This window comes from Nicotiana sylvestris, chromosome 8, assembly GCF_000393655.2.
Source record: "Nicotiana sylvestris chromosome 8, ASM39365v2, whole genome shotgun sequence".
Classification (NCBI taxonomy): Eukaryota; Viridiplantae; Streptophyta; class Magnoliopsida; order Solanales; family Solanaceae; genus Nicotiana; species Nicotiana sylvestris.
The window spans coordinates 8,729,177-8,801,265 of record NC_091064.1 but is presented as its reverse complement, the minus strand read 5'-3'; the positions used below and the strand labels follow the sequence as shown (position 1 = coordinate 8,801,265).

Sequence of the window (72,089 nt, the reverse complement as noted above, 5' to 3'; positions counted from 1 at the left end):
TTAGGATAAAAGGCAAAACAACAAGACTCAAAACACCAAAAGACTCTTACAGACTCAAAAATAGCAAAAGAATAATGAAAAAGCACTAATAACTAAAAAAACCAAAAAAAACATTGATCTCTATAGTAGAATCCACCAGCATCATTGTAATCAAGGTGTTTGTTTCTGCGGCTGACCCCCAACATTGTGGTATATCCTCTCCAAGTCTGCAGATATATGACGGGCAACGTTTAATGATACTTCTACAAGTCGCTCAGGCGTCATTCCTTGGCAACTCCTGCATGCTCTTGAGGTATATGTGGCTACCTCGAGGATCTTTCCCTTAACGTATTCCTGAGCCACATGCAACTCTTGGTTTTGTTGACCACGGGTCTCAGCTAGATCCAGCGCATCACGCTCACGATCCAAAGCCATATCTCTCCGGCGCCGATTTTCTAGTAACTCCCCCTCCAACTGATTGATCATACTTTAGTAGTGATGTCTTTGTACTTCAAACTCTGCGATCTGGCTCTCCTTGCTTGACTCAACTCCCCCCATCTGCTCCCTCAGACCTTGGATTAATTGGAGCAAAACCTTTACGTTCATGATCACAGACCACCTTGAACAGGGCTTCTCTTTCTTCTTGTTGTTGAGCGGTAGTGATCACTTTTTTCTGCCTAATTTGAGCTTTGAGTGCTCGCCTCTCTTGTGCCCATTGAGCCTTTTCCCGCTAAAAATCAGCCTGTTGTATGTCCATGGCTATCTCCAGAATGCCCTTATCTTCTTGTAAAATGTCAATGCGAGATTGGAACTCTTGTGCCACTTCCCTTCTGGTTTCTCTAACTCTGGCCTCGATCTCCTCCTCCCAATCAACTGCATGCCATATAAATCTTTCTAGCCTTTTCTCGGGGATAGCCTGGTTATGAAACCACTCAAGGTATGTGAGGCTTACCTTCCCCCATTCACGATCAGCTACCATCTCGTCCAAATCAAAAAATCGACCGCCAAACCAAACCTTTTGTGCATATGACTCCCTTGTAGGTTCCTCTCCCTTGAATTCCCACACGAACGGACGCATGTCCTCAATCGGGGGCCTCTTTTGCTCTCTCCCTAGTTGGCGCATGATGCGTAGGGGCGCATAGGGTTGGAAACCTCTTAAAACCATGAGTATGAAGAACGGGCGATACGTCGATATATGCATGACCCTAGAAGAAGGGAAGCAATAATAGTTCCCAGTGATTCTATCAGCACTCAATGAACCAAGTAATGTCCGCCAGACCCTCACCCCCTCTGGAAGATTACAACTCGCAGCTCTGTCCGGGTGACATCCAATGTAATTCAACCAATTATCATTGAAGTTTACTACTATTGGATGATGATAAAGGCGATCTATGAACCACATCTGCAGCAAAATGTTGCATCCCTTGAAGTAATCTTCACCTTCTTAACAACGGGTCAAAGCTCGAAAAATATCTCCCAAAATCATGGGAAGAATGGTATGATCCTCACTACTTTGAAAATACGAGACAACTGCAACTAATCGAATTCTGATGCGCCCACCACGCTCTGGAAATACCATGATCCCTAGAAATGATATCATGAACGCGAAGGTTCTCAACTCCCTCCAAGCATCGTAACTCAACTGGTTGACGAATTTTGTGCCCGAGAAGTTCTCAAACCCTTTCTCGTCCCCAAATCTGTCATAAAGATATTCTAACGGAACCCAACCTTCGTTTAAGCAAACCATTGGAATTCAACGGAGGCATAACTTCTTTAAAAAGTTGTTCACACCAACTTTTCTCGGAGTCGCAGGCTTTTTCCTACGAAGGTCTCTTCCCAATCCGGTGAACCCGCCTAATTCTTCCAATGTAGGCGTCATTTCACAATCTTTGAACCTGAAGACATTGTTCACGGGGTCCCAAAAACCCACTAGAGCCTCGATTAAATCTCTGTTAGGCTTAATTCCCATGATGTTTGTGAGGAGCTTGAGGTGCTTAAATACTTGATTCTGTTCCCATGTAGCAAAACTAACCCACCAATTACAGAGACTACTCGGGGTCTTATCTCAGATCAAGAACATATGAGGTGTCTCATCCCTTACTCTTTTCTGACTGCTTCTTTGTGGAGAACTCATGATGAACCTAAGAATAAGATAAAAAGGGTCAAGACTTACCTAAACTATATGCAACTTTTGATCATTCTTTTTTCCCCCTTTTTCCTCTCTTTTTTTTGTTGCCAACTTAGGACTCGATCTATTTTATTATTATTATTATATATATTTTTTTTTTGAATTTATCGGACACAAAAGTTGAGATGATAAAAGCAGGAAGAATGGCTATTATTACGAAAACGACCCTTTGATACTTCCACAGAAGGATTTTAAGGTTGTCTTGGCGAAACAGCCGAAATACGAGGGCAAAACAGTAAAAGGGTGACAAAAAATAACATTTTTCCGTAAATTTTATGCACATGCAGAATTTTATGCTCTCTTTTTTTTTGAAAAATGTGGGCTGAACCCAATGGAGGTTGCCTACGTATCTCACATCCGGTGAGAATCAAACTCGCGTAGTTCGATGAAATTGAGTATTTTTCTCTTTTGATTTTTATGAAAATTAATTTTTACACCTCACGCCAGACTACTGCAAATTTTTTATTTTTAAAAAAAAGTTTTATTTGCACTAAACTAGGAGAATGACTCCTTTTTTTTAATAATTACACTAATTTTCAAAGCTGGTCGACAATGCAAGTAAGCCTTCCAAATGATGTATCAAGCAGCACATAAATGAACATGATGGTCTCAAAGAGGATACATGTCTTATACGGACCCGGCCCCTATGCCGAGTTTCGCTAAGTCAAATGCACGTGATGCAGATAAAGCGAACCTACTAGGGATATCCGACATGAGGTTTGTTCTTCTAGGTTTAAATCCTGGTGGAGAAGATATCTATATTGGCTTACTCGAGCGGACAACTCGAGCCGAAGAGGGTCAATATACTGGCAGTATGGCTTTCCGGCTTAACTGATGGTGCTCCCCGCCTAAAACATGTGTGACTAAAATCCTTCACCGGGTGACAAGCACCTCGGTTGTCTCAAAGAAAGTGGGCTATGTCAAGCAAATTCCCAATTTTTAATTTCAAGAAGATTCAGAGGGGGGTGCGTGAGAAAACAGTTTATATGTACAATTCAACAATATCAAAATGGTAAAAATCGAACAGGTAGCACATTATGCACAAATAAATCACAACATATACAAAATTAATAAAGCTAAATAAAAAGCCAACATGTACAAGTTCAAATTCTGGTTAGGTCTCCAGCGGAATCGCCAGAGCTGTCACACCCCTTTTCTACCCCCAAAAAAGATATATTATGTTATAGATTGTGGGTTAAAAAGTTTTTTCAATTAAAGTAACAAAACTTGAGTAGGGATTGTTTTATTGTTCAGAGTCGCCACTTGGAATTGATTTTTTGGGTGTTCCAAGTCACCTTTTGTTTGAATCCCTAGTCAAAAGAAGGATTGACTCTATTATTATTGGTCAGCGAAAATAAATTCCGGGTAAGGAATTCTATTAACCGGAAAGAAGGTGTAAGGCATTCCCCGAGTCTCGTGGTTCTAGCATGGTCGCTTTTATTGACTAAAATTGGCTTGAATTAATTTTGGATAAACTGTGCTTTATTTAATTTTTATGTTTTACCTATCCGCTTTTATTTCTTGATTATTAAAAAATAAAATGTCATAATCACACTACGTAAACGAATGCATGATCTAGACGAAATTTATTGACTTAGTCATAACAGCGCTACGCAAGCGAATCCGCAGTCATGACAAAGAATTATCAACACGTTATTTCTTTTAGATAATTTACTACATTTGAGAAAGAAAAATTAATGTTTTGAGTTTATTAAATGTCAACTACCGCGCTACGCAAGCGAAACCATGATTATAAGCAAGGGATTAATTAAATTAGAAAATAATTAAAGCTACTGAATATAGTACGAGGTTGTTGAATTAATTTATTGAATTTTGAACACTATGCTACGCAAGCGATTCCGCAAATAAAAAAAATTAAAGCGTCCCTACTAATTGTCTAGCGCTTAGATTAATTATCAAGGGGGACTAATTATTGGATTATTTGTTAAAAAGAAAAAAAATTAGCTTTTGACAAGTCAAAGTATTTAAAATTCAGGCAGCCTGAAATTGTTGATCCAATAGGTATGTAAGAAATTGGGCCAGCAGAAATTATTTAAAAGAAATGGGTTTGCTGTTATTAAAACAATAGGAACCATTTTGCCAAATTAATTCTTTGGGCCTCTATATGAATTTTTAAGCCCAAAGCTCATACTTCTCTAGCTTAACTCTAGAGCCCAACCATAATTTAAAATAATTTGAGCTCAAGTTTCCAACATACACGGTCTAGTTATCAAACCATGCTTATATCCTTTAATCATTTACTCTAAATAGGTTTTCTTTTCTTTTAATAATTAGAAACACAAAAAAAAATACTTGACATTATTATAAGAAACTAGAGAACAAGTCCAGAAGTACTTAGAATTTACCAAAAAGCATATAGCAAACAAACAACTCATGACATCTAAGAATGTAATCTAATATAACAACATGAAGGAAAAAAATTACTCATATGAAAAAAGTATCTAAATAGGATAATGGTAAAATGCTTCTACAATTTAGTTGTAACCGAAAGCAAAGCTACTTCTATTACTACATAACCTCCTATTTATTTGAAAATATATCAGCTCTTCTTGGAACCAACAGTATAGATTCCAACAATTGTTAAAAGAAAATCAAAATTAAGAGCCCAGAAACTCGCAACACACAATTATTAAAACAAACAGTAGGCTAGTGAGATACTATTTTAGCTAATCTGTAAAGGAAGATAGAAGTTTTAACTACTTATCCCCGGATTCTACACACTTGAGACATATATGCGGCATTTAAATATTTATTTCTTCATCAGGTCTCTTCAAGCATGCTCAAATAACAGGAACATGTTTATAGACATTGAAATCTGAATTACACTGATTAAAAATTACCTGAATGGTTGAAAATCAAACTATAGCAGAGATGGAACTCCTGAAGAACAAACTAGAGAATAACAGCAAACTAGTAAACTTCCAGCAGCGAAAACAACAACCGAATAACAATCTTTTAAACCCGAAGTGGCCCAGAAACTCAAACCAAAAGTCACCGACTTAGGAAAGGAAGAAAGAACTCACAAACTTTCAGTTTTTCAGCTCACTTTTCGATGTTTAGCTGCTGAGTTTTTCTCAAAGTTATGTGTTTTCTTAGAGTGTAAAGGATGTTCCTCAATGTAAGATATAGTGCTTGTGCTTAGTGTGAAAGAATGACCTCTTTAAGTAGGAAAAATAAATCCTTTTGGACAGATTTGATCCACCAAAAATCTGCCCAAAAGGACTAACGTTTGTGTGCCAAAACAGTCATCTTTTCACCAAATTCTGACACAAAGCAGAGCAGTTGTATTTTCCAACATGTTTAAACAGTAAAAGTAAACAACTATGTACCCAATCCCTTTTTAAATTTCAGCTTTTATCAATACAAACTCGAGCAATCAAACTTAATCAAATCATGAAACTGACAAAGCAACAAAAGACTTCAATTGTAACTAAACTAAATATCCAACGAACTAGATTAGATAAGTCTGATTTATGCAACTAAACAGAAACTACAATTGAAATTAGGAAACAACTGCCTAAAACATAACTTACAAGAACATTGGTAAGCTATTGAACAACAATTAATATTAACTTAAACAACGACTAACTAAACAACGATTCAGTGACAGTAAGATCAATTTGGTCGATGAAAAATTAATAAACAACTAGGCTAAACAGAGACGACAAATCATTAATCACACTATCGATCAAAACGAACAACCAAAAACCAAAAACTAAGAGCAAAAATTCAGAAACTAAAAGAAAAATAAAAAGAGTTAGGGGTTGTACCAAACGAACCAAGTCGACTCTCCTCAAATCTCAAGGGCGATGCAAACCGCAACAAATCGACCGCTCGGGCACTATTTTCTCAATGGCGTGTGCTGGGGAAAACAACTTTCGGCATTATCGGGGTTAATTCCAAATCATGCCAAAGAGAAAATGGTGTTGTGGGGCATGCTTATGCACAGAGTAGGAGTTTCAAGGGTTCTTTGGGTGGTGGAGCAGCGGCGCTGTCACGACAGTGGGGGTGGCTGTCGGTGGTGGTGAGGCTTTTCGGGGTCAAGACCAACATAGGATGATAGATCGTGTGGAGCACTACACGTCTATGTAAGTATTTTATGAAGGAGAGGTCTAAAACTCGGCGAATTTACAAAATAAAGTAAGCTAGGGTTTCGGATTTTGGTTTATTCGTGGAGTTTGGGAGGGATTAAAGGGATTTGGTTGGGATAGACAGAAAGAGGAGGAAGAGGGGAGGAAATTGTGAAATTTTAGGGTTGATTGGAGGACGGCCGTCACCGGTGGGTGATTTCCAGCGGCGGAGCTGGGCGGCGACTGGCGGAGGAAGAAAAAGAGAGGAGAAGAGGTCTAGTGCTTGGGCATGTATGGAAATGAGGCCAAAAATCAAATTTCTAAAATTATATACCTCAAATGACATCAATTCTGGACCATTGGATCAAAGAAAATAGGTGGACAAGATTTGATCTTGATCACTTAACCAAAACGATGTAGTTTCAATCTAAAACTACGTCGTTTAGACCATCTCCTGGAAGCCCTAGTTGGACCGAATCAGTGGACTCTTTGGGCTCCTAATTTTGGGCCAATTTTAATTAAAATACACTAGTCCAATCCTTTAACCCCCATATCAAATTATTTAACATAATCTAATTTAAAAGCCTAAAAATACGCACATAAGAATTCTAAAAATTATAATGTAAAGAAAAAGTCAAGAGCAAAAATTAGGCATTTACAAATGTCCATGTGAATTCTCAATTATTTTTTGCATCATAGTAGAACAAAGATGGCCCAACCAGTCATGCCAAATAATAAAATTATCTTGATTAGTAAACTTCTCGTTTACTATGGCATTTGTTTCAATCCTGCTAATACTTGTGTAGTATAAGTCAAAGGAAAGAGCAGGTAACATTTCAAGCACATATTCCTTACCAGGCCTTATTGCAGTAATATAAAGATATTCAATCTTTTCATCATTTGTAGTCTCAATATGGTAGCCATTTTGGCGAATATCTTTGAAACTTAATAAGTTTCTATGAGATTTACTACAACATAAGTCTTCATCAATATCCAAATTTGTTCCTCCTGGTAGTAATAAGCTGGCTCTTCCAGAACCTTCAATTAGTCTTGTACTACCAGATATTGTATTAATATTGGCTTCTTTCATTACCAAACAAGAGAAATATTTTTTATCTCTTAAAATAATGTGTTGTGGCACTTTCTAGAAGATATATATCATCTTTATTGATCTTGACTCCAACTGAAAACTGGAAAATTTTCCTATTTTTCATTTTTTTTTAAAAACAAAAAGTACTTCATAAGAAATATGAAAGACTAACAGAAAAATAACATTAAGAAATACATTAGGAATATAGAAACAGCAAGACATGATATATTAAAAAAATACACTCAAGAATAATAAACTAGTTGCAAACTGATCATGCCCAACTATGCCTTATAAAAAGGACTAAGCAGCCGTTGCAAATATAATCCGGTTTACAAGTCCGGAGTTGAATCCCACAGAGAACTAAGGCTGAGCTACAGCTGTTCAATATTGCTAAGAAATACAAGTTCAAACAATTTCCTAATTATAAAGATTATAATATTTATTTTTATCTAATCAACTATTGTCACGATCCCAAAATGATCCGGTCGTGATGGCGCCTATCGTGAAATTAGGTCATCCAACTCATTTCCAGAACAAACTACATTTTCATTTAAAACTTGAGAAAACCCATTTTTCAACAGAAATCCGATAAAGATATAAAAATCCAGTTTAACAAAGCGAAAATGTACAAGCCTGACCCCGGGTGTCACTAAGTCATGAGCAAAATACTACAACTGTTTGAAATAAACAAGACTAACATAGTCTGAAAATATCCAACAAAAACACTAAGAGGAAGATAAGGAAGGAGAAGGCGAAACTATGATCGCCACGAAGCTACCTCGCTATCTCCAAGGAAAGTCCACAACTGATATGATCAGCAACTGCTACTGTGGCCCGAGATACCCGGATCAGCACACAAGGTGCAGGGGGTAACATGAGTACACCAACTCAGTAAGTAATAAGTCCAAACTATGGACTGACAGGTAGTAACGAACCAAACCTCAACAGGTAATACAATTAAACTGTACAGAAAAGTAGACATGCTTGCAGTTCAAGTAAAAACTCAATAGTAAATAATACAGTCTAAACAGTACAGAGTATAAAGCTCAGGAAAATCTCTATGTACCAATACACAGATAACATGATCAATGTTCTATGTACCTCCTCTCACAAGTGCTCAACCACTCGGTACTGTATATGGCCATCCGGCCTAGGGAAGATCCATCCCGGAATATATACACATCGCTAACCGCAGTCATCCAGTACCAAAAAAAGGGCATTCCATCCCTGTGGAGAAGATCCATCTACAGGTATAAATACTTCGGAAAGATCCATATCCAGGGAAGATCCATCCATCAATATCATCAACTGCGCTCACTGGGGGTGTGTTACAGACTCCGGAGGGGCTCCTATAGCCCAAGCGCTATCATAATCATCAATATAATTGTTGCGGCGTGCAGCCCAATCCCATAACTGTCACTTACAATCAGGCTCTTGGCCTCACTCAGTCATCATTCTCCAGTCTCACACTCACGAGCTCACAATGTCATGATACTGGCCCGAACAATGATATGATATGCCAAATAACAATAATCGAGACTGGGGCATGATATAAAATGCATGAACAGGATTGAGTACAGAATATCAATGAAGATGATGATATGACAGCAAGAAATGACCTCTCGGGTCTCAACAGTATTGGCGTGAAGCCTTAACACGATAATTAGCATGATTTACAGCTCATTAACTTAATCACATAATCACAACACAAGTATCAACAAGAAAGAGTCACTAAGCAGTGCCATGGAACGATTCAGGCCGCGATTCTCACGGTGCACGCCCACACGCCCATCACTTGGCATTTGTGTCACCTCAATAGTAATCATAGAACACATAGTCCGGGGTTTCGAACCCTCAGAACCAAGTTTGGAAGCGTTACTTACCTCAAACCAAGTCAAACTCTAGCCCGCAACGCCCTTGCCTTTCGATTCGGCCTCCAAATGCTCTGAATCTAACCAAAATCAGTATATTATCATCAATATACACTAAAGAATGAAACCCATACGCAAATTATCAAATTATCTCAAAAATTCCGAAATTGACCAAACCTGACCCCCGGTCCCACACCTCGAAATTCGATAAAAATTACATCACTAGAATCCTTATCCTCCCACGAGTCTATACATACCAAGAACATCAAAATCGGACCTCAAATGACCCCTCAAATCTTCAATGAAAACTCTCCAATTTCAAGTCCTAATCTCCCAATTTCTTCTCTAATTTCTCCATTAATTTCATGATTATACCATGAAATAATTGCCACAAACATAAGATACAAGATCCAAGTAGCTTACCTCACTAAAAACACTTAAATTCCTCCTTGAAATTGAATTCCCCAACCTCCAACTCGGCCAAAAATGGTGGATAAAACACTGAAATTCGCGAAGTGAGGTTTATATAGCTTCTGCCCAGCGATTTTCGCACCTGTGGTCCATTTCCCACACCTGCAAGATCGCTTTTGCGGTTTTCACTTAATCTCCCTTAACCGCATCTGCGACTCATTACCCGCACCTACGGTCATGCAGGTGCGTTCCTTCTTCCGCACCTGCGGCTCCTGGCCTTTTCACTTGTGGCTGCATCTGTGGTTGCTTCCTCACTCCTACGGACGTCGCACATGCGGTCCCCTAACCGCATGTGCGGTTATGACAGAACCAGTAACCTACATTCTCCAATTTCCAAACTTTCCAATAACCATCCGAATCATCCCGAGGCCCCCAAGACCTCATCCAAAAATACGAACAAGTCACATATCACTATTCAAACTTATTCCAACCTTCAGAACACTCAAAACAACATCGAAACATCAAATCACCCTCGGATTCAAGCCTAAGGATTCTAAAACCTCCGAACTCCGCAATCGATCCAAATACCTATCAAACCTCATCCAAATGACCTAAAATTTTGCACACACGTCAAAAATGACACAACAAATCTACTCCAATTTCCAGAATTTCATTCCAACCCTAATATCAAAATTTCCACAACCAACCGGAAAACGCCAAAACTCAAATTTCGCCAATTCAAGCCTAAATCTACCACAGACCTCCAAATTACATTCCGAATATGCTCCTAAGTCCCAAATCACCTAACGAAGCTATCCGGACCATAAAACCAAATTTCGAGATCGTTTACTCACAAGTCAACTTCTGGTTGACTTTTCCAACTAAATGGCCAACTTAAGAGACTAAGTATCTCATACCTCTCCAAAACCACTTCGAACCCGAACCAACCAACCCGATACCTCATAATATAGATGAACAAGACATAAAGAAGCAGAAATGGGGGGGAAAAGGCTGAAATTCATAAAACAACTGGTCGAATCGTTACAACTAACAAATACTAGAAAGCAGTAAAACTATCAACTAACAAGGATATGGATTGGAGAAAAGATTAAGGAGGTCTAGAGTTATGATTTCCCCTATTGTCGGAATCCTTTCCGCTACGTCTTCTATAAATTTCCCTAAGTTTTCTCTACTAATCATGAGCGCTTTGAGTGTTGTAATTCTCTCCCGAGTAACTACCACAATTTACTAGACATATTCTCCCGAATTATGCTAGCTGGCATTAAGTACGGATCACTCGGATCGCACCAATATTTTGTTATCCCTAATCCCACCTTTAAACCCTCTGTATTGATCCTTCATATAAGTTAGGAGTGATGTTGTTCAATAACTACCTAAATATGCACTCTCTCCCGAGTAATACCACTAAATAAGCACATTCTATTGAGAGCTCTTCAACCAACCACAATAATAACGTAGTTGAATAAATAGAGAAAATATTACAACAAATCAATATTAACGTAACATGAAATTTATCCTCCAATAAGTTACATCAAAACCCTAGATAACAAATTAGCTATTCATAATAGTATGCAAAATACAATACTAGAATTCATAACCAATAATAAAAATAAGAAGAAGGAAGTGAAAAACTCTTAGAAGAATCCTCCGCATTGCTCCTAGTGTGTTCTTGCCTCCTTAGGTCGAATCCTCGGTCTTCTTAGCCTCCTTAGGTCTAAATTATGTTAAAAGTATGTCCAAGGTGCTCAAAATACCATTTTTCCATGTATATATACCAAGTAGGGTTGGGCCCAAATAATTGCACCTTCTCCAACGCAAGAAAGGACACTTTTCCCGGACAGGACGTCCACGGCCACGGATTTTGCATAGTGTTCTGTTCGTAGCCGAGGATTCGACCGCGGACCTGACCACGAGCTTTTTGGAATTTGGAAAAACGTAAAACATAAAAGTTATATATATTTAAATTATCTTTCCAACCATATATTGTGAAGCTCAAATGGAGTTCTGAGTAAAAGGTTATGTGCATATTACTAGACAGTGCGCAATATGCCTACTCGATTCTTCGTTCGTTCTTAACTATCATTCGTTGATCTCCGAACACGATCCCGGCTTAATTCCTTGGGCTTTTAATCAGACTTCAAACCTCAAAATTACTTGAATTCGTTTCACAATATCTACATAGCTCGGAATTACTCCTACAAGGTATAAAACACACAATTAGTGCAAAACACTAGCGATTAAAGCGCAAACTCAACTGAAATGCAGTGAATTGGAATGTAATAATCGACTAAAATACGTAATTATAGCCTATCATCAAAACCCCACACTTAAACTATTTCTCGCCCTTGAGAAATCAAACTACACTTTATATACACACGACCTTTTTAAACAATTCTCCTAACTCATCATACCAAGAATATTTAAAATAGACTAAGCACAAAAGCGTAACATCTTCACCTCAAGATTTGGCTCACAAGTACCACGCATTATTCATAACTCACCCACTTACTCTAACGTAGAGGTCACTGACATTACCTTTCCTTCATGAATCAAGTGCCCTCACACAACAAACGAGAGTAGTTCCACACAAAAAAATTTAAGAACACTTAGGAACTGAAGATAGAAAGAATTCACTCACTCTCATAAATAACATTCATATGCCACAAAAGATGCACCATAGGCTTTTTCTTAGTGTACGACTCTACTAATCGAGCTCATTTAGTCTAGGATTAAGTAGGACTTTATTTAGTTGTAATGTAGACTGCGGCACGGGTAGGATACATTTAGATATAAGAGTGACTACACCTCCCTAAGCACTTTAATACATATACTTTAACATTCAAACCCCATAATTATGTCAAACCAAACTCCACCTTCATATCAATGTATATTACCCCATACTTCTTTAAGCACAATTACATCAAGAGCCACCATTTATCAAGGAATATTATTCACAACAATCCAACTAATTTTTTTTTCAATTCAAGTGGCTCTTACTTTTTCAGAAAAGTGCACATTTCTCCTTATTTCATTAGTTCCACTCAAAAGCCAAACCAACCACCTCACACTTTAACTTTTACAAAGTTCATAATAATTCAAGTGCTCATGAGAGGTAAAATGGTTCAAATAGATGGTTAATTCAAACAAATGGGTAAGGCTTGTAATGTGGTTTCCAAAGAAACATAATTACAGGCTCAAAGGAGTTAACTACGATATATAACAATTATGCAGGTAAAATATACATATCTAGCTCAACAAAGAAACGCCTATATCACTTCCAAGACTGATAAAACTACTATTTCGTTTTGCAAACACACGGGGCAAGTTCTAGGCATCAAATGCAATGCACAGAATAACATCTAAACCTCACACACACATGGCACATAACTCACTCAGGATTGGATTCATCAAGACACTCTAGTCAAAGAAGTTAAGCAAATTTAAAATCATACAATTTAATGTACTTCTACAAGAGTCAAAAATTGAGCCTAAGCGTCATAACCAAAGTACTCACCATTCTCAAGGCATAACAAAGTCAAGAGATATTGCTTCAATTCAACACACAGCACAATGGCTTCTATTCCTAAAAAAACTAACTACACTCGGTTCAAACAAAGCCCTTGAAAAAAAACCATGGCACAAAGAAAAACGAAGGGGTAATTGCTACACAACCTAACAAAAGAAAATCTTTTTTCTTTTTTTCTTTAGACTTAAATCCCTCAAGAAAATTATCTAATAGGTCCATCATTGGGAAAAGTCCAATCATTTTTTTAAAATAAGATATTATTCAATTAAACTAACATAGCTAAAGTAGCATGGAAAGTCACCCAGACAATCTCCTCACCCCACACTTAAAATTGTGCATTGTCCCCAATGCACATCATAACTATAAGAGGGTAAAAGAAACTCCCTGGTAGGCCAAAGGTCGAAGCATTAGCAGCTCACGGGGTACTCAGACTTCTTCCAGGCTTGGTCCTTCATGAGGGTACCTCATACTTAGTTCCAACCATCTGGTTTGTTGTTGCATACTTCCAATAGCTTTGCTTTCCATGCTCCGAGAAAATCAAAAATTGACACTACAAAAATAATATAATTAAAAATAATAAAATAAAAAAAAATAAAAGAAAGCAGTAAAGCTGGGTTGCCTCCCAACAAGTGCTTGATTTAACATCGCGGCACGACGTGAATCACTTTCTGCCTCCACCTTGAGCTTATGAATTGAATCCCAAGTTTTACTTCAAGCTTATGATTATGCTCTTAGGGCAGTAAAAATTCTTGCGAGCCAAAAATTAGATAAAGTCTTATGCACTTTTTGGCTCTCGACCGAGGAGTGTCACCTTGCCTAGACGGACTTGAGAATTTCAAAATATAAGGCTCATCTACATTTTCCTTGGACTCCTTTTTATGCTCGTAAGGATCCATTCCCTTTTTACCATCCGAACATAATGTAGAGAAGTGTTTGGAATGAGGTCCAACACGCTCAAATACATGAACTTCATGATTTTTTACCTCCTCAACACCAATCACACTAGAGTCAACTAAATTTGTATCCTCAATGTCCTTGGCTGACTCTAGTGTTACTTCTTGAACATCGGCATCCTCAAATTCTAGTTGGATAGATTGTTGGTGTTCTACTCTAACCTCATCCATTAGCACCTCAATTTCAGTGTCTAATTCATGCTCTTCTTGACTACTATCCCCAATATTGGCTTGTTGAGCATTAAATGCTTCAACTAATTGACTCACTTGTGCCTCCAGGTTGCGAATAGTAGCATCTTGCCTTTCTATCTACATCTGTCTTTCATCATTTTGTTCCACAAGGTACTTTAGCATAACCTTGATCTCTTTCAGGTTATCATCCTCGGGTTCTTTGTTCCTATTAACTTCACAAGAAAAAGTAGAACCATCAAAGTAAGGGGTTGGGGAAAGATAAGAAATATAAGTATAACCATGAAAGTGACCATCTCGACCACCACACATATCGCATACATTCCACACATAATATTGAGTTGGTGCACATAACTCACTCTCGGAAATATTTTGACTATTTTGACCTAGGTGGTTTTCGTCACAATTCACACAAGAAAGATCAACAGTAGATTTACCAACATCAAAATTTCCATAATTCTAGGATGTCATGTTTCTCAAATTAACAATTAAAACAAAAATTAAAAAAAATCAAATACAACAAAACAAAAAAAAGTTCAAACTTGTAACCTAGCAATATGTACACCTACAGCTACACAGTTAGTTCCCCGGCAACGGCGCCAAAATTTGATCACGCCCAACTATGCCTTATAAAAAGGACTAAGCGGTCGTTTCAAATATAATCCGGTTTACAAGTCCGGAGTAGAATCCCACGGAAAACTAAGGCTTAGCTACAGTTGTTCAATATTGCTAAGAAACACAAGTCCAAACAATTTCCTAATTATAAAGATTATAATATTTATTTTTATCTAATCAACTAACAAATACTAGAAAGCAGTAAAACTATCAACTAACAAGGATATGGATTGGAGAAAAGATTAAGGAGGTCTAGAGTTATGATTTTCCCTATTATTGGAATCTTTTCCACTACGTCTTCTATAAATTTCTCTAAGTTTTCGCTACCGATCATGAGCGCTCTGAGTGTTGTAATTATCTCCCGAGTAACTACCACAATTTACTAGATATATTCTCCCGAATTACGCTAGTTGGTATTAAGTACGGCTCACTCGGATCGCACCAAGGTTTCGTTATCCCTAATCCCACCTTTAAACCCTTTGTATTGATCCCTCATATACGTTAGGAGTGATGTTGTTCAACAACTACCTAAATATGCACTCTCTCCCTAGTAATACATACTAAATAGACACGGTCGATTGAGAGCTATTCAACCAACCACAATAATAATGTAGTTGAATAAATAGAGAAAATACTACAACAAATCTGTATTAACGTAACATGAAATTCATCCTCCAATAGGTTCCATCAAAAACCTAGATAACAAATTAGCTATTCATAATAGTATGCAAGCTACAATACTATAATTCACAACCAATAATGAAAATAGGAAGAAATAAGTGAAAAACTCGTAGAAGAATCCTCCGCATTTCTCTTAGTGTATTTTTGCCTCCTTAGGTCGAATCCCCGGTCTCCTTAGCCTCCTTAGGTATAAATTATGTTAAAAGTATGTCCAAGGTGCTCAAAATACCATTTTTCCATGTATATATACCAAGTAGGGTTGGTCCCAAACAATTACACCTTCTCCTACGCAAAAAAGGACACTTTTCCCGGACAGGACATCCGCGACCGCGGATTTTGCATAGTGTTTTGTCCGCACCCGCGGATTCGACCGCGGACCTGACCACGGACTGTTTAGAATTTGGAAAAATGTAAAAAATGAAAGTTGTATCCCTTTGAATTATCTTTCCAACCATATATTGTATAGCTCAAATGGAATTCTGAGCAAAACGTTATGTGCATTTTACTAGACAGTGCACAATTTGCTTACTCGATTCTTCGTTCGTTCTTAACTATCATCCGTTGATCCCCGAACACGATCCCGGCTTAATTCCTTGGGCTTTTACTTAGACTTCAAAGCTTCAAATTACTTGAATTCATTTCATAACATCTACATAACTCGGAATCACTCCTACAAGGCATAAAACACGCAATTAATGCAAAACACTAGCGATTAAAGCGCAAACTCAACTGAAGTGCAGTGAATTGGAATGTAATAATCAACTAAAATACATAATTATAGTCTATCATCACAAACATAAAATGAAAAATAACAACTTTTATTATAGCTTCATTCCCCAGTAAGATGATTAAATCTTCAGTCAACACCTCAAAGAAGTCTCCAGCTTCTAAATGAGTAATATTTGAAAGGCATCCATAATCATCATCTTTATATGCAATACGTGCCTTAGAATCATATTTGTTTGAGGGACCTGCTTCATCATCATTATTTTAAAAGTTCAAGTGTGTCTCCACATTATTTTCTTTCTTTCTTAGCGAGACTTGATAAAGTTTGACAACATGATCTGGCGTACGACGAATACGTGCCCAATGACCTTTAATACCAGTGGCAAATATTAGTTTTACCTTTTGAAAGATTACTTTGAGAACCTTAGTGTTCTCTTGTTTATTTTCACCATGATGACGATAATTGTTTCGTCCCCTGCACGTCTACAACTATATCCACGATCACAATAATTATTTTATTTTCTTTTAGACTTATCATATGTTGCTACGACATTCACTTCCCGGAATGGAGCTGATCTAGTGGGACGAGTTTCCTGATTTTTTTATTAATAGAGTATTATTCTGCTCTGCCACAAGTAGGCATGTGATTAACTCATAATATTTTTTAAAACCTTTTTCATAATATTGTTGTTGTAGCACCACACTTGAAGCGTGAAAAGTGAAAAATATTTTTTCCAATAAGTCTTTATCTGTGATAGTGTTCTCCACATATTTTTAATAGAGAACTTACTTTTAAAATAGCAGAATTTTACTCGCGGGTTTACAATCTTGCAACCTTAAATGTAGTCGCTCGTACCGAGCTTTCGGTAATACCATAAGTTTTAGGTGGTCATATCGATCTTTCAAATTAATTCATAATTAAAATGGATCTTTTACGGTTAAATATTCAATTTTTAATCCTTCGTGTAGATGATGACGAAGGAAAATCATGGCATTTGTTTTATTGTGATTTGATCCTTCTTTTCCTTATATAATAGTATTCCCAAGACTTTTAGCGTTAAGGTGAATTTCAGCATCAAATACCCATGATAAATAGTTCTTCCTGACAATGTCTAGTGTCACGAATTCAAGATTTAACAAGTTTGACATATTGAAACTATCATAAAAGTAACCTATTAGAGAGAATAAAAATAGTTTTCAATGAAAATTTTTACTTGTAAAAAAAAATTCAAACAACTAATTAAGAAGTTGATGACTTTAAACATGTAGCATTAAAAAAAAAAAAAGGTGTAGGTAAAATATAACGTATATGTCAAATAAGCAAGAATTATGGAGATTCGGTATGGTAAAAGAAAAGCATTTTATTAGAAGAGGGGATTTGAAAAATAACTATATATGTTAATATAAGAGTGAATATATTCAAATATTATGTTCCACCAATTGTAAAGTAATTTAGACTATTATGTACAATTATCACTTTTTCACCTTGGTTTTCACTATTTTTATTTTTTTATAAAATGTCTTAAAGATAAGTTTTGCTCTACGCAGTCCACACCTATTTATTAAATTGTTTTCGTTAGTTTAACGCACTTAAATTCTATATCTTATATTTTTTTTTACAATAAGCAAGGTAAGAGAACTTCAGTCACATGATCAACTAAAAAAAATGCTTAACAGTATATGAATTTGATAATAATGAGCATACTGGTGGCATATATATTACCATAAACCAAATGGATATATCACTATGTACCTGAAGGAGAATCAAACACAACTAGGATGTGATTGTAAAAATGAAGGTGGCAATCATGTTGATAACGTGTTATGAAATAAAGTAATTTAGCAAAATAAAATAACAAAAAAGAAGTAAAATTAATAACAGATGTAGTAGAATTCTCTTTTCTCTTTCTTAGTGGTCACTACCTATATAAATTGTCATGCTGTTATAGGCAAGAAAAGGTAATATATAATCAATCTTGAATAGTGCAAAGATAAATATCTTGTAGGAAAATCCATCCATACACTATTTAGAACATTTAATAACTTGTCTCCATTTTTTTCCTTATGTGCATAATATTTCATCCTATCCCATTCCAGAAACTCTTCGCTAAATGTGGCTCATAACCGGTGCCAGTAAGGTATTCCAGTTGAGATTCCCGAACTTTGATGATTGTCTCGTCCCCAAACTTCAAGAACATGCAAAGAAATCATGCAACACAACAGGAACAGATGCCCTACCAATGAATAGATTAGTCTATGAAGCCAAATGCTTTTGGATGGGTAGTTGAATAGGGGGATTCACTTACTGAAAAATACACAATTTTTCCCACTAATGTTGTTCGCTTTTATTTTTACATTCAACTAAAATGAACATCTAATCTACATAACAAAATCTAATACTCATGATACACCGACAATAACTCATCAAAAACATCAAGCGCAAGCCAACCAAGTTATACATCATTCATCCAGAGGTCTTCGCAGGCCACAGTATATGGCTTTTCGAAATAGAGGATGAGCATCTTCAGTTAGTACCTCAGCATCCAACTTCTCAATATTCTGCCATATCTGCAGATAACCAAACAAATGAAACAAAGAAAGAAAGATCAGGTTAAGCAACTCTAACAGTTAGGTCCATGAGTTTGCAGCACGGGAGTAATTCACACTCTCAGTGATATTAGACGGATATCTAGCTGCAGATTACTGAATTCTTCTGAGTAGTTGCAAGGCTGAACCTCTGCTTTTATTTTCACTCTTCGTCACAACGCTAGGCATTTTTCTTTATTTATAAAAGGGTCTTTTCACTCTTCACCACAATTCTAGCCATTTTTCTTTATAAGAAAACGGCGCCATCACTTTGGCAGACAAAACTAGTGGTAGCAGATGTAGGTCCAATAGGGTAATTGTTAGATGACAAGTACTTACCTCCGAAGCATATTGCCTTGTGAAGGCCTTGAGGTAACCCAGAGTTGATAAACACCATTGCTGTTTTCCATCAAGATTATAGCCATTTATTTCTCTGCTCCCATTAGGATGACTGTAACTTACCAACACAAGATTAAAATAATTAAGAAGCAAAAAGAAGAAAAAGAAGAAAAGAACAGAATAAGCACAAAAACCTTGTCCTAGTTACATCACAATGAAGAGGTATAATTAATGGATACACCACCTTTTCTTAGGTCTTCCACCATCATCCTTGTCCAAGTCCATTACAGAAGAATCTTCAAGGTCAATGTTCATCTCATCTGCCTGACCAGAGGGCCGCAAGGTTCCATCTCTGAATGCATCATTAAGGGGTTCCGCTAAAGCAGTCAAGAAGCCTTTATACAATGAAAGGATCAAAACCTGTAACACCACACACAATTTTGGCAGCATTTTAAGCACTCTCCAGATCCAATTATACAAGTTGATTTTTCCCTTTAGCTATATCCATGACCACAACATAAAATACCTTAATTTCATCAACTGCTCGAGCAAGAAGAGCTTCCTTTGCTTCTAAAGATTCACGAACAGACACCTCTTCCTCTTTTGCTTTTTCCGCATATGATTTCAGCCGTTTTATTCTTACAGGGTTTTCACCAAGAACAGGTTCCCCATCCATGATACTCAGCTTAGACTCCGCAGAATCTAACTGATCTCTGGCTCTAGATGCAGCTTCTTCTGCCAAGACGACACTTCTCTCAAGGGATGAAATCTCTTTCCTCAGATCAGAAATCCGATTATACGTCTTACTGACAGCATTCCTGAGGATCTACAGTCACACAAACACTTAATCATGGATCAAACTACAATTATATCATAACAAAGCAGAAAGCAGAGCTGCAAAGGCAAAGAGAAAAAAAAAACTAGTAATGCAGAGGACACAAAGCATATCACAATATTCAGACAAGACAAAAGGTTGCAAGTTTCCTTTAAAATATAGAACGGAGATTATCTCACAAACGCAGTAATGGCCAAACACACTTCAAGATCATAAAATTAAGAGCGGATCTGCAGAAAGACAAAAATGCAGGAAAAGGGAATTGAGAACAGTAAGAAATAATCCTGCCAAAGCAGGAACAGAAAAACCCATAATAGAATCTACTTCAAACGTATGACTAAGGGGATTAAACCAGCGGCCACACCCGCCAAAAAAAAAAGAATTTGCGCGGGATTTCCTTTTACACACCTTAATTTTGAAAATTTCACAGCTAGAACCCACAATTCCACCATGTTTCAGGCACGATTATCCCAACTTTTCTTGTGCTTGAAAGGCTAAAAAATTTTTAAAAATATATCTAAAAGGAATTCAATGGTCCAGATTTGACCAAATGATGATCCAAGGGTCTAGATCTTCTTCATTTTATCATTTTTTTCATTTTCTTCCTTTTTCTTTTTTTAATATCCTGCTATTTCACCGTCCACACCTCCTTCAGCACCCACAGTGAAGCCACCACCTCTTCCAACACCCCCTCCAGCTGCAGCATCCCCACCTACCCCACCACCAGCTCCACATCCTCCTCTACTGCCTGCTCCACCATCAGCTCCTCCATTTTAACCACTCAAAATTCTCCTCCAGCTCTAAGACCTCAACAAGTACAAGCCCCACCTCCAAACCTTCCTCCCGAATTTTTACCACCACTAAAATCATGATCACGTCCTTCAAATCAAAACACACACACAAAAGAAAAGAATTCCAATGTTTTCATTCACATCTACTATCACACGTTCAAACTAAAACCGCATAAACAAAGAACCATAGAATGAATCCAATTGTGAAGATAACATTCAAATACGCCAACGAAAAGGTAAGTTCTTTTGTAGCTGTAAGACCTGCAATGTTATATGGGAGTGAATGTTAGGATGCTAAAGTCCAATACACACACAAGATAGTGTTCCTTAGATGTGGATGCTAAGATAGATGTCTAGTCATACAAGATTAGACAAGATTATTTTGACCACATTCTCCAGAAGGTGCAAGTAGCAAACACTGAGGATAAATGAGAGAAGGTCGCTTGAGATGGTTTGGTATGTCCTATGGCGACCTCCAGATGCAGCAGTCCGTAGGTGTGAAGCCATGGTCAGTCAAGGTGTTAAAAGGAGACGAAATAGACCTAAAATCACATGCAAGGAAGTTATCTCGTAAATCCCACAATATCTTGGAATTAATGCAGACTTACCGAAAGAAGAACATAATGGAAGAAAAAGATTATATAGTCATGTTAATACGTTTACTTTAAGTCCTATGCAGCTATGCTATCAAGGAGTTTAGTAACCCCATTAGTAGGAAACATAGAGAGTCTGTAGTATTGTTTATTTTTATTTATATTTTGTATATTGTTGACTTGGGATGAATTTAAATAGAAAACATGATCGGTATGAATTCATATAGCCGCCCCAACTTATTTGGGACTGAGGAGTAATTGTCGTAAATACTTTTCTATCGCGCTAGCGTGATCAAATGCAAAACCAATCTTTAACATACAAAAAACAAAAAAGATGATGGTATATCTAGATGGTATTTTATTGGTGGTGGAGGCTGTGATGGAGAGAATTTAATGGAGTAGAGTGATAGTGGTAGAGGAGAAGAAGAAAGTATTTTGGCAAAAGAAAAACTATTTTGGGGTTAATAGTAACTAATGAAACTTACGTGGAATGAGAAAGAATTTTTTAGCATTTTTATTTTTATTTGGCGTAATGACATGAGCTGCACTGATGGAGATCTTTCTGATTTTTATTTGTAACTAATGACATTGGAATGTCATGCACTTCTAAGCTTAAAAATAATCTAAGGTGAAATCATGGGGTACTTGCTACAGATGGTTGTGTTTTTTGATAAAGTAATAAACATCATTAATGTTTGGGCAAGAAAAACCTATATACAAATATACCAAATAGTAGAAAACATACACAAAGATATGGTTTCCTACGAACATCTAATCTTATATATATAAAGGAACCTCAAAAAAAAAAAGTAAGGGATAAGAAGCTAGTCAAATGCACAAAACTCATTTCTACACCTTCAAAAACTCCCCTATTGTGCTAGTGTACCAACATTCCATGGCCTATGTGTTCTCCTCCGCCTACCACAATTCTAATTGAACATTACTTCTTTCACGATGTCCGACATCACTCAAAGCATTCCAAACCATCTTAGAATTTCCCACCATAACCCCGAGACTACTCGGCAATCTAAAAGGAGATGGTCGACGTGTTCACCCGAGCCCTTACACAAAGTACCAGCTGACCTAAGTGATCTTCCGCTTCATATCTGGTGTGTATAAGGTTCCCCGTGCATTTAGGGAGTTTAAAAGGTTCACCTTTACAAAAAAAAAGGGTGTGTGTTGGGGGGGGGGGGGGGGTTATGCATTACTTGGACTGGAGAACTAATAAACTAAGCACATCAGCACAAAAATGGGTGAAGTTTTTACAAAGAGAACATACGTTTAAAAAGTTCAGAAGAGAATGAATATAAATATGCCCGTAAAAAAGTGACTCCACACTAGTTAAATCGGGTGATTTACCTCCCATGGACTGTCAGAGACATGAAATCGATCAAGGTTCGATGAAGAGAAAACCCATCTCACTATGGCCAAATTAGATATAAGCCGATAACTCATCATCCGGTCAATGGATATAGCTGTCATTTGAGCGCTGTTTTGCCAGTAAGAACTTACTTCACTAATCAGCTTAACTTGTTGATCATCATCAGTACAAATCTTTGCGATGACTTGGCCATATCTCTCCAAGACAGTGATCAAATGAGTAAAGCTTTTGGATCCAATGTCAAGAAGCGTTTGAACAACAACTCTGAGGGTGATATCAAAACCATGGGCTGGAAAAACATTTTCTTCTACCCAGGAAATCATTTCCCGGGCAGATTTCCGACCTTTCACCATGTCCTTCAGCTCTACAGAGAGCGCACGCTCAGTTGGATCGGTACCATCTTCTTCACTATATTTAAACTGTGGTCCACCTCTCGGTGGAAGTAACTCCTCCAAAGCAGGGGTGTTCTCAATGCTCTGTAGAAGAATGAGGGAAAGAAGAAATCTAAATAAAATTGCATTAAAGAAGCATAAGGAAATAGATTAAATTCTTCCCAAGAAAAAATGAACTACGTCACTAACTTCTTTCTAGTGTTTACTCCATCTAAAACCTATATAATGTTATAGCGGTAAAATCACAGATTCTATTAAAATATTTTCCTAGAAAAACATGTTCATGCAGTACTTAAATTAGCAGCTCATATAAAAGAAAATGCAAACATGGGATACATGTGCAGAATTCAAATGAACACATCCAATAAGTATACACCTTTTACTGGAACTTACAATATAATTACTTATAAATTGATACTTATAGTAAAAGCAACAGCAGTATCACCTAATATACTCTGCACCCAGTGCATTACATTCTCAAACGAATATTCATTATTACTTCATGCAATTCAATTATTGGATTTCTTTGCTCAAAACTTTCATCTTGAATGTACCTTGTCAACTTTTGCCTAGATCATCGAAAAGAAACCGTTAACAAAACAGGCCAAACATCTACCAATTTCACAAAATACTGTTTTTAGCTATTAATATGTGATGTCGTTTGTTTGGGCACAGAATTTAAGAAAGAAAGACTATTGAAACTTGTGGTCTAAAAAAAGCCATAGATATTTGTGTGGCTATAAATCATCTCATTCAAAGTAAAATGGAAAGTTTAAAGTTGAATTGTTTTTAAGTATAGAAAGATGTATTTTTAGGGACAAACTAAAAAGGAAAGAGTATCACATAAACTGGGACGAAGGAAGTAACTTGATAAATTTAGAGGCCAACAAAAATGAACATCAAAGATTGCATTACATATTGACACCAAAAACAACAAAGAACCATACCAAGCAAATTAATTCATTTGTCTCGCAGCACTTCAGAACAAATTTTATGTTGTATTGCTTTGAAGAGTGTACACACAAAAATAATGGAAAATTTTATCCCAAACATGTGAAAGAAATAATATATGTTCACATAATATTCTAATCCAATTAAAGGTACTTTTTAAAGCTTTATTGTATGCCCTCTTTTCCTGCTGAGTGAAGTATTCAAGTACTTCTCAGATCTACTTATTTTACAAAGAAACTTCCAGCTCTCTGCCAAGAACGCAAAGAATAAAAACGACAATTTACTGAAGGTCACAAGAAAATGAAGGGAAAACATAAATATGTGCTTGGTGTGACAAAATTGGTGAAATTCTTTCCAAGAACCAGGTAATACAATTGCCATTGAAATAACTTAAGCGACAATTTATTGAAGGTCACAAGAAAATAAGAGAAAATATAAATATGTGCTTGCTGCGACATTCTTTCCAAGAATCAGGTAATACAATTGCCATTGAAATAACTTAAGCGCCAAACGTCTAGCTTGTTACTGCACACCATTAGTTTGGTATAACTCATTTAAGAACTTAAATGACCAGATTAAGTTTTTCAGTATCAACATGCAATTAGCTGGTGGAATTTTCCATTATGGAAGCAGATACCTGCTTGATTTTGTCCCAATATGAAAGACGGACTTCTCTTTCCAAAACCTCTTGAACAAACACACGCTGTGGGGCCCATTTTGGCAGATCTAAAACATGAGCCCATTCTTCCCATGGCCAGATAAATTGAAAGTTTGACCTGCAAGACAAAATCTCAAAGAGAGTGATCTCACTGCTCGTACATAAACACAACTCAATAATGGAAGAAGGTAATAATTAATTTAGAATTAACACCTCAGAAGAGTAGCATTTCAACTTACAAATGATGCGAGAACCAAAGGATGAGACGTGTTCGGCATTCCATGTCTAAATCTGCTATTTTATCAAAAAGAGCACGGACAGCCCCAGCTACAACCGCTGGAAAGGCCCCTGGCAGAGCCTAAAAAGAGAAACATGCAGTCAGAGACTTGCTTTTCCATGGAAGTATCTTTAACTAGAAAAATTTTGAGTTCCATAACACTCGATGGGAATTTCCAGAAACAAATTTACAATAAGCTTACAGCTCTAGAAGTTGTTGGATTACCTTGCATAAATCGATGATAACCAATGTGTAATATGTCGGTTTGAATGGCGGTTGAGGTAACAGAAGAAGCTGCAAATTTAAAAGATATTAGGAGAGATGAAGAAGAAGCCCCATAATGTTATCATGGCATCAATGATGAAGCAAGGAACAATTCAAAGCAATAAAACATAAACTGAGAACATGCTCCATCAATAATAAGGTTCCAATTCTTGTATAACCTGTTATGGTTATGGCAAAACTTAACCCCTGCAATTTAGTTCCCCCAACAAAAGAAGAAAAAAAGAAAATTACGAGAATAAATAAATCAAATACATGTCGTTCATCCTAACATTAGGTTCAACTCTGCCAGTTCAGGTTGATGACCATCAAAAACGATATTTTCAAGAAGCGCCTATAGATATGGTTTCTCAGAGTTAAGGTCTGTAGGTATAGAACACACACAAAGATATATATATATATATATATATATATATATATATATATATATATATAAAAATAAAAAGTTGTAGGTATAAAGCATATTGCCTCTAGCAAGTATTCCCGCAGCAACTACATTACTCTTCTGAGAGCAAGAGATGAGAAAGCCAAGGCTATAACAAACATTCCTTAATCCAAATGTGCATCAAATAAAGTTCCGAGCAGATACCCTGGACATCAGATCCCAGTTATTAAAATATCACTAAAACTTCCTGACATCTTAACATCTTGCAATGGTCCAGCATGAGGAGCTCATATATGCACTTGATATCAAAATATTCTGTCCGACAAGTTGATGCATCGTATAGTGCGGTTCTTACAGCTATCCTCTAATGCAAAATAGAAGCACACACAAATTTCACCACTTTTATCTTCTAATGCGACTAAATTTTGAGAAAAGATATTTTGCTTCCTTCTTTATTTATCATCTAGAGAACATGTTAAACTGCGCTTTTCAAATACTTTGTTGATTCAGACACGAGATGTTTTACTCAAGCACAGCTCTACTTTTGAACTTCTACTTATTCACAACAATGTACTTCCTTTGTCTCCAAATATAAAAGATTAACAAACATTAACATTGATTTCCCACTATCAGGTGCAAGGTAATATCACGAGATTTGCCATGCTATAGCATCACGCTTTATGCAGAAAGAGAAGAAAAGCTCGCTCTCATTTTAGCAACTTAACCAAAACCAGGATCCGCTCAGAACTCGATAGTACTGAATTGTGGTGCAAGAGCAGGGGAACTAGCCCCTTTAGATTTTGATTTTTTTTATATATATAATGGACATGTCATGGCGCGTGTGGTGCAGGGAACCAACCTCTTAAGATTTTATTAGGGTTTTTTCCCACAACGGAAGTGTGCTCGCCTAATCCATGGTGTTCCTCTTAAGATTTTACTTGGATTTTATTTGGGTTTTTTCGTAATCTGTCCATCAATGTTTGGGTAAAGAGAAGAATTTACCTAGTGTCACCCCTGCTGAAATTTGAAACTTGGTTACAGGGTAGTGACTTCAGGTCTTCAAACCGCTAGGCCACCTCCATTAGATTGGAAATGCATGCAACAGACTCAAGAAGAGAGTAAAAAATTGGTGGACGAGCTACCAGCATCAAGAAGACTGGAAAGCGCACTGGTAGTCAAATGAAATCATTGGTAATGACTTGAAAGAATTGCAAGTGCGAGAACATTTTAAATGATGGAAAATAGTATGATGAATTACATGGGCAAGGAAAAAAAGAGATGGGGGAACAATGCACAAGGAGAAAGGGGTTAAAAGGAAAGTTGGAGAGAACATTGTCACATTGATGCCAAAGAGATGTGTTTGAGACAAAAATCAAGAGTGAAATGGTTGAAGGAAAAGGTTAGCAATACTAGATTCATCCCAAAATGGCTATTATCCGTAAAACATTCAAACTCATTGAGAAGTCACAAGTTGATAAATTAATATTTCAGAGGACCATAAAATTCTGGAGGGAGTGGTACATTTCTATATAAGCTCTATAAAGGACATGACAGAAACCAATCCCAGATAGGATACAATTCCACCACTCTACTTGAAAGGTATTCACAGAGGCAATTTGACAGGGAAGAATAAAAGAGGAGTAAAGAGCTATTTAGGAGATAAGGCAGATGACAAGAGGGCTTTGCTGCATACATTTTTCCATCGGAGCTGAGATATAACAGAAAAGGATGTCATGGAATGCCTTAATTAACTCCACTATATGGGTCATCTAAGAAGATTCTTACTCGTGCTTTATTGTACTCGTTTCAAGGAAGACTGGTTTACATCAATAAAATAATTATATTATATCCAAAATGGCTCAAAACAGCTATAGACAATGTATTTTCCAATTCTGGAAATGCATGTTTTGGAGGAAGAACAATCACAGACATTCTTGAAAGTAAATGAATTAGCGGAATCAAGATTAAAAAGTAGAGCTGGGAGTGTTATGCAAATTGGATATTGAGAAGGAAACATTACTCAGCATTTTCTGTTTTACATGCTTGGAAGAATGGATTGGACAGAAATGGAGAAATTGGACAGAAAAGTTGCACTTCCACGGAAAAAAATTCCATTACTTCGAGTGGCACTTTTTGCACATCTTTTGGCAGCTAAAGCGATAAGACAAAGAGACAGGCCGTCTCCGTTACTATTCTTTTTATTGGGACGGAGGCACCAGCTTTATTCTTGGGGGTTTGTGTAGGTGTTGATGACACATGAATTTGTTGTGTACCATAGGCAAAAAGCTTCAACATTTGTTTAGGACATTGGTTAGATTCAAAGGGGTGCAATTTGGTTTCGGTTGAGATGTGAGTATAAACTATTCATGAATTAGCAAGGGCATACAGAGAGCAAGGTGACAGGCTGACAACACCTACTGGCAAAAAAACCAAATTTGTCACTAGGAGAAAATTCAGGTTACCTTTATATAAACTAGGTGAAGTTAGCACGTGGGTGTCGCCCCAATTGAGGACAAGATGAGTGAAGCGAGGCTTAGATGGTTTGGACATGTGAAGAGGCGGAGCACAGACCGGTCAGGAGGTGTGAGAGGTTGACACTGGAAGGCCTACGGAGAGGCAGAGGTAGGCCGAAGAAGAATTGGGGTGAGGTGATTAGGCAAAACATGGCGCAGCTTCAGCTGACCGAGGACATGACCCTTGATAGGAAGGTGTGGAGGTCGAAGATTAGGATGGTAGGGTAGTTAGTTTAGTGTTCCCCTGCCATACCGGTAGTATTAGTACGTACTTTAGTATTCTGTTGGCATTAGATTTCTATGACTACCTGTCATTTCTTTCATTGCGGCCACCTGATTATTTGGTTGTTATTTGTGCTGCTTTTACATGACTTCTCACTCTTGCGATTTTTGTTTCTCTTCTTTAACGTGGTGCTTATACTTCTCTGAGCCGAGGGACTATTGGAAATAGCCTCTCTATCTCCACAAAGTAGGGGTAAGGTTGCGTACACTACCCCAGACCCCACTATGTGCGATTATACTAGATTTGTTGTTGTTATTGTTGTGAAGCAAGCACGGGCCCAAGCTTAATTAGAGAGATATAACACAAACCAAGTTAAGAAATGGACTAATTCTATTTTTTGCATATTTATGTATGATTAAAAAAATTAATCGCAGCTTTAGTTTACAATTATCAGGGAACTGAAGTTAATGTCAAGGCAACATATTCATTTACGATAGAGTTGTTGAGTGGTTAAGTACATTCTAATACATGAATAGGAACTGCTAAATATAAGATATTCTTTTTCAATATTCATGCGGGACAAGTTTTCTTTTTGTAATTTTTTATTGAATGTGTTTTCACTTAAAAGCATATTTCTTCTTGCTTCTTTGATACATCATGACTAAATTCACCAAGCTCGCGTTAGAAAAGGTTGGATTAGGTAGAGCATGAATCATAACATTATTCAATTGTTATAATCGGATCAACCCCATCAAAAATATCATTCTACATTTTGTATTTCAATGTTAATATCAGCAAGTTGCTGGGGAATGTCATTACCTTCATAGGCATTCAATTATTTTACTTCAGCATTTTAATGACATAATTCTAGAGCAAGTCGAACTAAATTTTGAAACACTCTCATTTCCTCCCGTTTTTCCTTACGAACAATTAATACAATTATCAACACAAGTCCCAAGGCGTATATGTATAAATTTGATATGACTCTCTCATCCTTTTAGCTGTATATATTTAATTGTATAAAGTAAAACAGCTGGGGTAAAATCCACTGATACAGTAATTTTCAGGGAAAATCGAGAAAGAGACACCAATAAGTTTCTGATAGTAATTAGTTCATAAGTTTCATCTTCTAACTTTTAAGCTATTTTTTTCGTTGTTTCATGTATTTTCTACTTTTGCTTGCCACATAATCAATATTTGTCTCCTTCCTCTTCCGTCTCTCTATGGATAAAGTTAAGTGAATTACTTAAAGAAACATTTCAAATGCAACAAAGTTGTCCAAAATAATTCGTAGCCAGCATCATGCTAAAAGTAGAACGATATGTAAATCTAGTGACAGGCAAATATATGAAAATGTAATTGTTGATGAGAAAACAAGTGAGCTTTGTTTGACATTTTTAACAATCTTTAGAATTTGTTTACCTTTTCTTCTTCTTTTTCTTATAGTTTGTTTATCCTACGTCCTAGCAAATAAATTCAAAAGAGCAAAAAGGGAAGAAACTTGGTTTTTGTTTTGTTGGCAATCAAAAAAATAGCTGCTAAGTAATCAGCAACAGTAAGCTAAAATAATTGAAGTGCAGAGCTAAATAATGGGGTGGAGGACACAGTCCAGGTAAGGAAATTCAGTAGGGGGGGAGAGGAACTGATTGTGTAAGAAAGGATATAGATGAAGTGAGCAATGAGGTAAACTGGTCAAGACACCAAAACATTTGTATAACAGCTACAGTAAAGCAGTTTTCTAACATTGCTGCATTTTAAGACATTTACAGAAACACCTTCCTGGGCCCATATTGGAAAAGGCAGGTCGTAGTTAACCTTTGAACGAAAAATTGCTGGTTTATTCCGTCATTTCTGGTCCATAAGAAAGCATTAAAGCACAGAGAACAATCAAATAATGCACAAAAGTAATCCAAAATCACCAGAATGTTCACATAATGAATTTTCTGACCATAAGCTAGCATTTTGATGGGGAGCTGCTTAACTCCCACTTATAGAATAGCAGAATAGAATATAAAGAGAGAGAGAGAGAGGAGTTATGAAGGAAGGGAAATAACACCGATAAAGTCTACTAATTTCTAATACTAACACCTACAACATGTCTTCATTTTATATGCCGAATGCCATATCAAATCGATGGAAAAGATATACACATCATGGGACAAAGAAGTCCATTATTAAGTAAGCAATCAGTTCTTACCTGAGAGAATATTGTCTCAGCCATAAGATATTCATATCTGAATGGTACAGGCAGCCCAACCATGTATGAAGTGCATTCCTTTCGACTAGCTTGCATAAACCGAAAAGAAAAGGAATAAGAAAACTAGCCGAATTAAGCAGATACTACAAAGGTACATAGCGACTAGGTGCAGCATAGATACGCAAGGGCACCTGTAATATTAAACCCTAAACCCAAACACAACAAATGAAACAGAAATCCTTCTTAAAATTAAAGGAACCAAGATTGGGAGAGTCAACAAACCATCCATTCAAGAATAAAAGCACATCCAACAAATACTCTTCCACAACAAAGCGATCAATGGGTTGAATATCCTGGTAAACAACAAAAAGAAAAGGCAAGATGAGCAAGTAAAAATAATAAGTTAGAGTAACTCATCCCCAATAGTCAGTACAACTGTCAAACAAAATATCCTCGGCATAAGCCATCTATTCATAGAAACCAACTAGCATTGACTAATCCCAATATGCATGCTCTATAGCAGCAATTAAACCGCTTTAATCCCTAAAATTACACTACATAACAGATAAATTGTGACAATTGGGGGGAAATTTCCTGAGAGGAGGATGAGGAAGTAGAGCAAGGGAATTCTAGGGAAAACAGGTAGCACAAACACAGGACATATAACAAAATAAGAACTTCATGATATCTAATATGCCTGGATGGCTGGATATATGCAAATTCAAAGCTCTATGAGCGAATCAGCCATCATGTTTTCCTTCGCTAGGATCAATTTAAGCATCACAATATAAAATAATCAATTACCTCAGTTTTATTTGACGGAAATATATTAAGCCTCCTTATCCTCTGAGGATATTTTAACTCAGCTTCGTGCTTTTGTCTACCGAAGGCAATTCCAGATAAAACTCCAGAAGGACCTGGTTGCTCGGGGCAGCTTACTGGAGCCAAATCATGAGACTTTCCAGCAACTAATTGTGCCTCAAAAGAGAGGTGCGGTCTGGGAACTAGACAAGATAAAATGTCACACTTTTAACATTAACTTCGAATGGGAAAGAGAAAAATGAACTGCAAAAACATGCACTAATAGCTTAGTTCACATGATGCGAGACTTGAACCTATGACCTAAGTCACAAGTCCCTCAATCAAGCGAGAACAGTATAACAGTAGGCGTATTATCCTCGAATTTTGAAGGTTGCGGTTGGTCCTAAGGGTTGATCCTGGATGGACTTCTCGGTCATCAAAGAAGAAACACCAACAACAACAACTGCGCCTCAGTCACAAACAAAGTTGGTAGCGGCGATATGAATCCTAACTTCTTTCTTTAAGCTCAACCCATATCATCATCATGCCAAAATAAAATAATAATAGTAGTGAAAATAATTTTTATATATATATATATATATAGTTAATAATTGAAAAACATATAATATTAAAAGTTCTCTAACAAATTTAAAGCCTACTCCTAACTAATAAGTATCACTTATATGGATCTTTTTCTATCATTGTGCTCTATCTTTAGCTAAGTCTGTATTGATTCCAATTTACAAGTTTTACTCATTGACGGGAGTAAGGGTACAAAAAGGGCAGCCCAATGTAGAAAGCATCCTGTCGAATGCAGGGTCCGAGGAAGGACCGCACCCCGGGAGTAATGTAGGCAGCCTACCTTGATGCAAGGGTTAGTGGTTGATTCCCAAAACTATTCACCAAACAACTGGCACAGCTTGATTTAGGCTCGGCTCGGCTCAGCTCCCACCCAAGCTCATGAGGCTCAAATATGAATGCAAGCATATCTTAACCCCTATTGTAAAAAATGGACCATGGACCTAACTCCACCTTAAAAAAATAGTGCATGAGGTGAGGATTGTCCAATAAAACTATACAAGGAGGCAATGAATTCCCTCCTTGATGTGGGACATTCTAACACCCCTCTAGCACATCCACGCCTGGCAACTGGAGTGTGGACAATATATCATAGGGCACAGCATTGGGTAAATCAGATATAGAAATGAATCTAGCATTAATACCATGCAAATTTTGACTTTTTTAATATTATAAGCTAAGTTGCTCGAACACGGGTGTGGGTGTCCGACACGGGTGCAGATCTAGAGGTCGGATCCTTCGAGATGTAAATTCTAAGATTTGGGGATACGGATCTTAGTATGGATACGGGTGCGGAGATCTAGCTAAAAAAATTCAAAAAATAAAAATATAAAAATATCTCTAAATTATGAGAAATTTTGTGGAATACTTACGCATAGCTTGTAAAGTGTGGATTTCTTTTTTTATTCTCAAGTTGTAGATAAGTAATGAATTAATTTCCAAGATAATGTATGTAATTTTCTTCAAATTTAATTTTGGTTTTGATTTCAGGAATCAAATTGTATCTGGTCTCGAATTTTTCCGTCCTTCGTGGTCAAAGTACCCAAAATTGTTTGACCAAAACCGGTACGGATCCCATACCTACACCCATACTAGTGGTGTGTCAACACGGGTGCAGCACCTAAACTACCGTGTCGGAACAACTTAGATTATAAGGTAAATAATTTTATTTAGTGAGAAAATCTCGTATATAAGTATATATAAGTAGTATACAAAAAGTAAAAAACTTACATGCTTCCCCACGAAAGACAATCTTCCATACAAACGGGAACTACATGGGTGCACCAAAAAGAAACAAGGAGAAAAAAAAAATTAAAAAAAAAGGATCTTGAACCTAACCTAATCTCAACGGCTAGCTCATAAAGTGAGAATTGCCCAAGAATATATAAGGAGACAACAACATATTCCCTCACCAATGTGGGACATTCTAAAAGCTATGATATGCTCGAAAGGCTAGGAAACCAATCTTGGCCTTGTCTTTTCTTTTTTTAATATATATATATATATATATATATATATATATATACCCATCCTATTAGATTTTCATATCAAGCTCAAAAGCAAAAGATCAAGTACATATTCAACACTCACTTGGTGTTCTTTTCGTGAATTAAAATCTTATCGCTTACCTAGAAAATAAAAGTGAATTCAATAAATATATAGAAAGAGGTGTGTAGCAAGAGTTTCCAACATTGAAATTCGAATCTCTCCTCTCAAGACCAAAACATCATCCAGCTCGAGCCTTAACCCAGAGTCCTCTCATCTCTTAGGTTTAGCTCAAATCTCACTGGCCATTTGGCTTCCAATCTATGGAATACAAAGCTTCGCGACACGAGATTCTGCTCCATGTTCTACAACTGCTAGTCCACTGCTCCCTCCTCCAAGGGATTTCACAGTGTCGGCTGCTGCCTTCAATGCATGTATGCTTACTCTGCCCATGCTGCCTTCACTACACACAACTTTGCCCCTTGAATTGCTTCCTTTCGCATACCTTTGAGAGTCTATCCCGAGCCTGAACAAATTGGACGCATGCGAGATCAAACCTGCTAAATGGTGGCTCTATCGAGCCTTAGCTGAGATCCCGTTTGGATAGAATCAACTAGATTGAGTCTAAAATTTGCTCAGCTTAGCTCATTATACATCCCTAGAGGATTTTAAATTTATGGTTGTTAATTTGTTTTTTAGAGAAAAATAGCAATGGATGATATATAGTCATTAATTCACCTACCATTCTTACGTAAGTGTTTTGCCTTCTTTGGAGCAGAAGAGAGACAGCTTTTCTTTGTCAAAATAGGAACAGTTTGTAATGGTGACAGTGGAAAGGATCAGAACAATTTTAAAATCAATGGAAAGTACAAATACCACTATCAAGTTTCCACTCTCTACTAGAAAGATCTTGAACTCGAGACCACAAATCCTCCAAGAAATCCTGTAAATCAAACATTTCAACCCTTAATAGTACAAACATAACTGCATATAAATAATAATAGGGAAAAAACAAAAAACTATTTTGATTGAAGAGCGATCTTCACTAAGTTTATCTTAAATATCTCTCATGTTTAGCAATTTCTTTCTATCAGTCAAGTCCATCCAATCGATGATATGACAACCCATCAAGGACCACAAGTGGAAACTACCTGTTATATACTAGAAAGCACAGACACAAAAGCCAAGGCTGCACACTCAAGTCGACTCAAACCGACAATAATTAAACACCATGCTGGTGTGTTTGATAGTGATAATTGTACTTCCTCGTGGGCTAAGTACATAGAGAAGAAATTCATGTCTGCCCACTAATCTTAAACTTTTGTCTCTATGCTACAAATGTCCATGACTGTGTTACATAAGCTATATGACGCAAGGCCTTTAAAATAAATAAGCTGAGTCTCGTAGTGACGAAACAAACTTTGCTCTTCTTTCACATTCCTATCCTCTATCCTGGGATAAAAGAAAATTAGAGCCGACAGTGCAACGGAACAAGCTAGTATAACTTAAAAGGGCAAGTTTTCAAATCTATTACTAATATACCTTCTCATTGACGGCATTATTGGTTTCTTCAATATCCTCAAAGACAGAAAACCCAGCGTCGGATACACGTTTTCGAATACTTAAATAGGCTTCTACTCCAACCATAACCCTTTCAATCTCCTCAGGAACTTGCTGAAAATTGACATGAGAGGAAGATAAGTCAGATTTATGTGAGAAAAACAAAGTAAATGAGAAAAAAGCATGCATATGATTAAGAGGGAAAAAAATGACGCATATGAAACTTAAAAAGAACCACAAATATAACCTCAGAAAAGATATACAGATGTATTGAAAACCCAAAATCCATGAGAAAACAGAAAAACCAAAATGGTTGACAATCACCATGACACGTTGAATTATTCTCAGTCTTAATTCCTCGTAAATTAAAAAAGTATATTGACTGTAGGAACCATACAAAAGAAAATGAAATAATACAAATATAAGTTGACGCACAAGCCTCAGGGCCTTCATGATGATGACTTTATGCAGTATAAATGCATAAAGCAACAATATAGGCCTAACTCGATGTTTAATGAAAACTTTACCATTTCCAGAGAGAGAGAGAGAGAGACTCAATGTGTAATGAACTCACTAATGTGTTGAAATCTGACACACAGTGACACTACTGTAATTAACTAACTACTGTAAGCAACAGAAAAGGAAAAGCATTATACCACATTTTGCACCTTTTAACAGATGCCTTAATTCTGAGATCAATCAACTGTGCCTCAACACCAAACTAATTGCGGATGCTGCCTTAAATCTTTTACCTATCTCCTTTTCTGGGGATAAAGTTCCCTAATTTCCTTCTATATTGCCAATCGGTCCAACCCAACATGCGCAGTTCAATATTTTAGTTACAATTTTGGGTGGCATCATAATAAAGTGGCATAATGGCCTTGCTACCAAGAATTCACTAAGATTCATGCTTTTGTTGCTCAGATTCGTGAAAGAAAAATAAAAGAAGAAGGTAACCAGAAAAAGTAGAAGCAGGAAAAAAAAAAGCTTATCAGCAAATTGCAGGCAAGAATTGTCAAGTTTTGGCATTTATATCAAATGCATATTGTTACCTCAACAAGTTCAGCTCCACCCCAAGGAAGGCATGATAAAATACAAGTTATATAAAAGTCAGCACGTGCTTGCCAAGAGGGAATTCCTTTTTCCTCGTCCACAGTAGTCGCTGATGATGATAATAAACATTCAAAAATAACCACTAATGCACTCGGTTGGATAACTTTGCTGCACATCTAACCACAGAAACCATGTATTAGAATCAGTAATAACTGAAACTACAAAAAACGATTCTGTCTATCAATTGACTCGCTACATCAGATTATACCCAAAATTATCTGTGAAGGCACGAACAAAAGTGATGCAAGGTTGCAGGTTAAACAGAGAATGAGTGAAAAAGGAAATGAACTCAATTTAATGTCCGGATGTTACATGATGTTAGTTACCCGATCCTAATTGCCAGAGTAAAATCAAAACAAAATTGCAGAGAAAGTGAAGGATACAAATTATGGTTATTAATGAACTTGGTCTCGAGGAACTTTCTGAATGCTGGCATAATTTCTCAGTGGGTTCAAATCCCACTCTCAACATTACAATATTTGCCGAGGGTCTATTGGAAACAACCTCTCTATCCTCACAAGGTAGGGGTAAGGTCTGCGTACACACTACCTTCCCCGGACCCCATGGTGTGGGATAATACTAGGTATGTTGTTGTTGGTGGTGGTGGTGGTAGTGGCATAATTTCTAACAAAGATCAGAACTATAGATGATAACTAAAGTAAATGTACTTTATGCATACTTCCATTCTTTTCGAAATATCTCCACACCTTAACCCAAAGGCGACCAAATGTCCTGCTCTCAGACTACTTAGTTTTCGAACTCAAATAGAAACAGAATAGAAAAACTTCAGAGGACTTAGCTGGAATTGGAATAGATCATGAAAAAAATCAATCCTATTTTGTAATTCTGCATCCTCTGGATGCTTTTGTTATTAATATACCACTTACTTCATCAAAAAGATCATGAAAAAAATCAAAGGAGGCAGATTTCTAGGACATACCAAAACAGTCAGAAACCTCATCAATATACGGATCTTGTTGCACTTTCCAGTCTCCAAGGCATCCTGAAACGAAGGAAAAACAGCAATTGTCGAATGGATCCTGTTGATTACAAAATTAACATTGATGGAACTTCCTCTAACTTCTCTCTCGTACCCCTTCTTCCACAAAGCGATGGAAATACCAAAAGCATATAAACAACAGAATTCTCTAAGCACCAAAACTAATCACAGTTGATCCAGTTACTTTACAGCACTGACACTTGATACAAACAGTAAAATCGCAAATTCACGTTTCAACCCGACTATTTCTGTGGTGGTTTCAACTTCCAAAGCTAGCTTTAGTAAATATAAGAAACAGAAAACGTGAGATAAATCAAATTTGGCGGTCCAAGAAAATATTTCTACCAGAATACCCGCACTACCTAAACTTTTTTTACTTAAGATTTTACTAAATTAAGGTTTTAGCATTTTCTTTCCTCTACTACTGTCTTTTTCTCTAACAAAAGAATATAAGCCTATATTGTTCAATGTAGTTATCCCATTCTTTAATATGTCATGTGTAAGCGAGCCTTTTCAAACATATTAAAACAATTTTAATCACGTTCTCTTCAGATCTGTGTTCTGATAAGTGATCTATAGTTCCACTAAAATCTTCAAGAAGATACACCTAGAAGGCTTTATACTTTTCTTCTGTGAAATTTATTATCCTTTTACCAGTATTATGAAACCACTAAACATCTTTTTCCTTGTTGACCCTTCTCTTCAATCTGTGAACCCAAAACATTTAGACACTAGTTAAATAGGGTTAATGACCTAGATTTTGCACAACACGTAGATCATCAACAAATAGTAGAATTCATCTCCGGGTGAGCTAGGAGTTGGGCAACCCGTACCCGACCCATATCAATGATACACCACAGAATAGGACAACATTTCAAACTACCACTGAATCCATGGGCAAGCAAGAGACAACTTGGTTAATTCAAACATCTTAATTGCATAGGAAATGAAAGCAAAACTGAATCTGACATAAATCCAGACAATTTTTTATATTTAGCTTGGATGTGACTAGCAGATACTAAAGCTAGAGCATAATGGCTAAAAGCCTAAAACTGATCAAATAATGGTGTCAAACAACATCCCTAGTAAAAACAGTCTAGATCCTCAACTTTCAGGTCTGCAAGTGTCATCCTTGCTTGTGAATTAAATTAGGTACAAGTAATGGTGTCAACATTTGCAAGTCAAAATATAACATTAGGCTTGTGATCCATAATGTTTATTCAACTCAACTTAAAAGTAGAGATGCTTGTCTATCCTTGTTTATATAGAGAGAGGGGCATGGGTGTGTTGTTGTTTGGTCTTTGGGGGGGGGGGGGGGGTTCAAATATGTTCGGTGAGAAAAGCCAGACTAGCGGCAAATGCAGTAGTTAGTTGGAGAACAAAGAGAATAGAGTAGTGCATAAAGCAACTTTGTTATATTCTATAATCAATTAGGAACTATAGAAATAAAAGAATGTCTTCACGACTGAGAGAGATATAACGAGCACAAAGAGCTCAGTTTTGTTTAACTTGTAGTAGTTGTGGATACAAAAAGGAATCTTCTCTATATACCTAAACTATAAGTTAAAACAAAATTGAGCTCTTTGTGCTCATCATATCTCTCTCGGTCCTGAAGACCTTTTATTTCTATAGTTCCTAATTGATTATATAATATAACAAAGTTGCTTTCTGCACTACCCACATGAGGCAGTCAATATACCATATTCTAAATACTTTAAGCACCGGTTTGCTGTATTACTAGTGAAAGCAGCAAAAATTTAAAAAAAAGAATCCAGATGAGTTGGCAAGTTGTTTTCGTAGTGCAAAACTAATGAACAAAAATATAACAGATAACCACAGGATAAAAAGACCTGTTTGCAATATCAGATATGGAGTAAAGATAAAGAACAAGATAAAGAAGACCACCTTTCACTTATAAAAACAGATATAAGATGTAAAAACAAGATAAAGAAGACCAATTTTCCTTTATCAGTAAACTTTTTTTAAGAAGGTAAGGTCACTCTCTTCCCAATGTACAAAAATAATCAAATGTTGGGGCTTGCTGACCTGTAAATTAATTTGAGCATTCTCCACTAATTTCGCGACAAATTCCTCATTTTCCAAATTCAAAAGGCCTACCTGCAGATGGACAGACATGGTAAGAGGTGGAGAGAAGGAAGAGACTAAGAAGAAGAGACAGAAAGATTACTAAATAGTTAAAAGGAAACAGAAAAACCATTAGTGTGCGGAACTAACAAACATGAAATGCAAAATACCCCAATAATTCAATCGATCAATCAATTATATATGCCTCACCTACAGTTACTTAAGTCAATTGTATTAATCTTCTACATCCTTTTTGCTCTATTTGAAAACCATTTCTTTCCAATGCTCAATGATCTTGACTTGTAAGACAACTAATGGGATTTACAAAACTAGAAGTTCCCTAAATTTCACATATCCATATAGTAACATACAAGTTTCCAACAACACCAAAAGGACTCCTGGCAAGCACAACACCTAATATAAGTGTAGCAAAAAACAGTAAGGCGCAAAACCTGCACAGATTATTTAGTAATGGTCTATACATATTCTTTGCTCCACTGTATTTTGTATTGATAAGAAAATATATGCGAAGAGATATAGTAACAATGTAAAGTTTGCCTACGTCCCATCACAAAAACAAGAATCTGTTTAAATGATACTAGATCCTAAATATATTCTCCCATCGAATCATGTTCCTGATTCATCTACGATATGTCTACTCCTAATAAGAAGAATAAAATTACGTAATGCCAAAAGAACCTTGAGCCTTACTGAAAAGAGTTTCAAAGACTATCAGCTGCACATATTTCTTAAGCTTCAATTGTGAAATGCTGAACCGGTGTTACTTTTAAAAAAAATATTTTTACTATCAATTGCCTATCTGGCATCACCACATATACATTCACAGGTATGTGAAGAAGAAAGGTAAGAGGATAGAAAATAAGAAAGGAACAGGAAAAAACATGAACTAAATGGAACTCGAACGAGAAAAGGGCATCAGAAGAAAACCTACCAGCGTTCCATACAGAGGAATCTTGTGAGGCAATTGCTCAGCACACTGGAGAAGGAACTGCCAAGGTATAGGCAAGAAAGCACATAATTTAGCACACAACTCAGGAGTAGCAACCCATATCAATAAGCCTCCTTGGAAGCATAAAGTTGATCTCTCTTAATTAGTGAAAGCAATAGTGCAAAGCTTCGACTGAAATAAGAACTCTTAGGCAATGCGAGGTTTTTTTTTTTTTGGGGGGGGGAGGGGGGGGGGGTTACTCTTCCATAAATAAAGGGAGTGATTGGATACATTATAGAGATAGCTGCAAAGACGGGTTCTCCAACTACATTACATGTAAACACCCCAATGAAAACATAATGCCAAAAACAATGCATTGCAAAGCAGAGCAACATGCCAAGAAAATTTCTCACAACTAGTAGAACCGCCACGTGGAGGACGCGTTGACATTTTATGAGTTCAGTTCACCACACATAAGAAACTAATCAAAAAAATTCTTTTTATGTTAGCACTGAATAAGCGAACCCAGATATTCCGAAATGTAACAGCTCTAAATATATTGAAGCAATGACTTTGGACCTCAACTGCAGTTCCAGTGGCATTAAATTCCAACTTCCTCCATTCTATCAGTATCTAACTATTATTTGACCCAATGATAACCACCAGGAGCATCGCCTTTCAGCTGAGCAAGAACATTTTCATATATAACAAGCCTAAGGAGAAGGAATTGAAAATTCACATAGACCATTTTCTTTTTTCTTTTCTAAGGTTATATCATGTTTGGTCGCTACAGGAAGGAGGAACCTTTCCAATTTCCCTCCCGCACCAGCCCCTACATGTGGTCTAAAAAAGAGGGTTGATTACCACTATTTTTGCCCAACACTACTTAAGACAGAAATAATGCTCTATTTGACACATTGAGCAAAAATTATCAAGGGAAAAAGCAGATGAATCAGAAACTAGGTTCGCACTTGATAACCAACAACAACAATGAGCAAGAAGATGCAGACAGCCACGTGTATTCAAGTGTGTCAACGATGAAAGTTACACCGTGTAACTAGGTAACAAAAAAATATTTATATATAACACACACAGTAAAAATCCTGGCTCCGCCACCGGAGGCAGGCCCCCAGGGCTTTGGCTGGGTGATAAGGGCGCAAAGCATGAAGTATTATGGGTTAGGTGCACCTTACAAGTTTCGCTACTAGCTGAATCTTGGTATTTAAGTGGGAGTAGAGTGGAGGTGTGGTCATACTTACTAATGAGTGGGCACAGTTAGGGTTGGGCCAACTAACTCACAGGGGCTCTCTACATTATAAAAAAGAAGAAGAAAACCCAAAAACAGCCACAGTGAGCAATAAGTGGAATAGAATGACATCTTACGGGAAAAATATCATCTCCAGAATGCTCTAATTCTCGGCGAACTGCACTATAGCATGCCTCCTACAATAGCAAATGTATAAGGATTTAAAAAGCAAGCTTTGAAAAACGGCTAGAACAAGTGAAAGCAGCATTCATCATAGGAATAAAAGCGCGAGTTGTGTACTGACAATTTGGTCTTTGAAGTCGGCATTTCCGGCGTACTCAGGGCACTTCTCGCCGAGTCGCAAAAGCAAGCTCTTCCAACTGCTCATTCCTTTTTTTACAAATTACAACAATGAAATGCGACGATGCCGAGCAGGATGCAGAAGAAGGCGGGGGAATTGAAGTGGAAGGCAGGGTTTTGCGCTTCTGCCTGCGGTCTTCAGTAAATTCTCGTCACTATTCATATACTGATACCCTTCTTACAACGAACCAAAACCCTTGTGCGAAGACCTGAAATAGCCGACCCGATCCGGCTACACCCAAGGTCCCGTTTGGACCGAAAACTCATTTGAAAATACCTCTTAACACAATTACAATATTTGAATTTTAAAATATTGCAATTTTTAATATATACTCATGTTTTATGTCATTCTTAACCATTAAAACTAAATGAGTAATACCCTAAAATTCGTCTAAACTATTGGACCTTTGTTAGTTGCCTACCCAAATTATTACATGTCTCCGAAAACCCTCTTAAATATATCTCCTTCATAATAAAACTCCCTGGTCGCATTCTTACTAGTGAGTGTAATACACTCTCCAAATCATTTTTAAAATCTGCCACGTGGAAATCTACGTGAATTATTTATCTTAATAGCTACACTAATCTCTCAGTAGTGATTTTCTCCATTAATCTTAGTTCTAGCCTCGATTACATTGTTTATTCTTGCTTAAGTTTGAAAATCGGGATAGAAACTAGGGTTTCTGCTCCTAAATTAATATAGAAGATTAGGGTTTTGATAGACCAATATTCTGATGATTGTCGAAAGGAGATACCTAAATTGTCCTATTTCTTTATTCCCTAAATTCTTGAAAGGCATTAAACCTCATACTCTACACTTGAACGGATGTGCCTTCTTTCAAATAAATTCAGGTAAGAAATGAAGAATATATAAAATGAGAAAGATAAGAAATAAAACCAGAAATAATAAGAGAGAGTGAATTTTAGATGGATTCAAAGGAAGAAAGGTTAAAAAAAATGAAGAAGAAAGGGAAAAAAATGAGGAAGGAAGGTGAAATATAAAGAAAAATATGAGAAAATAAAAAGAAATATATAAATTTAAAAAACAAGGGCTAATTAGTTATTTAGACACGCCATTTTAATGGCTTTTTTACCCATTCACGCGCTCTTGGATGATCTATTACACGCATAATGCTACATAAACAACGAGGGGATTTTATTATGAAGGGGATATAATTCATGGGATTTTCAGGAACAGATGATAGTTTAGGTAGACACCTAACAAAAATTGTATAGTTTCGGCGAATTTTAGGATATTAACTCAAACTAAATACTATGTTTCTTGTCTATATCTGTAATGTAATCTCTCCCAATTTTTTCATAGACAATATATTCGAAAAAAATATCTTGCACCTTATTCCTCTCTCCTGAAATAAATTCTAGCTACATATCTAGTAATTCTTTTATTTTTTTATTATTGTTAATACTTCTCTTTACATGTTTTTTGTATTCTTTTATTATCGTTAATGCTTCTCTTTACATGTTTTTTTTCAGCCGATGGTCCACTGAAAACAACCTCTCTACCTTTCAGCCGATGCTTCTATTCATTTGTTGTATATCTAGTAATTCTAAATCTCCTGTAGTCGATTTCTTCACCTACTCAAAATATCCAGCACCGGAAAATAATCCACTCCTAGAAGTGCTAATTCTACCAATAACTTTGAAGTTGGTATTTAACTTCGTGAAGATTAAAATTGCTCATTTCTAATAAATTTAGAGGACTAAAAGTGCTTAAAAATATATTTAAAGGATGTTTTTCAAAACCCAATCAAAACATAAGGGACTATTGTTGTTGTCATAAATGTTCTATGCCAAACGCTGCCTTACCTCGCATGATTTTGAGTTTATCCTTAACGTGACCGGCAACTGCCGTCGATTCGCTGCAAATGAATCTCTTCTACTCGTATTCTTCTCTCTTAGGTCGGAGAATGGTGAAATGCGAATGAAACCTAAACCAATATATTTACCCCTCATTATCGCCATTGAAGACAAATTCTAGAAATATAAATCTTCGACTACTTCTTCACCTACTCAAAATATCCAGCACTGGAAAATAATCCACTCCTAGAAGTGCTAATTCTACCAATAACTTTGAAGTTGGTATTTAACTTCGTGAAGATTAAAATTGCTCGCTTCTAATAAATTTAGAGGACTAAAAGTGTTTAAAAATATATTTAAAGGATGTTTTTCAAAACCCAATCAAAACATAAGGGACTATTGTTGTTGTCATAAATGTTCTATGCCAAACGCTGCCTTACCTCGCATGATTTTGAGTTTATCCTTAACGTGACCGGCAACTGCCGTCGATTCCCTGCAAATGAATCTCTTCTACTCGTATTCTTCGCTCTTAGGTCGGAGAATGGTGAAATGCGAATGGAACCTAAACCAATATATTTGCCCCTCATTATCGCCATTGAAGACAAATTCTAGAAATATAAAAGTATTTGCGAATTCGTCGGAGCCCAATGGAGCTTCCATTTCAGTAGCTGGAGCTGACGGTTCTTGGTCGAGCTATCTTTCCCGCGAATCCCCCATTTCAGGTTTTCTTTTTTCTTTTCTTTTCACTGTTGTAGAAATCAAGTAATTTATTTGTGACTTGCGGTTTGATTTTCTCAGGGTCTATGGAGCAAGTAATGGTGGAATATGTATTTGGGAGAAAAAAAGCTACTGAAGTTGCTCACTAGTAGGTACTCCAATCCATTTTTATTCAGCTATTTTAGAGCCTACGTTTGTGGTTCAACATTAATTGGGTACATTTTCCTCCTTTCAATGTGCAAAAGAGTTCCTTCTTCAAGTGGAAGCAGCTGTTTTTACAGCTTGTTTGGATGGTTGTCATCTGTTGTTTTGTATCGTATTATTACTTTAAATACAATGTTTGTTTTGATTGTTACTTAAACCTTATTGTAACGTTTCGTTGAATCCGTCGTTTTACTTTATGGAAGGACCGATTTTGTGTGGTTGCATCGTTACCTTTTTTTAAAAATCTTGTCATTCCTTATTATTAAATAATCATATTTTATCCTTTACCCTACCTTTTTATATAATAATGCTACCTCATATCTTACCTTTTTTTTTTTATAATAATATTGCAAGTTTAAACTTTATATTATTGGTGCATGGCATCATGAAACAACCGCAAACAATACAATCTAACCAAACATTCTATACATCAAAGATACATAACAACCATCCAAACAAGCTGTTAATTTCTTTATGTTGTTGTGATATTCCTACAGAAAGTTTTCTACTTGGAAATTTGGTTGGTCACAAGTATAATGGAATAATTTGTTATATGCTGTGAGAAACTGCTCAGCGGGATTAACCCTTTGTCATTTGTATAGATTCGAATGAAGTGCCATCAATAATAAAGTTGATAAATTGCTTGAAATTGCTTTCTCTTGTTAGTGTTTGTCTTATATTTTTCAACTATCAACTTGAATTCTGAACTCTTAAGTTCTGTTCGCAAGTTCCTTACTCTGTATCAGTGAGGATCATATAGCCGATCCCAATGCTTTGTTGTTGTTGTTGTAATTTCTAGCAATTGCTTTGTTTTTGCACTTTTAGAAGTTAAAGAAGTTAAAGTCTGCATTGCCTTGTTTTGACTTTAATAGCGGTATGACTATACTAGACCACAAATGGTGGCTTACCTCTTTCTATAATTGGTAATGTCAAGGTATTATATAATTTAATCAGCGTATAACCCATGGCAGTGTCTGGAAGCAAGTTGTTCAAAAAGGGGATGCAGTTGTTGATGCCACCTGTGGAAATGGTTACGATACTTTGGCACTATTGAGAATGGTTGCTGACAGCACCGGGAGAGGTCGAGTTTATGGCATGGATGTCCAGAAAATTGCTTTAGAAAGCACTTCATCCCTACTGGACCAGTTTGCTAGTCCAGATGAGGTCGAGTTATTGCTTCTGCTATTTTGTATCTCCGGCCCTAATTAATGTTGCCATTTTACCGAATGATCCAATAAGTAGATCGTCCTGACTATGTAGAAGGAAGCTAGAGAGAATGGTGGTTTGGATACATATTCCCATAAAGTTGAAACTCCGTTTGGTTTAAAGCTATCTATACCTTATGATCTAAGCACATAGTTAGCCAAACAGTTGCTTGCTTTATATTGTATAATCTTACTTTATATAATGCAGCCTTAAAAGAGTGAAGTAGTCTATCTCAGCCCTCACTTTCACTTTTCCCTCCTTCAAAAGGCCGGTTGTGGCGTCTTGCCTGGTAACTTACATCCATCTCCAGAATTACTAGAACCAGCCAAAATCACTAATGAAGTAATGGTAGTCTTTTATACTATGCTTAACCTAGGCAGGGACCATTCCCTCTGCCACCCAAATTCAAGGCTTCCCTAGCCTTTTTTCAGTCCAAATACAACTGATATAAGATGTAGTATAATTTATCTCATAAGTGTGCTTATGAACAGCGAAGCTCATATAAGACTTCAATTGGAGAAGTTTGCAAGCTCAATCTCGTTACTCGTTAGTGCTTACACATGGGTGAACGGATTTAACCCTATTGACCAATGTCTTGTGGGGTAGATAAATATTACAATTTCATTCTAGTTCATGAAAATGTGATGAAATGGATTTAGCATCCAGGAGGAGTCAAATGGCAGCTCCTGTTTTCTTTTCTTGACATTCAACTGTTTCTACCTACAAATTGTTTTCACATGATTATGGCTCTGACTTTTCTGTAATCATGCTCCTCTCTTCCGAAAATGATAGTTTTTCTTCCACATCATACATACATTTGAAGCACATCTGTTGTCCTTGTCATGCAGAAAGAACTTGTTGAGCTATTTGTTATGTGTCATAGTCAAATTGAGGACATTGTGCCGAATGATGTGGCTGTAAGGTATTCTTGCTTCTCAAAAGGATTTTAATGGCTTACACACTGAATGTATATATCATCTAGTTTCTGTGAAGTGATCTTAGTGACAGAGCTGCACCTATTCTGTCGTGATCTAAGCATCCCAATGATCACCTCCAGTTCTTTTTTGGCCCAATGCTTGTGTCAGGTTAGTTGCTTTCAACTTGGGTTACCTCCCTGGCGGTGACAAAAAGCTCATTACCAGGTCTGAAACAACTGTGCTTGCATTAGAGGCTGCTAAGAGAATCTTAGCACCTGGCGGACTCATCAGCATTGTAACTTATGTGGGCCATCCCGGTGGAAGGTGAATTCTTGAGCCTTATGTTCATTTTTCAGCTGAAAGTATTCCCATTTCTATTGTTTGAGAGTTTTCGTGTAGCCGCTTGCTGACTATATGTTCAAGCATCTTGACTATATCAGTTCGATAGCTTTGCGTCAATGGCCTTTCCCATCATCCAAATGATGACCTCTGTATAAGCAACGTAGCTGTATGATTATCATTTGTTTATCATCGCGCGTGTAATGGTCTTCTATTTTCAATGGTTCTATACTATGTTACAAAAATACTTACATTTGTTTATCATGTAGGGAGGAGTTTGAGAAGATTGAAGGTTTTGCTTCCGGATTACCTGTTGAGAGTTGGAACTGCTGCAAACTACAACTGTTGAATCGCCCACTAGCTCCCATACTGATATTTTTGTTCAAAAGATAGGACAGGTATTATGTGTTACTGTAATGAGACTTGGTATCATGTTTCTGAAGTTACATGCCTAGTAAGTTGTAAACGTATATCAGAATGCCCTTTTCATGCATCATCATAGTAGATAGTGCTGCCTTTGTCGTAGCCTTGTAGGAGTACTACCTATACATCAAACAGCAGCTGTATAAATACTTGTCCTCATTTTGGCTGTAATTTCGATCTCAATTCTCATTTTCGGGAATGCAGTGAAGTCCCAAAGACCCAAACAGCAGCTGTATTATTTTCAATTTCTTTTTTTGAAAATAGATTTTTTGTTTCCAATTCCCATCGTTGTATAAACTTTAGGGAATGCACGCAAAACTATTTTGGGCAGTTAAGGGAACATACACACTAGTCAATATATTACTGCTAGTTTTTGCATATATATGCCTCATAGATTTTCACAAGTTAAATGTAGTACAAGAGGAAGAGAAATCAACTCTCAAGTCTAAGCGCTTAAATAAATAAAGTATTACACTTAGAAGATCATGAGTGGTGTGATGAGTCTAATTGAACTACTCGATCGTCTGACTCATGCACCATATGTACCACTATATGTTAAAATCCTCCCTGAACTATATTCGATGTTGCTGTGACATCAAAGGTAAGGTGTGTCGTAGCAACTTCGGGTATAGTTCAGGAGGATTTTATGCCTTATCCCCTTTAAATAACAACAAGATGACTGAACTGAGCTGCCAGTAACTAGTGTGGATTAACAAGCATCCCTTTATTTCTAGGTAAGAAGACAAGCGAGTCTTAGTTCTAGATGCAAAATACTACTACTACTATACAGTCTTTTTATTACCTGGGCTAGTAATTAGTATAGTAGGAGTAATAGATACTATTGATGTATAAATGGAGGTGAAAAAGGCCTAGCTGAAGCCTAAACTTGCATGGTGTTATTTTGGTCTTGTGTGGTAAAACCGTCGCAACATTCATAATAATTAGCTCCAGTATATGTAGTAGTACTAGTTTGAGTTAGTCCAAGTTCAATTTCCAGGTATCTCAACCACTTTTGACATTCATCATGTTGATCTGACGAGCTTTCATTTGTATAATGAGGCGCCTGCAGCTGAGACTGATCAGAGTGATTGCTGTAAATGTCCAGTACTTTGGAGTAGTCTAAATCAGGACTCAAATCAGTATCCAACATGTCCCAAAAATCAATATCTGTCCCTGCTGAATCTGATGGTATTTCATTAATCACCTGATCTTGGTTGTCGCAAGCCTCTGCTGCGCGAACGTGATCAGTACTCAAGTTGCAGAGGTTTAATGATCCATAGGAAGAAGTTGGAGAACAAGAACCTGCTGCAGATGCTGTGGCTTCTTCAACTAAACTAGTAGCAACATCTATATATTGGCCCTTATTGTTGGTTTCAAATTCTTCTTGTGTAGTAGTAGTATTGATCTTGATATCTTTGTTCAATATCCCTACTCTTTTTTTTAAATGAGTATTCCACACATTTTTAATCTCGTTATCAGTTCTTCCAGGCAAATAAGATGCAATCTTTGACCACCTGCATTTATTAATGCATGTGATTAGTGGTGACAAAATGGATTTAAAAAAAAAAATAGATATCCATTCATATTATACACTAAAAAAGGGTTGGATAATGAATTTTTTAAAAACGGGTCAAATTTGGATAAGAACCCACTTAGAAAATGGATAACCGTACCAATGGATAACTAATTGGTTTAACCTTTACATTTGTAAATGCTCAAATTGGGGGTTCAAACTTAGGAGACTAGGAGTTCTCTCAAAAGTGATCATATTAAAAAAGCCATGGATAATATGGTTACCTATATTAACCCATTTTCTATCCTTATTAAATATGGATCTGGTCGGAAAATTTATCCGTTTTTGCATTTTCCGTTTTCGATGTAGAAGTGACACCATGTAGCCACTCTAAGGGGCTGTTATTTAAGAATTAGCCAATGCATCCTGAATTTCAGTTTTTCAATTCAATTTTTCGGGACAAGAATATCTTGAATTGTCTTAAAGTTAAGATTTTTAATTTAAAATTTCAGGACAAAAATAAATATTTGCTAATTTCTAAATAGCATCCCAAAAATGACTATATATGCTCTTGTCCCATTTTTGACTCGTCCATATTCTACCCGACCCACCCATTCGCCACCCCTGTGATGAATAATTAAAGCAAAGACAAAATTTATTACTACTATATATATTTGACAAGCTTGTAGAGGACTATATATTTGTATATACCTGTTCCCCAAAGAGTCATGTAGCTTTATTATGGTGTTCTCTTCTTCTGGAGTGAAATTCCCTCGCTTTACGTCAGGTCTCAAGTAGTTAATCCACCTCAAACGGCAACTCTTTCCACACCTCAGTAACCCTATATTATAAATCCACAATATTGACATTATTAATAAAATGAGTTTAACTTCATAAAAAAAAAAAAATTACACTATCCGATAATAAAAAATACTACATGCACCCGTCCATTATTAAAAAGTAGAATAGTGATATAGTGTTACCTGCTACAACAGGTTAAAAACATTAAATGTTTACGTTCTCGGTATATATATATAAGCTAAATCTTTTTGATACTATTAGAGGATATGCTATGTAGGAGAATGACAACATAGAGATACTCAGGAAGAATAATATAAAGATCTAATTAATTCTTAAACATATAGTTGGAATATATGGACCGAAGAAGAGTCTTGGAGCAAAGGTAAAGTTATTTCCATGTGATCTATAGGTAACGAGTTTGAGCCATGGAATTAGCCACTAATATTTGTATCATGATAGACTTCCTACGTTATACCTTTGGGGCCCTTCCCCCTTTATACAGGGGTGCAGCGATCCACTACACTACCGCTATGTGCGGGGTTCGTGGAATGACAGGAACACAAGAGTCTATTGTACGCAGTTTTACCTTACATTTCTGCAAGAGGATAGTTGTTTCCACGGGATTCAACCTGTGACCTCCTGGTCACATGACAACAACTTTACTAGTCACACCAAGGCTACGTAGGGGAACCATTCTCTAGCCCGGTGCACTAAGCTCCCGCTATGTGCGGTGTCCGGAAAAGGACCAGACCACAAGGGTCTATTGTAAACAGCCTTACCTTGCATTTCTGCAAGAGGCTGTTTCCATGGCCCGAATTCATAACCTCCTGATCACATGACAACAATTTTACCAGTCACGCCAAGACTACATGTCGGAACTACAAATCTTACCAGCTTGTTTGGGGAGGGATCGCCAGTTGCCATGGCCATTTTTTTGAATGAAAGAAATAAGCTTCAAATCTTCAGCAGGAGTCCATGGCCCTTTCTTCACTTTACTTTTATCACAACAAGGTGCTCTTCCTTTACCCATATTTAGTCTATATAATATATAACTTGATATTCACACACACATATATATATATATGTTGGTTTTGTTTCTCACCTCTACTCTCCTTTATATATCTTTTACATGTGTCTATATCTCCAAATAGGGGGATAAAGGGCTAGATATATATATAGTCATAAAGATGTCTATTAATTTATGACAAAATTATGGAAAAAGAAGTGGGGCCCTCTTAAGAATTTCTAGTGTGATAAGTGGACCAGAATATTCACTACTTTTAATTTACTAGTATTTGCAAATTCAAAAATATCCATCCTTCTAAGTCAAACTAGTAATTCCCTTTGTTTTCTAACAAATTGAATCGAATTAAACACTTGTTTTTCAACGTACAGTACTGTAGTGGGATGGTTAGAGTCTATACGGTACATCCTTAATCAAGAGTCTCGTGTTCGAACTCGAAAAGTAAAGAATTTCTTGGTACATAATGATTTGGTATTTATATACGTATGTATGTATATAAACATCGCTCCAATGTGATATACAAGTCTGGTATGACGAGCTTGAGGCAGAAAGCATGCAGGGAATTTTGAACGTACAAACTCCCATTTGGGAGATCTCCTGCCCAACCAACTCGACTAGCCTTAGCGAGCATATCCATCTACTATTACTAATATCAATTACAGCGTTCCTTTTGTTTAAATCCATTGTTTTATTGAAGTAATATTACTTCTTACGTATAAGCTAATTAAAACCTGTTAAATTTTACATCATAAAAAACAAAATTGTAATGCACGAGCAGATCATTTCCATCCTAACAAAACTTAAAATACATATACCGTGCAACATCAAATATATATATATATATATATATATATATATATATATATATATATATATGTATGTATATATGTATGTATGTATGTATGCATTATTGCTCTGCCACTACTAGAATTCGGCCAAAAAGCGACCAAATATTGGCGACCAAATTTGGTCTGTTAAGAAAAGCGACCAAAGTTGGCCGCTAAATTACAGAAAATAAAAAAAAAATATTTGAAATAATATGGTCGCTATTTGGACGCAAATTTAGTCAAACTGTTGACTAGACTAGTCAGATTTGCTTGGTCAAAGATACACTAAGTTTAGCGACCAATGTTGGTCGCAAAAGTGGGACTCACACAAATTTTTTTAATAATTTTATTATTATTTTATAAAACTTATAAAATATAAATATATATAATTTAAAACTTGCGACCAAAGTTGGTCGCTAACTGAAGGATAAGAAGATAGCGACCAACTTTGGTCGCTAAAGTGGGACCCAGTTATAATATTTTAATAAATATATATTTATGTAAAAAATTTATAAAATATAAATAAATATAATTCAAAATTTAGCGACCAAAGTTGGTCGCCAATGTGGGACCCAGTTCTAACGTTTAATAATTTTTATTATTAATTTAAATATTATATAAATAAATCTGATTAAATTTTAGTGACCAAATTTGGTCTCTAATTTAAATTCATGTACATTTAGTGACCAACTTTGGTCGCTAAATTAAATTCATTTAAAGTTAGCGACCAAAGTTGGTCTCTATATGGTCAAATTTAAAAATCACTTTTGTGTTTACTATGTAAATAATATAAATGTAAGTCGTTAATAATTTTGTAATACAAGGGATGAATAGTACTACGAAGCGGGCGTGTGTGTCTATATATACAATATATGTACTTACGCTATACTATGCACTAAGTATAAGTGTATGAGGTAATACCGTATCGAATATAGCTTATATATATATAATATATGTACTTACGCTATACTATGCACTAAGTATAAGTGTATGAGGTAATACCGTATCGAATACAGCTTATATATATAATATATATACTTACGCTATACTATGCACTAAGTATAAGTGTATGAGGTAATACCGTATCGAATACAGCTTATATATATATATAATATATGTACTTACGATATACTATGCACTAACTATAAGTGTATTAGGTAATGTCGTATCGAATACAACTTATATATATATATATATATAATATATGTACTTACGCTATAATATGTATGCACTAAGTATAAGTGTATGAGGTAATACCGTATCGAATATAGCTTATATATATATAATATATGGACTTACGCTATACTATGCACTAAGTATAAGTGTATGAGGTAATACCATATCGAATATAGCTTATATATATATATATACGCTACACTATGCACTAACTATAAGTGTATGAGGTAATACTGTATCGAATACAGCTTATATATATACAATATATATACTTACACTATAGTATACACTAAGTATAAGTGTACTAGGTAATACCGTATCGAATATAGCTTATATATATATATATATATATATATATATAATATGTACTTACGCTATACTATGCACTAAGTATAAGTGTATGAGGTAATACCGTATCGAATACAGCTTTTATATATACAATATATATATACTTACGCTATATTATGCACTAAGTATAAGTGTACTAGGTAATACCGTATCGAATACAGCTTATATATATATATATATATATAATATATGTACTTACGCTATACTATGCACTAAGTATAAATGTATGAGGTAATACCGTATCGAATACAACTTATATATATACAATATGTATACTTACGCTATATTATGCACTAAGTATAATGCACTAAGTATACGTGTATGAGGTAATACCATATCGAATATAGCTTATATATATATATAATATATATATATATATATATATATATATATATATACATACGCTATACTATGCACTAACTATAAGTGTATTAGGTAATAGCGTATCGAATACAGCTTATATATATATATATATATATATTTATTTTTGAAATAGCGACCAACTTTGGTCGCTATTTTGGTCAAACGGTCAGAATATAGCGACCAAAGTTGGTCGCTATGTCTAAAAATTCAAAACTGTTTTACCCACCAAAATAGCGACCAACGTTGGTCGCTATTTTAATTACATAACTCTCAAAACCGGGATCCCCTCCCATTCTTTCTAAAAAATTCCCAAAATCCCTCTTTTCTCTCTCACCCTCAAACCCCACCCCCCTTCCAACTCCCACCACCAGGCCCCACCCACGCCACCAACGAACACCGCTCAGCTGCCGCCGTCGCCTCTGCCGTTGTTGTGTCTCTCCTTCTCCACCTCCTAAAAATTCAAGGTTAGAATTACAAACCTAGGGTTTCAATTAGTGTTTCAATTGTTTATTGTTTCAACCTAGAATTAGTGTTTCAATTGATTATTTAACATTGTATTTTATAGAAACCTAGGGTTTAGATTGTATTTATCATTATTTAACATTTTATAGAAATCTAGGGTTTAGGGTATGGGTTGAATATTTAGGCTAGACTTTATTGAGTATTTCTCCTTCAATATTTTAGTAAGCAATAGATACTAATTTAACGTCAAAGACTTGATTCATAGGTATATATATATATATATATATATATATATATATATATATATATATATATATATATATATATATATATATATATATATATATATATTAGGGTATAAATTGAACTTTTAGTTTAATCTTGATTAGTTTATAGATAGATATTTAATATAGACACATGATATAAATTGAACCTTTTAGGATATGAGTTGAATTTTTAGGATATGAATTGAACCTTTTAGGTATGAGTTGAAGCTTTTAGGATATAAATTGAACTTTTAGTTTAAGTTTAAACTCGTAGGATATGAATATAACTTTTAGGATATAAATTGAAGCTTTTATGTATGAGTTGAACCGTTAGGATATGACTTGAACTTTTGTGGATATAAATTGAACCTTTTAGGATATGAGTTGAATTTTTAGGATATGAATTGAACCTTTTAGGTATGAGTTGAAGCTTTTAGGATATAAATTGAACTTTTAGTTTAATCTTGATTAGTTTATAGGTAGATATTTAATATAGACACATGATAGTATATTTGGATTTTCTCTTAAAGTTCAAGACAATGTTAATGTTTAAGGCCTTAAGCGAATCGTTGTGTGGCTCTTGTTTGAGTACAACGAGTCGCCCACTTTTAGGATATAAATTGAACTTTTAGTTTAAGTTTAAACTCGTAGGATATGAATATAACTTTTAGGATATAAATTGAAGCTTTTATGTATGAGTTGAACCGTTAGGATATGACTTGAACTTTTGTGGATATAAATTGAACCTTTTAGGATATGAGTTGAATTTTTAGGATATGAATTGAACCTTTTAGGTATGAGTTGAAGCTTTTAGGATATAAATTGAACTTTTAGTTTAAGTTTAAACTCGTAGGATATGAATATAACTTTTAGGATATAAATTGAAGCTTTTATGTATGAGTTGAACCTTTAGGATATGACTTGAACTTTTGTGGATATGAATTGAAGCTTTTATGTATGAGTTGAACCTTTAAATCCAAATCACTAAACTCGATCATCAGTTGACCTCAAACTAAATCAAACAACATCATAACCAAGATGAATGATTCATACTAAATCAAAAACTAAAAAACCAACACATAAACACTCACATTAAATCACTTGATGAAAAACTAACGAACCTCGTAGGATATGAATATAACTTTTAGGATATAAATTGAAGCTTTTATGTATGAGTTGAACCGTTAGGATATGACTTGAACTTTTGTGGATATAAATTGAACCTTTTAGGATATGAGTTGAATTTTTAGGATATGAATTGAACCTTTTAGGTATGAGTTGAAGCTTTTAGGATATAAATTGAACTTTTAGTTTAAGTTTAAACTCGTAGGATATGAATATAACTTTTAGGATATAAATTGAAGCTTTTATGTATGAGTTGAACCTTTAGGATATGACTTGAACTTTTGTGGATATGAATTGAAGCTTTTATGTATGAGTTGAACCTTTAGGATATAAATTGAACTTAAACTCGTAGGATATGAATATAACTTTTAGGATATAAATTGAAGCTTTTATGTATGAGTTGAACCGTTAGGATATGACTTGAACTTTTGTGGATATAAATTGAACCTTTTAGGATATGAGTTGAATTTTTAGGATATGAATTGAACCTTTTAGGTATGAGTTGAAGCTTTTAGGATATAAATTGAACTTTTAGTTTAAGTTTAAACTCGTAGGATATGAATATAACTTTTAGGATATAAATTGAAGCTTTTATGTATGAGTTGAACCTTTACGATATGACTTGAACTTTTTTGGATATGAATTGAAGTTTTTATGTATGAGTTGAACCTTTAGGATATAAATTGAACCTTTTAGGTATGAGTTGAACCTTTAGGATATGAATTGAAATTTTGGTTTATGTTTTGGAATTTTAGATTGCGGGAGGATTTTGTAGAAGAGGTTGATTACGTTATTAGACATGCAATGGAACTTCCTTCTCGACCAAGAAAAACGTTTTAGGATATGAGTTGAATTTTTAGGATATGAATTGAAACTTTTAGGATATGAGTTGAATTTTTAGGATATAAATAGAAATTTTAGGATATGACTTGAACTTTTGTGGATATGAATTGAACCTTTAGGATATAAATTGAACTTTTAGTTTATGTTTAAACTCGTAGGATAAGAATTGATGAACTTTTAGTTTTTAGGTTTTGTTCTTGTGAATTGAACTTGTACGATATAAATTAAAGCTTTTATGTATGACTTGAACTTTTTAGAATATGAATTGAAACTTTTAGGATATGAGTTGAACTTTTGGGAAATAAATTGAACCTTTAGGATATGTATTGAACCTTTAGGATATGACTTGAAGTTTTAGTTTATGTTTAAACTCGTAAGATATGAATATAACTTTTAGTTTTTAAGTTTTGTTCTTGTGAATTGAACTTGTAGGATATAAATTGAAGCTTTTATGTATGACTTGAACTTTTTAGGATATGAATTGAAACTTTTAGGATATGAGTTGAACTTTTAGGAAATAAATTGAACCTTTAGCATATGTATTGAACCTTTAGGATATGACTTGAACTTTTAGTTTATGTTTAAACTCGTAGGATATGAATATAACTTTTAGTTTTTAGGTTTTGTTCTTGTGAATTGAATTTTTAGGATATGAATTGAAACTTTTAGGATATGAGTTGAACTTTTAGGATATAAATAGAAATTTTAGGATATGACTTGAACTTTTGTGGATATGAATTGAACCTTTAGGATATAAATTGAACTTTTAGTTTATGTTTAAACTCGTAGGATAAGAATTGATGAACTTTTAGTTTTTAGGTTTTGTTCTTGTGAATTGAACTTGTACGATATAAATTAAAGCTTTTATGTATGACTTGAACTTTTTAGAATATGAATTGAAACTTTTAGGATATGAGTTGAACTTTTGGGAAATAAATTGAACCTTTAGGATATGTATTGAACCTTTAGGATATGACTTGAAGTTTTAGTTTATGTTTAAACTCGAGATATGAATATAACTTTTAGTTTTTAAGTTTTGTTCTTGTGAATTGAACTTGTAAGATATAAATTGAAGCTTTTATGTATGACTTGAACTTTTTAGGATATGAATTGAAACTTTTAGGATATGAGTTGAACTTTTAGGAAATAAATTGAACCTTTAGCATATGTATTGAACCTTTAGGATATGACTTGAACTTTTAGTTTATGTTTAAACTCGTAGGATATGAATATAACTTTTAGTTTTTAGGTTTTGTTCTTGTGAATTGAATTTTTAGGATATGAATTGAAACTTTTAGGATATGAGTTGAACTTTTAGGATATAAATAGAAATTTTAGGATATGACTTGAACTTTTGTGGATATGAATTGAACCTTTAGGATATAAATTGAACTTTTAGTTTATGTTTAAACTCGTAGGATAAGAATTGATGAACTTTTAGTTTTTAGGTTTTGTTCTTGTGAATTGAACTTGTACGATATAAATTAAAGCTTTTATGTATGACTTGAACTTTTTAGAATATGAATTGAAACTTTTAGGATATGAGTTGAACTTTTGGGAAATAAATTGAACCTTTAGGATATGTATTGAACCTTTAGGATATGACTTGAAGTTTTAGTTTATGTTTAAACTCGTAAGATATGAATATAACTTTTAGTTTTTAGGTTTTGTTCTTGTGAATTGAACTTGTAGGATATAAATTGAAGCTTTTATGTATGACTTGAACTTTTTTAGGATATGAATTGAAACTTTTAGGATATGAGTTGAACTTTTAGGAAATAAATTGAACCTTTAGCATATGTATTGAACCTTTAGGATATGACTTGAACTTTTAGTTTATGTTTAAACTCGTAGGATATGAATATAACTTTTAGTTTTTAGGTTTTGTTCTTGTGAATTGAATTTTTAGGATATGAATTGAAACTTTTAGGATATGAGTTGAATTTTTAGGATATAAATAGAAATTTTAGGATATGACTTGAACTTTTGTGGATATGAATTGAACCTTTAGGATATAAATTGAACTTTTAGTTTATGTTTAAACTCGTAGGATAAGAATTGATGAACTTTTAGTTTTTAGGTTTTGTTCTTGTGAATTGAACTTGTACGATATAAATTAAAGCTTTTATGTATGACTTGAACTTTTTAGAATATGAATTGAAACTTTTAGGATATGAGTTGAACTTTTGGGAAATAAATTGAACCTTTAGGATATGTATTGAACCTTTAGGATATGACTTGAAGTTTTAGTTTATGTTTAAACTCGTAAGATATGAATATAACTTTTAGTTTTTAGGTTTTGTTCTTGTGAATTGAACTTGTAGGATATAAATTGAAGCTTTTATGTATGACTTGAACTTTTTAGGATATGAATTGAAACTTTTAGGATATGAGTTGAACTTTTAGGAAATAAATTGAACCTTTAGCATATGTATTGAACCTTTAGGATATGACTTGAACTTTTAGTTTATGTTTAAACTCGTAGGATATGAATATAACTTTTAGTTTTTAGGTTTTGTTCTTGTGAATTGAATTTTTAGGATATGAATTGAAACTTTTAGGATATGAGTTGAACTTTTAGGATATAAGTAGAAATTTTAGGATATGACTTGAACTTTTGTGTATATGAATTGAACCTTTAGGATATAAATTGAACTTTTAGTTTATGTTTAAACTCGTAGGATAAGAATTGATGAACTTTTAATTTTTAGGTTTTGTTCTTGTGAATTGAACTTGTACGATATAAATTGAAGCTTTTATGTATGACTTGAACTTTTTACGATATGAGTTGAAACTTTTAGGATATGAGTTGAACTTTTAGGAAATAAATTGAACCTTTGGGATATGTATTGAACCTTTAGGATATGACTTGAAGTTTTAGTTTATGTTTAAACTCGTAAGATATGAATATAACTTTTAGTTTTTAGGTTTTGTTCTTGTGAATTGAACTTGTAGGATATAAATTGAAGCTTTTATGTATGACTTGAACTTTTTAGGATATGAATTGAAACTTTTAGGATATGAGTTGAACTTTTAGGAAATAAATTGAACCTTTAGCATATGTATTGAACCTTTAGGATATGACTTGAACTTTTAGTTTATGTTTAAACTCGTAGGATATGAATATAACTTTTAGTTTTTAGGTTTTGTTCTTGTGAATTGAACTTGTAGGATATAAATTGAAATTTTTAGGATATGAGTTGAATTTTTAGGATATAAATAGAAATTTTAGGATATGACTTGAACTTTTGTGGATATGAATTGAACCTTTAGGATATAAATTGAACTTTTAGTTTATGTTTAAACTCGTAGGATAAGAATTGATGAACTTTTAGTTTTTAGGTTTTGTTCTTGTGAATTGAACTTGTACGATATAAATTGAAATTTTACGATATGACTTGAACTTTTTACGATATGAGTTGAACCTTTAGGATATGACTTGAACTTTTGTGGATATGAATTGAAGGTTTAGGATATGAATTGAACTTTTAGTTTATGTTTTGGAATTTTAGATTGCCGGAGGATTATTAGAAGAGGTTGATGACGTTATTAGACATGCAATAGAACTTCCACCAAGAATAACTAAGACACAGTACCTGGCAAAGTGTGCCTTTAATTGTTCTTCTCATTAGCGACAATGATGATGAGAAGGCAATGGCATGTGTTTCAAATAGTGATGGTGTAGGTAGGAATTTAGTATTTTCTAAGTAGATAAAAGAAGAGCTTATAGAGTAATTCTGTACTTTATTTTCCATGAGGAAAAGAAGTTTAATTGAGAGTGACAAGGTTGATGAAGACGGAATGTGTTCCGTTGGTCATGGAAGTTCCCATAGAATGGGGATCATAAGACTCTATGATGACAGAGATTATAGGAAGTTTTGTTCTAAACTTTCTTCCAAGTCTGATCCGTACAAGCTTAATGTGATATTAGTGATATTTCTTCAGATTCAGACAATGATTTGACCGACAAAAGTATGGAAATGCTCTTAAAAAGAATTAAAGGTAAAATCTTTTCAACATCCTTCTCTACCAAGAAAAACATTTTACCTTTAATTCTTTTTAAGAGCATTTTCATACTTTTGTCGGTCAAATCATTGTCTGAATCCGAAGAAATATCACCAATATCATATTAAGCTTGTACGGATCAGACTTGGAAGAAAGTTTAGAACAAAAACTTCCTATAATCTTTGTCATCATAGAGTCTTATGATCCCCGCTTTATGAGAACTGTCATGACCAACGGAAAACATTCCGTCTTCATCAACGTTGTCACTATCAATCAAACTTCTTTTCCTCTTGGAAAGTGAAGTAGAGAATTCCTCTATAACCTCTTTTATCTACTTAGGAAATGTTAAATCCTACCTATACCATCACTATTTTGAAACACATGTCGTTGCCTTCTCATTATCATTGTAGCTATAGAGATCAACAATTGATCAAAGACACACCCTGTCAGGTACTGTATCCAAGTTATTCTCTGTATCCAAGTTCATCCCGAGTAATAGTACCACGAGGATAATCACCAAAGCCACCATACAGCTTTATGATGCCAATGAAGCAAGATGAGCTATTCAATGAAACTCGTATTGTAAAGAAGAAGAAAGAGACTGATTCAGAAAGGAGGGTCGAACCTCGACTATATACATGTAAGTTTTTTACTTTTCATTAAGTATTTTGATTTACTTTTATATAAATTTTGAAATACTAATTCAATATATATAATTTTTCATATAGGTTCGCTTCACATGCAGCTGACGTGGGGGAATTCATACGCAGTCAACCACCTAATGAATCGGGCGAGGCAATCCAACTTTCGGACGAGGATGCTGAAAGAACACTCCTTGAGTACTTTATATACTTTGAACTAGACAAAAAAATTTAGTTCTATTGTGTTAGTTCTTTTTAGTTCGAATGGGCTTGTAATAAGCGTTAACTTAGTTTTGTTAGCTTAATGTGTTAGTTCTATTGATTGTTGCTTTTAATTGTTGTTGTTGTTGTTGCTGGCATAAAATGCCTGTTTAGGATGTTTGGTAAGCTGGCAGGTGGTGTAGCTGCCAAAACAGGCAGTTTCTGCCAAAAATATACCAATAAAAGCGACCAACTTTGGTCTCTATTTGGTCGCATTTCACTATAAAAAAAATAATTTTCTGGGCAATAGCGACCAACCTTGGTCGCTACCTGCCCAGATTTCTATTAAAAAAATACAATTTCTGGAAATATAGCGACCAATGTTGGTCGCTTATCTTTAAAAAAAAATTAAATTCTTGAATTTAGCGACCAACTTTGGTCTTTATTGTCCACATTTTAAAATATAATATTTGGATTAGAGACCAAAGTTGGTCGCTTTCTAATGATTAATGATAAATTAAAAACAACGTATTTCATATGTAAAGACCAACTTTGGTCGCCAAATTTATATTATTAAATTAATATAGCGACCAAAGTTGGTCACTAAAGTCAAAATCAGAATATTTAGTCCTTTTACCTTAGAGACCAAAGTTGGTCGCTAATTAGCGACCAACTTTGGTCCCTAAAGTAAAGGGACCAGCAATATTGCGACCAGGCATGTTTGGTCGCTTTTAGGCCTATAAGCGACCAACTTTAGTCGCTTTTTGTGGTCGCTTTTTACCGGATTTCTAGTAGTGTGCCATGGAAAAGTACTTCCACAATCATCAATATAACTTTGATTAAAATTAATTCTTGCATTAATTAATTGAAGAGAAACCGTCATTAACTGAGGTAGCTATGTGCTAAACTCGGTTTTACAATAATTTGGTTCAACTAGAATTAATATTTTGTAAATAATGGATGCAACTGATTTCCAAGAACAAAGTTAATATATATTTAACCAAGAATAATCAGTATAATATATGTATACCAGCTAGGAAAAATACCAATTTTTTATATTCCAAAGAAAAACGAGATATTGCAATCCACAAACTCATAAGGATCTCAAATAGGTTAATTTTTTTCCTCCTTAATTAATTACAAGTAACAAGAAAACAACACGTCTTATTCTGTTGAGTCATACTTTTCAAAGATTAGTCTTCATTATCTTACCTACATCAGACCAAGAGTACTGGACATCAAATTCTTGAGAAATTATTTGTAGACTTTTCACACAGTGATTATCACACTTAGTTTGGTAGGATTTTCTAAAGCGTTGGACGTTTGTACATCAACATATTCCTACTTTTTGTCCTACCTTTAGGGCTCGTTTGGTCTGGGAAAAGGATGATTAATCTCGGAATTAAATTTGAAATAAGTTTATTCCACGTTTGGTTGGGATAAAATTGCAGTATAACTAATCCCAAAATTAGTTATTCCGAAATTGTAGTGCTATTTTTATTTCTATAGAAGTATGGGATAACAATCCCTAAATAATTTATCCCGAGATAATTAATTTTAGAATAACTTGTTTGCTTTAACTTAAGAGATCATGGATCTGGCTGACATATACAAACTGTTTTTGTCTCTTCCCTGTACTAGTATAAACACTTCTAAATATTCTGTTTAGAATTAAAGCGTAGTAATTGTTGTTATTAACGGGCGTAGGGACCCTAGAATAAAAGTTTCTTGTCTAATTGGGATTTCTTTTTTTATTGGCGAGGGGCCACGAATTTTGCAAGATTTCCAAGTTTTGTTGTGTAGAAATATTACTATATGCCACATAATGGTCAAGCTGTATTGTTCTTCTTTTCTTTTTTCCTATTTTTTTTTTTAAAAAAAAATAAATACAGTCAGGTTGGAAGCATATGTAACATCTAGGGCATTTACCTGTTTAACAGAAAAAACAAAAATAGGTTAACGAACATTTGAAAAGTTTAGGTGATCCACTATTGGTCATTATATTATACAAACTGATAATAAATTAAAAAAAAAAAAAAGAGATGCATGGGCCATGCAGTTTCACAATTTTTAAATGATAGAATTAATAAAAACGGATAAGGAAGAATAGCATTAATTAATTTAGCTTTGCCTCATCACTAATAGCTGAACTATTGCATGCCATTGTTTTCAGGTGGTATTTGTGCGTCATAACCATGGTACGTAATTACTAATTGATTACTCAAAATTATATTCTTATAAGCCGTCTTTTCTTTCCCTAAATATGGTTTTGAGAATGTAATTTAGGGTTTAGACTATAGGGAGAGAAAGGACGAGCGGCCGGACATGGTCATAACTTAACTAACGCATATACGTTCATCATCTCGCATATGCGTAGTTCTCAAATCAAGCAATAAGTAGCAAATAGATCACCTACGGGGATAATTCTCTCTTATAAGGGTAGACAAGACACTTAACTCTTCTCGGGAGCATATTCAACCTTCTAAAATCGCTTTTCCTTTCAAATCCACCACCAAACGGCTCGAATCTAATCAAACATTGCTCAATAAGGTCAAATAAGGCGCTATAGAAATCAATCCCAAATAATAAAGCTTCAATCTTTAATCAAATCACTAAAAGTCAACGAAAGTCAATCCGAACCCACATATTCAAAACCCGAGCCTTGGGATAGATCTCGTTGACCAATGACCCCGCGAATCTAGCACAAACTGCTCCCAAATATGGGTCCGGACGAACAAAGAGCCCGAGAGAGAGAGAGAGAAAACAACCCTTGGTTTTAGAGTCCTTGTTTTTCATAGCCAATTATGCTGTTAATTTTTGGGCTTTTTTCACTTTTAGTTCGCGCCAAAAACTATTTATGTCCTGTAGCCGAAAAAATATATAAAACGTCTATATTTTTGTTATATAGCATGCAGAATTTATATGTATGTATATCTCTTTCTCTCTATATATATATATATATATATATATATATATATATATATATATATATATATATATATATATATATATATATATCGATTATTATATTATTTTGAGAACGGTTATACAATGTCATTTTTCCTTAATATTCTGTTTTATGACGGCATGTTTTGCTTAATTGGATTTTGAACACTTAAGCATGTGGTTTAAGGTCTATGTACTTTCTCTAATCTCTTCTTTTTTCGTCTTTAATTTTATATGAACCTTGGGATTTTAATTCCTATAGAGCTGGATTTACAATATATTAATTAGCACCAGACAAAAAGAAAAGAACAAATAAGGACCATAACATAGGAAGTAGCCACTTGTACCAACACAAAAAATGCCACTTTGTAGTATCATCATCATTAATAGATTTTCACTAAATATCTTGTTTAGCTGAGCTGACACGTCTCACAATGGTTTTCTGTTACCGCAAAACCAACGACATGATTAGCTAAATTAGGGGTGTCAAACGGGCAAATCAGGTCGGATATGAACGAATTAAAATAGATAATTTAAAACGGATAAGATATTCGATTCGCCCATATTTAATACGGATAAAATATTAATTAATATGTATACCCATATTATCTATGACTTCTTGAATATGATTATTTTTCAAAGAATTTCTAGTCTTCCAGATTTGAGGAATTGTTTGACTCAAAAAAGGTTAAAATCCTTTTGAACAAATCAATCAAAAATGAAGGGGTAAATCTTAGCCAAAGATAATTAATTCCAGATCGAAACATTAATGATAATGAACGCATATAGGACCAAAGAAATAAGATCGATCTTAATAAGTTTAAACATTGTCTTCCTCACCCACTTATGAGAAAGTCGATTTACAGGGGTTTTTTGAGATCGCTTTCATTGTTTTCTCATATTGCCGGAAGAAGCTTTTTGTCCTCCCCCTTTGAAGAATGGCGAAGCCCCCCCCCCCTCCCCCAGTTTGTGGGGAGTTCTCTGGCTATATATAGTCGAGACCCTTTTGCTCATTGCTTGACTTGACACTTTCTAGTCGTCAATGTGTCTTGGTCTTGTTTTTAAACATTACTCTTTTTGACTTGTAGAATGTCGCAGAAGAGAAATGGAGAAGGATCTATTGGCTTTCAATGTACAATTACTGGGCACGGGGTGTTGGGCGACCTGGTCGTGATGGTCAGATTTTGACCAATACAGTTAGTCCCTCCGTCTGTCGGGGTCGTCCTACGTCGGCCTCGACAGACGGATCATGCTCGTTACGAAGTCGAGAGAAATCTGGCCCAGGACTTTCCGTTCCTTAGTTGCATCCTGGGGGTTTTTAACGAAATGGTGGGATTTTCTCAGTCCTCGCAGACCGTTGTGGCAAATTCGGAACCGAAACGTCGATTGATACTGAAGCGCCGGTTCGTGGTTAACACCATTATGACATACGTTTCTGGGAGACTGAAACGTTTCGTGCCTTATCAGATTCGAATGGTGACTCTTGGATTTCGTGCTCGGGGAATTTATGTCTCTTATAAATTGAGGGAACTTGTCATTTGATTGATTCACTTCATCTTTCGTTTGAGTGAGTTCTTCAGATACAGCTTTTTCTAACACCTAGAATTTTTGCTCACCTCTTTGCTCGCTGAAATATTTTATCTCTTCATCTTGTTACTTCTTTCGGTGCACTCTCTGCTAAAAAATGACCGGTGATTCTTCTCACGACAATCTTCCTGCCGCTAATCAGGTTCTAGAGAGTTCTGTTCAGGTCACCAGAGGGGCGGATGTGGCAGAGGATGAGGAGGTTCCCACGGTGGTTGAGATGCTGCCTCGCCCCGGGAGGGAGGCAACTGACTTTAGTTTTGGTGGTGGAGCGGAGCCGGAACCAGTCGCTTCCATTTTGAGGGAGAAGGGAATCGCGGATTTGAAGGAAAAGTGGGGAATCCCCAATTATGTCGAGATACGGCCGGTGGAGGGGGACGATAGAGTTCACTTCGACCGTCCTGGGTACTACGTGTTCTATGCTTACCCCTTCATTGTAGGGTACACACTTCCTCTTCCCATGTTGGTGGTGGATTTTTGCCATTTCTACGAAGTGTTCCCCGCCCAGCTTTCGCCTTACCTGTACAAATTATTCCTTATGCTGCTCAAGTATGCGGAACTTGCCGGCCGTGAGGTCACCTTGGACCATATGCTCAGCATCTTTGCTCCTCAACTAATTCATGGCTCGATGATCCACATGTGTCCTCGGGGGTCGAGGAGTCTGGTGGTGAAAATGGATGACATGACCAACCGTCGTTTCTATGAGAACTACTTTTATGTGCGGACAGAACACATTGTGGCGGGCCTAACGGGATCCCTAAGAGATGGAACTTTGCACGTAAGTTTGCTCTTTTATCCAAAGAAATGCTTTATCGTTTTCCTTGAGTACCAAACTGACTCGTCCTTACAGCTGAGAGATTACCCCCGCCGTCCGTCGAATGGATTCGCGAATGGGTAGAGGCCATTCTTCCCCATATAGTGGGAATTCGCACGTGGCTGGCCTTTCATGAGAGGTTCAGACGCAGGCCCCTCACAGATAAGACGACGCCTTTATGTACCATCCTTTTCTCTTTTCTCTTTTTTTATGCTTATCTTCCCAAGCATTATTCGTCGCTGTCAGTGAGGGTGCAGAGAGTAAGGGCACCTCAACTAGCTTTCTGCCAGCCAACTGCATCTGCTCGCCCTATCGCAGTATCTACGACACGACCTTCATCGAGGGGTGCTTCCGTCAAATCTGTGGCCTTAGTTACTCAGGCGAGGGAGGCTTCTCTGGACGAGGTCCCGACCAACGTCGTTCGTCTCACGAACGAGTCACCGTCTACTGGAAAGGAGGAGGAGGGGTTGTCGAAGAGACGGAGAGTAGAATTTGAGGTGGCGCCCCCAACAGTGATTCTCCTGGACGATTCTCCCCCAACGGGCTCTGGAGAGGATGTTATTGCGGCTCCCCCCATAGGGGCGGAGCAGGCCGTCGAAGTTGTCGACACCCATGGTCAGTAGTCAGAAACTCCCGCCGACATCTTGGCTCAATCAGAAGTCCCTACTGTTACTGAGGATCAATATCTTGTCGTGATAGAGAACCAGACCTCGGGCACCGCAGTTGTGACTTCAGACGTGCCCTCATCTTCTGCAGCGGGTCGTGCCCCTCCTTCAGTAGCGGAAAGGGGAAAATGAGTGGTGATTGACGAGTATGAATCTAAATCAGACCTGGACCCTAATGATGTCAGGATGTTCTATGAGGGCCTTACTCATTCGGTGGTTAATGGGGGGGGCTCGACCCGTGTTCTTTGGATCCCTTCAGGCGTTAACCTCCTAGCGGAAGGAGAGGATCTGGTGCCGCATTTCAGTTTGTTATGCTCAGAAGCTGAAAATGAATCCCTTCGGGATGTCCTTGATGCTGAGCTGAGGGACGAGGTGGCCACCATGGGCTTAAGGGTACGTTGCGTTTTGCTTTCGCTTTATGCTTTCCCTCATTTTGAAAGTACTAGTTTAACCCCGTCCTTTTGTTTTCCAGACATACATGGTGGAAATGGAAAGCATTCGCAGGGCCAACATCCGGGCAAGGGTTTTCTTGAAGATGTTGGAGAAATATCGTCTCTACCGTGACAAATGTCGCGAGATACAGGAGCGGCTGAGGATGGATCCCTATAATCAGGCTCTCGGTGAGGAGTTGGATAAAAGGGACCAGGAATTGATGCAGACTATCCGCCGCAAGAGCGAGCTCAAAGAGAAACTTTGCATTAAGGACGAGGAGCTCAAGTTGGGTAGCGGTCGCGGTGAAATGCGAGCATTTACAGGGTAGGTTGAGGTCAATACAGTCGGAGATGGACTAGAACTTGGTTAAGGTTGAGGCGATGAGCCTGGAATGGACGAGGAAATTGACCGCGATAGAGAGCAAGGTCACTGGCTTGGAGAGCATTGAGAGAGCCTGGTCTGAGGCTTTGGCGAAGGCGACAGCTCTTGAGAACACCATTCGTGTACTCCAGTCTGAACAGGAGTCGGAGAGAGCGACAACCACTCTGAGGGAGGTGAGGCTCGAGGACCGCATTGGCGTGATTGATCAGGAGGCGTCGGGTCTAGGAGATCGGGTCACGGCCCTGGAGGCGGAGAATGAACAATTACGGGCCCAGGCTGAGTCGTCCTCCGTTGTCGTTCCTCACCGAATGCAGGAGCTCTGGGTTTACGCTGAAGCCCAGCGGGATATATATAAGAGTTTGTGGGAGGCAGGCGCCGTGGCCGAGGCTGCTTACGAAGAAGCGCGGGCAAAAACTCGTGAGGCTCGCATTAACTATGGATATGACACAGCGACGCCCGAAGCTAATGGGGATGCGGATGATGGTGATGGAGAGTCTTGGATTTGGTGATGACAGTGGTGATGGTGACGACGGTGGTGACGCCAAATGATGAATGTTGTCCTTCATTGTTGATTTTTCTTTTTTATTTTGTTTGTCGACTGTCGTTTGTTCGTTTCTTCTTCTCTTTTTTTTATTGGTTGGCCTGGGCCATATGTAAGCGGCGGTAGCCCGCACCGTGACTTTGCATAAATTAAAGTTCTCTCATTCGCTACTTGCCTTGTACTTTACTTTTTATTCACACTGTTCATGACTTTGGTGCAAGATAGAGGCTCGTCTAGCGAGTCCCAATTTTTCTTTTCTTCCGTTGGTTGTCAACCTTTGGTGATGTCGTTTTGGACTTATCGAAATGTCAGCCTGTCATGTTATTTCGAATTTTATCGAAACAACAGCCTCGTAATCGTTCGATCGAGGTCGAACCGTCCCTCTCCCCCCCCCCCTTTTTGAGGCGAAAGCCCTTGGCCTTAAAGGGTGTTATTTCAAACTAATCAAAATAATGACCCGTCGTCGTTCGATCGAGGTCGAACCTTTCTATTTTGATGGCGAAGGCCCTTGACCTTGAAGGGTGTTATTTCGAACTTATCAAAATAACAGCCCGTCGTCATTCGGCCGAGGTTGAACCTTTCTTTTTTTAATGGTGAAATCCCTTGGCCTTGAAGGGTGTTATTTTGAACTTATCGAAATAACAACCCGTCATCGTTTGATCGAGGTCGAACCTTGTTTTTTGATGGTGAAGGCCCTTGGCCTTGAAGGGTGTTATTTCGAACTTATCGAAATAATAGCTCGTCGCCGTTCGATCGAGGTCGAACCTTTCTTTTTTTTATGGTGAAGGCCCTTGGCCTTGAAGGTTGTTATTTCAAACTTATCGAAATAACAGCATGTCGTCGTTCGATCGAGGTCGAACCTTTCTTTTTTGATGGCAAAGGCCCTTGGCCTTGAAGGGTGTATTTCGAACTTATCAAAATAATAGCCCGTCGTCGTTTGATCGAGGTCAAACCTTTTTTTATGGCGAAGGCTCTTGGCCTTGAAGGGTGTTATTTCGAACTTATCGAAATAACAACCCGTCGTCGTTCGATCGAGGTTGAACCTTTCTTTTCTGATGGTGAAGGCCCTTGGCCTTGAAGGGTCTTCTTTCAAACTTATCGAAATTACAGTCTGTCATCGTTTGATCGAGGTCAAACCTTTCTTTTTGATGGCGAAGGCCCTTGGACTTGAAGGGTGTTATTTCGAACTTATCGAAATAATAGCCTGTCGTCGTTCGATCAAGGTCGAACCTTTTTTTTATGGTGAAGGCTCTTGGCCATGAAGGGTGTTATTTCGAACTTATCAAAATAATAGCCCGTAGTCATTCAATCGAGGTCGAACCTTTCTTTTTTGATGGCGAAGGCCCTTGGCCTTGAAGGGTGTTATTTCGAACTTATTGAAATAATAGCTCGTCGTCGTTCGATCGAGGTCGAACCTTTCTTTTTTGATGGCGAAGGCCTTTGGCCTTGAAGGGTGTTATTTCGAGCTTATCGAAATAACATCTCGTCATCGTTCGATCGAGGTCGAACCTTTCATTTTTGATGGTGAAGGCCCTTGGCCTTGAAGGGTGTTATTTAGAACTTATCGAAATAACAACTCGTCGTTGTTCGATCGAGGTCGAACCTTTCTTTTTGATGGCGAATGCCCTTGGCCTTGAAGGGTGTTATTTCGAACTTATCAAAATAATATCCCGTCGTCGTTCGATCAAGTTCTAACCTTTCTTTTTTAAGGCCGAAGGCCCTTGGCCTTGAAGGGTGTTATTTCGAACTTATCGAAATAACAGTCTGTTGCCGTTCGGTCGAGGTCGAACCTTTCTTTTTTGATGGTGAAGGCCCTTGGCCTTGAAGGATGTTATTTCGAACTTATCGAAATAACAGCCTGTCATCATCCAATCGAGGTCGAACCTTTCTTTTTTTATGGCGAAGGCCCTTGGCCTTGAAGGGTGTTATTTCGAACTTATCGAAATAACAGCCGATCGTCGTTCGATCGAGGTTAAACCTTTCTTTTTTGATGGCGAAAGCCCTTGGCCTTGAAGGGGTGTTATTTCGAACTTATCGAAATAACAGCCCGTCGTCGTTCGATTGAGGTCGAACCTTTTTTTTTATGGCGAAGACCCTTGGCCTTGAAGGGTGTTATTTCGAACTTATCGAAATAACAGCACGTCGTCGTTCGATCGAGGTCGAACCTTTCTTTTTTGATGGCGAAGTCCCTTGGCTTGAAGGGTGTTATTTTGAACATATCAAAATAACAGCCCGTCATCGTTCGATCGAGGTCGAACCTTTCTTTTTGTTTTTTTTATGGCGAAGGCTCTTGGCCTTGAAGGGTGTTATTTCGAACTTATCGAAATAACAGCCCGTTATCGTTGGATCGAGGTCGAACCTTTCTTTTTTTATGGCGAAAGCCCTTGGCCTTGAAGGGTGTTATTTCAAACTTATCGAAATAACAGTCCATCGGCGTTCGATCAAGGTCGAACCTTTCCTTTTTTATGGTGAAGGCCCTTGGCCTTGACGGGTGTTATTTCGAACTTATCGATATAACAGTCCATCGTCATTCGATCGAGGTCAAACCTTTCTTTTTTGATGGCGAAGGCCCTTGGCCTTGAAGGGTGATATTTCGATAACAGCTCATTGTCTTTCGATCGAGGTCGAACCTTTCTTTTTTGATGGCGAAGGCCCTTGGCTTTGAAGGGTGATATTTCGATAACAACCCGTCATCATTCGATCGAGGTCGAACCTTTCTTTTTTGATGGCGAAGGCCCTTGGCCTTGAAGGGTGTTATTTCAAACTTATCAAAATAACAGCCCGTCGTCGTTCGATCGAGGTCGATCCTTTTTTTTTTTTATTTATGGCGAAGGCTCTTGGCCTTGAAGGGTGTTATTTTGAACTTATCGAAATAACAGCCGGTCATCGTTCGATCGAGGTTAAACCTTTCTTTTTTGATGGCGAAAGCCCTTGGCCTTGAAGGGTGTTATTTCAAACTTATCGAAATAACAGCCCGTCGTCGTTCGATTGAGGTCGAACCTTTTTTTTTATGGCGAAGGCCCTTGGCCTTGAAGGGTGTTATTTCGAACTTATCGAAATAACAGCACGTCGTCGTTCGATCGAGGTCGAACCTTTCTTTTTTGATGGCGAAGGCCCTTAGCTTGAAGGGTGTTATTTTGAACTTATCAAAATAACAGCCCGTCATCGTTCGATCGAGGTCGAACCTTTCTTTTTGTTTTTTTTTATGGCGAAGGCTCTTGGCCTTGAAGGGTGTTATTTCGAACTTATCGAAATAACAACCCGTCGTCGTTTGATCGAGGTCGAACCTTTCTTTTTTTGATGGCGAAGGCTCTTGGCTTTGAAGGGTGTTATTTCGAACTTATCGAAATAACAGCCCGTCGTCGTTCGATCGAGGTTGAATCTTTCTTTTTTGATAGCGAAGGCCCTTGGCCTTGAAGGGTGTTATTTCGATCTTGTCAAAATAATATCCTTTCGTTAGTCCCAGTTTCTGGAGAGTTGGGAATCTTTCATAGGAGTCCTAGTTCGTTCGGTATTGTTTGCGTCAGATGGTGCAATGCTGGTGGACAAGTGGCGTCAACATTTCGTATAGGCTCGCGTTGTGCG

At 36.3% G+C, this 72,089-nt stretch overlaps 3 protein-coding genes across 7 annotated transcripts; 1 reads left to right on the top strand and 2 right to left on the bottom strand.

The window, feature by feature from the left end:
- Window positions 1-18,284: 18,284 nt before the first annotated feature.
- On the bottom strand, window positions 18,285-42,157 carry LOC104220669 (nuclear cap-binding protein subunit 1). Of its 2 annotated transcripts, none has more exons than XM_009771566.2 (19): window positions 41,867-42,157; window positions 41,700-41,759; window positions 40,320-40,376; window positions 39,329-39,400; window positions 37,223-37,285; window positions 36,222-36,398; window positions 35,152-35,283; window positions 34,486-34,552; window positions 31,549-31,748; window positions 31,027-31,097; window positions 30,745-30,829; window positions 25,370-25,438; window positions 25,107-25,225; window positions 24,847-24,985; window positions 22,845-23,342; window positions 19,793-20,092; window positions 19,511-19,686; window positions 19,267-19,384; window positions 18,285-18,909 (listed from the first exon to the last, which is right to left on the bottom strand). In XM_009771566.2, the coding sequence occupies exons 1-19, from the start codon at window positions 41,948-41,950 to the stop codon at window positions 18,802-18,804; spliced, it is 2,595 nt and encodes an 864-aa protein (XP_009769868.1). In that variant the 5' UTR covers window positions 41,951-42,157; the 3' UTR covers window positions 18,285-18,801. The 2 variants fall into 2 exon arrangements, with proteins under 2 accessions (XP_009769868.1, XP_009769869.1); XM_009771567.2 differs by having other exon boundaries at window positions 19,267-19,378; window positions 41,867-42,155.
- Window positions 42,158-43,784: 1,627 nt separating this feature from the next.
- LOC104220666 (tRNA (mnm(5)s(2)U34)-methyltransferase, chloroplastic) lies at window positions 43,785-49,013 on the top strand. Of its 4 annotated transcripts, none has more exons than XM_009771561.2 (7): window positions 43,785-44,462; window positions 44,539-44,605; window positions 45,633-45,825; window positions 46,716-46,789; window positions 46,953-47,108; window positions 47,393-47,521; window positions 48,616-49,013. In XM_009771561.2, exons 1-6 carry the CDS (start codon window positions 44,240-44,242, stop codon window positions 47,514-47,516), a joined length of 837 nt encoding a protein of 278 aa, XP_009769863.1. In that variant the 5' UTR covers window positions 43,785-44,239; the 3' UTR covers window positions 47,517-47,521; window positions 48,616-49,013. The 4 variants fall into 4 exon arrangements, with proteins under 4 accessions (XP_009769863.1, XP_009769865.1, XP_009769861.1 ...); XM_009771563.2 differs by having other exon boundaries at window positions 44,147-44,462; window positions 48,652-49,013; XM_009771559.2 differs by having other exon boundaries at window positions 44,147-44,462; window positions 48,606-49,013.
- Window positions 48,427-50,890, bottom strand: LOC104220667 (transcription factor MYB58-like). The gene is made up of 3 exons (XM_009771565.2): window positions 50,752-50,890; window positions 49,771-49,900; window positions 48,427-49,060 (listed from the first exon to the last, which is right to left on the bottom strand). Exons 1-3 carry the CDS (start codon window positions 50,888-50,890, stop codon window positions 48,427-48,429), a joined length of 903 nt encoding a protein of 300 aa, XP_009769867.1.
- Window positions 50,891-72,089: the final 21,199 nt, after the last annotated feature.

Bases quoted from the DNA above. Each gene is read 5' to 3' on its own strand.
- LOC104220667 (XM_009771565.2), bottom strand. From the start codon at position 50,890: ATGGGTAAAGGAAGAGCACCTTGTTGTGATAAAAGTAAAGTGAAGAAA. The intron at 49,901-50,751 runs GTAAGATTTGTA...TTTATAATATAG, and splicing joins ATCCCTCCCCAAACAAGCTG to GGTTACTGAGGTGTGGAAAG. The intron at 49,061-49,770 runs GTATATACAAAT...TAATAAATGCAG, and splicing joins CATGACTCTTTGGGGAACAG to GTGGTCAAAGATTGCATCTT.
- LOC104220669 (XM_009771566.2), bottom strand. From the start codon at position 41,950: ATGAGCAGTTGGAAGAGCTTGCTTTTGCGACTCGGCGAGAAGTGCCCT. The intron at 24,986-25,106 runs GTAAGTTGAAAT...TTTGTCTTGCAG, and splicing joins CTTTGGTTCTCGCATCATTT to GTCAAACTTTCAATTTATCT. The intron at 19,687-19,792 runs GTATTTTATGTT...GTGGTGTTACAG, and splicing joins GAGCAGTTGATGAAATTAAG to GTTTTGATCCTTTCATTGTA.
- LOC104220666 (XM_009771561.2), top strand. From the start codon at position 44,240: ATGAATCTCTTCTACTCGTATTCTTCGCTCTTAGGTCGGAGAATGGTG. The intron at 44,463-44,538 runs GTTTTCTTTTTT...TGATTTTCTCAG, and splicing joins CCGCGAATCCCCCATTTCAG to GGTCTATGGAGCAAGTAATG. The intron at 45,826-46,715 runs GTCGAGTTATTG...CTTGTCATGCAG, and splicing joins AGTTTGCTAGTCCAGATGAG to AAAGAACTTGTTGAGCTATT.